Below are 72,089 nucleotides of genomic sequence, written 5' to 3' on the forward strand. Positions count from 1 at the left end.
TGAGAAGCCAGATTATTTTTTCAAATGGGTTTGGCACAGAAATTGCACACTTTAGCTTTATTATTTTATGATTTCATACACCAGATTTAGCACTTGCAACTATAAAGTCTTAGGGACGCAGATCTCTAGTGATAAAATTCTGGGACTCGTTGCAACAAACTCCTTGTAACTGTATAGGAATTATCAAGAGTTTTGTTAATTTAAAAGGTTTGTTGCCTGGTAATATTAATTTATCACAACTGCACACATGTGTGCAAAGCATTACTGCTTTAAATATAGGTCTGCATTTCACTTTTAATATATGAAAACGAGCTTGCTTTTGTCTTATCTTGAAGTCCATAGGGCTGCATGCAATTAATTTAATAACTTACATTCTCGGTTGGCATTGACAGCAGCGCTGAGTCTCGTAATCATACTGTGTTAGACATTAGATACTGTATTTTAACTCTGAATGAATGTCTGTTGATCATTATCATTGTAAGTACACTCTCTCATTATTGTGTAAACATTTCTATTTCTAATTTCTTGGTATCAGACTGTTTTTTTAACCTACGAGCTTCGCATCCCTTAGATTACGGCATTTTGTTTTGAATAGCGTGTTTCTAAGCGACATACACAAACATCTAACCAAGGACAAAGTCACTTGTTTACTTAGAAAAAGGAAAAAAGCTCTAATGCTGTGCTCTAATGGAATTCCAACATCCTTGTGCAGTTTCCCTGCAGTCACCTGGGAACACAAGCTCGTGAACACGCGTTTGGAGAGGATCTGCTATGATTCACACTCCCACGCGTTGGCTACACTCACTCAGTCGGTGTGCGGGACTGACAAACGCATTTACTGACAGGTGTGACTCTCAAACTCCTCTGTGGGATGGAATAATGTCTGTATGGACAGGTAAACAAAGTTACTCCCTTACTCTAACTCACAGGTAATGTCTGTTACCACAGTGATTGTAAATATCACTACTTTGCAAAGGAAAAAAGAAGGGTCACACTTTTTTTTAAGGTCCAATTCTCACTTTTAACTATGGCTTTTGTCTCAGAAAACACCTAATTTGCTGTTCATTAATAGTTAGTAAGGTAGTAGATGAACACAAATTGAGTTCTATTAAAAAATGTCCTGGCTCTTCCAAGCTTTATAATGGCAGTGAATGGGTGTCGAGATTTTGAAGTCCAATAAAGTGCATCCATCCATCATAAAAAGTGCTCCACATGACTCCAGGGGGGTTAATAAAGGTCTTCTGTAATGATTTGATGCGTTTGTTAGAAAATATCCATATTTAAAACTTTATAAACCATAATCTCTATCTTCCACTAACTGTCGCAATTGCGTTCACAAGAGTGGTGTTAAAGTTAAAAGTTTTAAATATGGATATTTTTCTCACACAAATGCATTGACTCACCTCAGGAGGCCTTTATTAACCCTCCGGAGCCGTGTGGAGTACTTTGTATAATGGATGGATGCAGTTTATTGGACTTCTATTGGACTATTGAATGTTAACAGCCATTCACTGCCATTATAAAGCTTGGAAGAGCCAGGACATTTTTTTTAATATAACTCTGATTGTATTCGTCTGACAGAATAAAGTCTTATACAGCTAAGTTGGCTTGAGTGTGAGTGAATTATGGGGTCATTTTTCATTTTGGGTGAACTATCCCTTTAAAGTTTACGTATGAGGTAGAATTAAGGGATGTAAATGAAGGTCATGCAGAATGAGTCATTAATATGTGCTTTATAAGTACTTATAAACAGCTGATATGCTATTAATATGCATGATAGTGAAAATTAAGCATTACTAAAGTTGTTTATTCAACTATTAGTACACTTCTAAAAATAAGTATGCTTTCAGTCTACTTTTTATGTACTTCGTAGTTGTGTACTCAAAGTGTAATACTGTTATGCTTAAAGACAGTGGCGGTTCTAGGATTTTTCTGTAACAGGGGCCATTAAGGGGCCACATGTTACATTCAGGGGCCAAGTACAGGGTACATTCAAGCACACAAAATAATTTATTCAGTACGGTGCAAATACATTTCGGCAGTCATTCCTTTTTCAAACGCTCTAATAAAAAATTATGAGCCAGTAAAGTTCTTAATGATTTTTTTCATTTATTTATACTGTGTCCTTTAGGACACAATGCATAAATCACACACACACACACGCACACACTAAAGTACATCACAGCGATTAATTAATCAAATACAATACAATTTACAGTGTGGATATATTTATACCTCCCAGCTTAAACATCTCATACAGTACACTCTAATAAGGTAAAGTGCAGCAGAGCACAGCAAATTCAGAACAAACAAAAGAGGTATTTTAACATGTACGTATGTTACCATAATGTTTCCAAATACAATACAATTTACAGTGTGGATATATTTACCTAAACATTTGTTCCTTATTTCTCATCTTTTTCACATATTGTCAGAAAAACAGATTGCAATTTAAGCCCTTTTTTGATGAGATAAACAATTTCGTACGTGCAAAGCAGCATTAACATACTGTAGGAGCAACAACTTGCACCTCCCAGCTTAAACGTCTCTCTCTCTTTATCTTTCTCTCACTCAATTTCTTTCACTTGCTATTCACACACACACACACACACCCATACACACATACACCTCAAAAAAGAAGAATTCTCCGATTGCTATGCTTGGAGCTGAAACGCCTGACAAATTCATCCAAATCTAATGACCTGGCCCGTCGGGATTCAACGCTTAGGACACCCAAGTGACTCAAACGGGCATCACCCATGGTTGTCCTCAAGTGGTTTTTAATAAGTCTCAAGCCTTTTGGCTCAAGCCAAAGCCGCAAAGATAATATAAAGCCAAGACCTCTGCTTCTTCTCCCAAGTTGCATCGACACATTACTGCCGCCAATTGTTTGGGGGTGGAATTGCATCTGTAATCGTTGTGAAGAATTCTCCGGTTGCTCTTCTAACAAACTTGAAACTTATGTAAGTATGCATACAATTTACTTGATGTACACTGCCACTCAAAAGTTTGGGATCGGTAAGATTTTGTAATGTTTTTCAAAGAGGTCTCTTATGCTTATCAAGTCTGTATTTATTTGATCAAAAATATAGAAAAAAAGATTAATATTGCAAAATGTTATTACCATATAAAATAATTTTATGTTTTTACTTTAACATACTTTAAAATATAATTTGTTCCTGTGATGCAAAGCTGAATTTTCATCAGCTGTTACTCCAGTCTTAAATGTCACATGATCCTTCAGAAATCATTCTAATATGGTGATTTATTATCAGTGTTGAAAACAGTTGTGCTGCTTAATATTTTTTTGGAACCCGTGATACTTTTTTTTCAGGATTCTTTGATCAATAAAAGGTTAGCAATTATTTAAAATAGAAAGGTTTTCTAACAATATACACTACTGTTGAAAAGTTTGGGGTCAGTAAATTTTTATTCTTTCTTTTTTTGAAAGAAATTAATACTTTTATTTACCAAGGATGTTTTTTTTTTTTTTTTTTTTTTTTGCACAGATTTACATTGTTAGAAAAGATTTATATTTTGAATAAATGCTGTTCTTTTTAACTTGTTATTCATTAAAGAATCCTAAAAAAGAATCACAGGTTCCAAAACTTATTTGGCAGCACAACTGTTTCCAACACTGATAAATCTAATAATAAATCAGCATATTAGAATGATTTCTGAAGAAAATTAATTCTATCACAGAAACAAATTCTATTTTAAAGTATATTAAAATAAAAACCATTAATTCACATTGTAATAACATTTTGCAATATTACTTTTTACTTTATTTTATTTAATATTACGTTTTTTTCTGTATTTTTGAACAAGTAAATGCAGTCTTGATGAGCATAAGAGTCTTCTTTAAAAACATTACAAGTCCTACTGATTGCAAACATTTGAGCGGCAGTGTATACTTGTTTTTTTTTATTAAGGTGTCATGCTGTTTAATTCTTTATGACAGTTTCGTAACAATTTTTAGATGAATATTTATGACTGACTTTATTGAGAGAGAAAAACACCATAAAGTTCATATTACTTACATTCCAAATCTTCTAAAGCCATCTGAAATGTATGTTTAAGAAATGTCAATGGCATTTAACAGATCTCCTTGATGCTTTTATTAGGAAAGTGGTATTGTGTAATATGGCAATGAATCATTTTTTGACTCAGATCATTTTTCCATTTTAGAAAACCAGTATGATTTTTTTTTTTTTGTTCATTTGGTTCTTGAGTTCAACGGCAGTCAGCAGCTCACCCGGAGAGGACTATTATCAGCGAATAAGAGCATGCATTTTGTCTATTTCTCACGCAAAGCTATATGCCATCGTATTGTGGTGCACAAGTCATATAGACTACTTTTTGATGCTTTTGTGGTGCCTTTTTGAAACTTGAAAGCTACAGTCTTTCCATACACACTGTATGGAAAAAAACAACAAAGTTAATCCTTTTGTGTTCTGCGGAAGAAAAGAAGTCATACAGGTTTGCAACCGCAACGAACGATGGCAGACTTTTAATTCAAACTATCCCTTTAAGGTGAATTAGTGAGTGCAGCACTAATCCAAACACAGACTCCAAATATAACTCCATAATACAGTATGGCAGAGATGACGGTTATGCAATATTATGACAAGATTCAGCAAGTTAAGCGAGGAAGTTTTTAATAAAGGGGAAAAGAAATCTTTTGACCGTAGGCCTATCCAAAGCCTGTGATCTACAGTAATTCATTTCATGGTGGAGAATGTTCTGAACCCCCTACAGTTGTTCAACGACACCTCTTTTCCAACACAAACCAGCCGTCTCCAAAAAACACTTCACTAGGGACCGCGTTCCCCACAGTGAGGTCAGCTGTACTCGATTCCGAGCGGCTATTATGTTTGGTTGTGAGGCGAGGATAGTTTCTCCAATAAAATTTGATGATAATTTAGTCCATCTCCTTTGACAAAGGGGACAGCAAAGCAAATTATGGCCCCACCCTGTTAGACACCCTGACTAGGGCCAAAAACCCAGCATCGAGCAGATTGAACTTGGCCCGTGGACCCTCCAGATGTGTCATATAGAGAACATTTGGTCTTTTTACAATCTCACTGCTTTTCCCTCCATTTCTCACTCGATATCCTCTGTATCCCGTGAAGAACTTGAAACAGCATGCTCTTTTTTCCATAGCAGCTTGCCAGATTTCTTTTCTCTGATCTTAGCATCCCTCTCCTCGTTGTGTCGTTTTCCCACTTGATGTGGGAAAATTCTGAACAAATCCCTAACCCTGTTTAATATGTATTAAACTCTGTCATGTAACTCATTTGTGCTACGAACATCTCCCAGAACACTTTGTTTTTCTGAGTAAATTTGGATGAACAGAGCTTCTGATCACAGGATCTGCACAGTTTTTTTCTTTTTTAACTGTTTGTGGAAACTGCTTTGCCATTATTTATTTCATTTTTACGCTGGTCTTTCGTGGTATGACCACAGATAACCCCACCAGGGGCATTTCCTCAGAAGATACCTCAAAAAAACAATAAAACAATGCCAGTATTCCAAAATATAACATTCGAAAGTGTATAAAGCACAAAAAATATACTAGCAGGTAAAGTAACAGCGGTTACTGGTTATGTTCGGCTGTGACTGGTTCATGCAATAAATCCCACCTCTTGTGTTTGTGTTTGCAAATCATTCTGAGCGAACAATATAATGGAGTTAATGGGAAGACTAATTCATTCATTCATTCATTCATTCATTGTTCTGTAGGTTGGAAGCAACACGCTGGAAACCCTAGTAATGTGGCGGCAAGTTTTACACAAGCAATCATCACTCATGATTTCTTCAAAAAAGGTCAAATCTAGTTATTGGTGTTATTTTAAGACTTTTTTTTTTTTTGCTTTTAACATGTGATCATGCTCCAAAGACAGAGGCTAAATTAATAATAGCATACTACCATACTACTTTTAGTATTTCTGCTGTATCTTTATATTGCCCAAATAGTAAGATGTAGTATGCAAGTGTGCCATTTCACCTTCAGCCATACTTTTCTCTATTCACCTTTTTCCTTGAAATGAAAGTAAGCCTATGGGTGAGACTTCCGGTTCATTGTAAACAATAGGGAAATGACAAGACGCATAACAACATGCAGTAATGGTAATACTGTTTCACTACAGACCAGTATACTCATTATTAAGATAATACATTAAAATAATATGGTAAGACACACCAATTTGCAATGTCAAGCAGCAAAACAAGCTTTTTTGTACAGCTAAAAATAGCTGGACACAAATGAGACCGGAAGCCTTGGCTATAAAATATTACAAATGGCCATGCCCACTCTTACGTTAAGAAAAAGGTGGATAGGGTCTTCAGGAAAATTGTTAAGCTCCTCAATAAGCCTCATTCTCACCTACACCAATCAAAACACTTCTAAATAAGGCTCCGTCTCTCTATGATGCAACTCGTACATCTCTGAGATTCTTCTTCCTTATAGCCCTCCTAAGAACTTTTATTAATGATGCTATAAAAATGATAGATCTTAACTATATAAAAGCGTCATGTTCCCACACGGCCTCAACCCTGTCCAGTAATGGCTGGAATGTTCTGTTTTTTTTTTTTTTTTTTTTTTTTAGCTCTGCCATGTTTGCTGAAGACCCTATAGAGACGGTGTTTTACGGAAAACGCCCAGTTCCTTTTTGTACAAGAAATTTGTGTTGCAAGATATGAAATGTCACAGCTCCCAGTGGGCACAGTCATAAAGTTTTGTAAGAACAAGAACGTTTTTTTATCCAGAAGCAAAACAGGCAATGCATGTTTTTGCTTATTTCAAAGCAAAAGATTTTGTAGTTTTGCAACCACAACAATGAATTCTCACTGGCTAGTTAAATATAGTTGGCAAATTGATAAAGAAATACGTCTAAATGCTATATAAAAATGCAACTTAATATTGCATTTAAAAACAATTTTCCAGTTTATCATTTATAAGAATCATAATATTATATTATTTTATATTATTAATTGTTTTATTTCTATATCTATCTACCTGCATTTATATATATCTATATATCTTTCTTTCTTTCCATCTATCTATCTATCTATCTATCTATCTATCTATATATATATATATATATATATATATATATATATATATATATATGACAACATTTAAATAGTAATATATAAGTTAAATGCTACATAAAATTAAATAAGAATTAATTAATTATTAATTATTTAATATTACTGTTTAATATGAATTGTTTTCTGTCTATCTATCTATACAAAATAATAATAAACAAAATAAAAAATAAATAAACAATAAACAAATGAGTATTTAAAGTAAAAAAAAAAATGTAGTTAATAATAATAATAATAATGTAGTTATTACTGTTATTACTATTATTACCATATTAGTACATTTTATTATTATTATAATAGTACATTGTTAAACTTGAAATAATCATTTTTCATTTTTATTTATTAACATTTTTAATATTTGAAATGAATACATTAAAAATTATATTTTTATTTTTCAATTACTTTTTAACTAGCACTGCTAGACTTAAAAATATATTTCAAATCACAGATATTGCTCTAATCGAAAAAAAAATAGCAGACAAAAGTGCTTCTACAAAATGACAAAGTGTAACTGTGATTATCACTATATCAACCAATGCAATTTTGGGAGTGACTTCTGTATTTTGTACATACCGAACGATAATTTAGAGGATTCACGCCCGCATTTAAAGTTCCTCCCAAAACTTCGCAGCGAGTACGTGACCATTGAATGTTCCATCAAGTTGCTTTTGTCTTGAAGCAGTAAGAAAAAAAAACATTCATCGTTCATCCATCATTATTTTGTCCAAAGCGCAAATCACTCGAAATGCTTGTGAAGAGCCGCTCTTCAGATCTTGTAAGACCTAAGATGCAAACCCCACAATGCTCTTTTGCCAACAATTGCTCTCTTGCTCAAGGCTGCATTCCAGCAGAGGAGAGGTTCTTATTTTGCCTATTTCTAAGCACCTGTTACCTTGGAGACTGGGTAACCAGGGAAACACAAACCAGCATAGCACCAGGAGGCAATATCCTCAGAAATGTACGAGACACACCCTTGGAGATGAAATGGCCGGGAATTAATCATCCTGAATGTGTAATGGAGCTCTTTGTTAAAGCTTTGCTTTCAGGTCACATTAATTATTTGATGATGTTTTGAAATCGTTTATCTTAAACACATGAAAAATCAGGGCTATTTGACAAATAGAGGTCCTTCAAAATGAAAAGCTGAGAACTCAACGTGTCACGGCAATCTAATGCGAGAGATCAACTTTTCACTAAAGTCCTTCACACAGTGAATGTGTTGAGCTATGCGTTATACAAACGAATTGGAGAGGTTAAAAATATAATTCTATAATCATAGTGTCATAGTTTACACAGACACATTATAAAAAATAGATGTTAAAAATTGTCAATTTAAAAAATATAAAAGTATAAAGAATATTCATAGTAATAATAATGATAATACACCTTTTTTTTTCTGTTTTTGAAAGAAGCTCTCCTGCTTACCGAGGCTTCATTTATTTGGTTAAAAAAATCAGTAAAAACTATAATCTTGTGAAATATTAGAGCTGTTTTCTATTTTTATATAGATTTGAAAATATTAATAATTTCTGTGATGCAAAGCTGAACTTTCAGCATCGTTACAGTCTGCAGCATTACAAGATCCTTCAGAAATCATTCTAATATGCTGATTTGCTGCTTAATTGTTCAATTATTATTGTTTCTTTTTATTTTTACTGCTATAAACTGTTTTTGATGCTTAATATTTTTTGTAGAAACCATGATACTTTTTTTCAAGATTTTTTGAAAAATAGAAATTTCAAAAGTTTAAAATCTTTTTTAATTTTTGTAACATTATAAACGTCATTTTTGTCACTTTTGATCAATTTAATGTGTCGTTGGTGAATAAAGGTGTTAATTTTCTTTTCTCTTTTTCTTTTTCAAAAAGTATTTGAATGATAATGCATCACAGTTTTTATAAAAAATATGAAGTGGCACAACTGGTCAACATTGATAATAAAAAGTAATGTTGGTAACACTTTAAAATAAGGTGTCATTTGTTAACATTAGTTAATGTATTAACTAACATGAACGAACAATGAACAATACATTTATTACACTATTTATTAATCTTTGGTAATAAAATACAGTTGTTCATTGTTTGATCATGTTAGTGTTCACAGTGCATTAACTAATGTAAACAAACACAACTTGTGATATTAATAATGCATTAATATATGTTGAAATGCACTAAGATTAATAAAAGCTGTAGAAGTATTGTTCATTCTTAGTTCATGTTAACTAATCTAGTTAACTAATTACCAAAATGTTTCTAGTGCAGCAAATCAGCATATTAGAATGATTTCTGAAGGATCAAGGCTGCTTTTAGGTAAGTATTCTTGGTTTAACGTGTTTGTGTAGGGTGTAGGTCCGAAGTAGCCTGAGTCACGTTTCCTAGCATCTGCGCCTGTAAAAGTCTAGATTTGAAGCGAGAAACTCACTGAGCATGCATAGTCAATTATTGTAGAAATGTTTGTTTCATGGATACTCTCTTTAAAGGGGTCATCGGATGCAAACTTCACTTTTTCATGTTGTTTGAACATTAATGTGTGTTAGCAGTGTATGTACAAATCTACCCTATAATGATAAAAATCCATGCAGTGGTTTTATTTAATCTGTAAAAATAATATCCCCTTTTTCAAATCAAGCCGTTCTCAGATGCCTGTCGGTGTGGCGTCACACCCACAGAGGCCGCTCCCACGATAGTCAGACCAGCTGTAACAGTCCAGTAACTTTCCTTGTTTCGATGCCGAAGCAAGTAAGTTAGACGAGAATATCTCCGATTGAGCGACTGAGGTGTTGTGTTGCTGAATGTAATAATGAACATAGTGGTCGTCATTTACTCCCGACATCTGAGCCGCTGAAGATGCAGTAGATTACATTTGTTTGTGAAGGGAATGCGCCTCCCGATCTGCATATATCCATCTATGTTTGCGCAAATCATTCGTGATCCAGCTTCACCTACGGCAGAAGTGAGTATAAGCGTTTTTTTATGAATCTTTGCGATCGCCTTTCCTGATGACGTGGTAGTTGGGAAGTTTAGCGGCTAAACGCGGCTAAATACGGTAAACAAGCTCGTCATTCCACAGAAAGAAAAAAGGGGCGGGACGAGCAGAGCTCATCTGCATTTAAAGGAACAACCCCTTAAAATGGGATGATTTTTGCAGAGCTCATTTTGACACGGTAAAAAGGGTGTTGTTTTACAAAACCATTGAGAATTTTTAATCAAAGTATATTAGAGACTTTTCATTAAGACCCTACAGAATCATATCAACTTGTGGAAAATGGGCAACCGATGACCCCTTTAAAAAAAAGGTTCCAAAAGGGTGTTTTTGCAGTGATGCCATACAAGAACAAATTATGAAGAACAAATCTAAAGAACCTTTTTTTAATGTAAAGAACCTTTTCTGCATTTGAAAGTAGGGCTGGGTGATAAATCGCTAACGATAATTATTGTGTGATATGAATTTCCTCAATAAAGGATAACAAGAGTTCAATAGGCTAAATGTTCGATATAATGTTTAAAGGCGCTAGTCAAAGCACACCACTCAGACCATTTATCCGCTCGGATCTAAGTTCAAACGGCGGCATGGCACAAACATACTAGAGCAGCCGATGCATCTTGGTCACTAAACAGCGCCAGTGTAAAGCGCTTGAAATCAGTGAAGAACACAAATGACTCGGTTTATAGAAACAGTGCTGACAGACAGGAGAAACACTGTGCGCAAAGAAACAGTCAGAAGGCTTTTTAATCTACAAATCGCCATCATTTACCATAGATTTACTATAGTAACACTAACTGCACAGTGGGGTGAGGTGCTGTATTTTGTGGTTTAACTGTTATTATCATGATCTATGGATGATACAATGGAAAAGCAATGATTAATTAAAAAAAAAAACTCAAATAGTCAGAATAATTAAATTTCACCATATAAAATGAGGTTGCTACCATTTTTACAAAAATTACTGATTTTGATAATGAACATAAATCTTCTGCATCCTAACTCAAGCTACTATCAAACGTGTATTTCTAAGAGATAAAAAATGTTGTTGTTATTATTATTAATATTATCAGGTAACACAAACCTGTTTCTTGATTTGAAACAATATTACTCACTAAAATATGCAAAACTAAGAAATTATTTTTGTATTAAGATATTTATGTTGTTAAGGAGAAAATGACTGGAGAAAGTGTGAAGAATTCAAAAAACATGAAGTGTTTGTCATGTTCTGACCATAAAGAATATTTTAAAGCCCCATTTAACAGTCTTGTTTTTACAGTGTAGCAAAAATCTGCCTTTAAACTTGAAAGTAAATTTGACATTTATCATGATAATTATCGATATCGACTGATATGAAAAAAAAATATCTAGATAAATTTTTGGCCATATCACCCAGCCCTATTTGAAAGGTTCCATGGATAAATAAATATAAAGAACGTTTATTTTTAAAAGTGTATGGTAGCATGGGTAAATTTGCATGTTAAGGAGGCAGTTGAAGTCAAAGGTGCATGACAGTTTTTGGTACTAATTCTACAATGTTCATAACAACAAATATTTATTGCATTTTCACAGTGCAGAAATAGACACATTGACATAGCGTTGACCTGTCGTTCGAGTGACGGACACGCTCAACAGTTCCACAGCGAACTTTCGCGGTGATGTATTGGGTTCTAATACCCCCTCATTTGTCACTCGGAAACAGTTTGCTGGAGCGAGCTCTACATTTTTAGAAGTGCAGGTTGCATGTCAAACTTCAGCGAGTGTTTAGAAAAGTCAACACAATTAACCACAAGAGATTAATCTGTCTCCACCCTCACTTCACTTAACATTCCTTCCTCTCGTTACTGTGATTAATAATTCCCACAAATACCACACTAAAACCCAGTCATTAAACACAGACAGTCGCGCCTCGGACTTCTCAGCGCTACGTTCTGCAGCGTGCATTTAATTCCTAAAATACTTTCCCTGCTCATATTTTATATAACGACTCTGACAGGCCATTATCAGGGTGGCGACTCTGTAAATAAACAGCGCGAAGGAGTCGTTTTGTTGACCTCGTCGTCAGGCCTGATTATTTTTTTGGATCAACGTTAGGTCGTGTCTGTCATTTTAAGAGGTGTGATGCTGATAAACTTTTGTGCTCGAGGTTATCTGTTTTGACTTATGTGATAACCGGTAACCACAGCTACTGTTCTCTTCTGTCACTGACGAGATGAACTGGAGCAAAGGAGTGGCGTGATTTTTACATTCCCATCATGCAGAGAGTGGACATCTGCCATCCGCTTATCCGCATGCCGTCTTCTTTTTAAACAAGTCACTAGAGAGAAATGTTCAGACTGCGTGGGAGATGCACGCTGTTTCCTCCCTGCTGAGCTGCAGATCGTTTTGAGCCGCTTTCTCATGGTCTGTGGAAGCTAGAGCTGTGTGATGTGACTAAAAAAAACTGTAACACTTTACAATAAGGTGTCATTTGTTAACAGTGGTTAATGTGTTAACTAACATGAACAAACAATGAACAATACATCATTTTTGTTGTTGATAAAAATACAGCTGTTCATTGTTAGTTCATGTTAGTTTACAGTTTATTAACTAATTTTAACAAACACACCTTTTGATTTCAATAACGCATTAGTAAATGCTGAAATTAATTAACCTTGATGAATAAATGCTGTAGAAGTATTGTTCATTCTTAGTTTATGTTAACTAAAATGTTAACTAATGAAACCTTATTGTAAATTTTTACCAAAAATACTTTAAAATGAAATTTGATTTGTCAACATTAGGCATTAGGAATCACAGACTATTTATTTATGTTTCACAGAATATATCTAGGATAATGTTAATTTATAAATTATTAAACTATTCATAATATTATACAGTATTATTGCAGTATCGTAGTATCCATAATATTAAATAAATACTACAATAATGTTACAACATAAGGAAATTGTGTAATTTAATGGTTTTCGTATTGACTGTTTAATAACCATATGCAGTAAGAGCCTAAATTTCTTTCATTTTTTAAAAAATGTATTATTATTATTTATTTATTTTTAATTTTTGATGCACAGACTGAAAATTAACCCTCACTGTAAGTTTTCTAAATGGTTTTTAAAGATGTTATAATGTTATATTATAATTTGATTATAATTTGTTATATTTGATCTCCGTTTACAAAACAAAATAACATAATTCCAGTCAAACTGGCGGTATTTTCGTGAAAGACTTTAACACGTGACTGACTTGCAGTTAACGCCGTAGTCCCACGGTGGTGGTACTTGTGGCGATAAGTATCATTTTGGTTGTCCACCTACTGGATACTGAATTATTTTATGTAATTCATAGTTTTTATGTTTGTTTTTTTATGAGTACTTTTAATTAATTCAGCAGGACACATTAAAGTGTAAAAGAAATGCACAGAAAGATGGAAAACATCATATTTTGTCTAATTCTCTAATTAAAAATGTCACAAAATGAAACAAGATCAATTTAACTTATGCAAAGACTAATTGAAAATCTGTGTGTCCATATTTACATTTTACGCTTGCTAGGTTTTTTTTTTTTCAAATCACTGTCTGGACAGCATTCAGAATCATGTTTTTAAACGGCTTGACAGGTGTCCAAACTTCAATTTTAGTGCAATTTCAGTGTAAATCCTGCCAATTGATGATAAAACTAACACAGCATTAGCCCCAGGGTTTGTCTCACACTCTGCCTTTTTCATTTTGAGTTGCATGGAAAAAATAAAATAATAGAGGGCTGGAACGACATAAGGGTGAGTAAATGATGAAAGAATTTTCATTTCTGCTCCTCATTCCTGCTCCTTGAAAGAGAGACAGAGTAAGTCGGGTGTAGAAAATAAAGCAATACGCCCCAAGAAGCCATGGTTTACAGTGAATTTATAACAGCTAAAGGGGCGTTGTTAAGCACAACACGAAGCAGAGTGTCTAAAACCCCCTTAGCTGTTATAAATTCACTGTAGACCATGGCTTTACTGGGCTTATTGCTTTTATAAAACCGTTATTCCATATATGTAGCAAGGTTTCACAAAATAAAACAGAGCAAATAAAGTGTAATGATATTAATAAAAACAGTAACACTTTACAATAGGGAACACTTATTCACTATTAATTACAACTTTTCCCTCAATAAATTCCTAATTTGCTGCTTATTAATAGTTAGTAAGGTAGCTGTTACGTTTAGGTATTGGGTAAGATTAGGGATGTAGAATAAGGTCATGTAGAATAAGGCATTAATATGTGCTTAATTAGTACTAATAAATGGCTAATAATCTAGTAATATACATGCTAATAAGCAACTAGTTAAGAAACCGTAAAATAAAGTGTTACCATAAAAACATTATTCTTCCACCAAACAGTGTAGTTCCTCATGGTTGTGGTTGCAACAAAGTGGTTGCCGAGTAACACACAGACATAAACAAAGGTGTATGTTTGTAGAGTAATTTACAATAGCTTTGAACACGGCACAACCAATCAGAATCAAGGACTGGAACTATTTGTTTTATAAGTATTGCTCATTCTTAGTTTATGTTAACTAAAGTAATTAACTACTAAAACCTAATAAAAACTAATGAAACCTTATTGTAAAGTGTTACCAAAAATACTTTAAAATGAGATTTGACTTCTTATCTTTTGTTAATGCAGAATCACAAACTATTTTTTACACATACAGTGCCCTCCACTAATATTGGCACCCTTGGTAAATATGAGCAAAGGTGGCTGTGAGAATAAATCTGCCTTGTTTATCCTTTTAATCTTTCATTCAAAAAATTCACAATATTCTAACCTATCATTTAAGTAGAACCATGGAAAGCAGGGGGAACATCTCATTATGAAATCTTGAGTGTTTGCTGCCAGAAAGCTCTTTTTTTTTAGTTTCATCTGACCACAGAAGCCATTCTCGTTTGAAATTCAAGTCGTGTCTGACAACTGAATATGCTGGAGTTTGTTTTTGGATAAGCAAGGAGGATTTCTCCTAAAACCCTCCTGAACAACATGTGGTGACGTAGGGGCTGTTGGAATTTTTTTTTTAGTCTTTTGACCCCAAGACTCAACTAATCTCTTGGAGAGTCTTTGGACACTTAAACTCTCCTCCTCACCATGCATTAGGACACACATATATACACATATATAGACACGCATCCTTTTCCAGGCAGATTTGTAACATCTTTAGTTGATTGGAATTCTTAATTATTAATGATGGAAATTGGGTTTTTCAATCCTTTAGCTCTTTTCTTACAGCCATTTTCTATTTTGTGAAGCTCAACAATCTTGTTCTGCACATCAGAACTATATTATTTGGTTTTATTCCTTGATGGATGATTAAGGAAATTTGGCCTTTGTGCTCCTCATATTTATAATCCTGTGAAACAGGAAGTCATGGCTGGACAATATCATACTCCTAGTCATTCTAGTGTGCTAAATAAATGCAAATATGAATGGGAATATACTTCAGAGATATTTTACTCATAATTTCTAAGGGTGCCAATGATTGTGCCCAACATACATTGGAGAAAAACACTGATTTCATAACGTAAGTTTCCCCCCCACTTTTAATTGTTTTCAATGAAAGGTTAGCATTGAACACATGAGAATTTTTTTATCATAAAGATAAACAAAGCAGATTTATTTTCAAAGCCGTCTTTGCTCATATTTACCAAGGGTTTCAATATTAGTGGAGGGCGCTGTAGATATATTTTATTATTTTTATGTTAATTCATAGTTTTTATGTTTTATGTTTTTTATGAGTACTTTTAATGAATTCAGCAGGACACATTAAAGTGTCATTAAAATGACATTAAATAAATTTATAGTGATTTATAGTATTAAGCAACTGATTTCAACACTGATAATGATAAGAAATGTTGTTTTGAGCAGCAAATCAGCATATTAGAATGATTTTTCAAAGATCATGTGACACTGACAACTAGAGTAATGATACTGAAAATTCAGCTTTGCATCACAGAAATATACTTAGTTTTGTCTGCGCCGATAGCCTCATGGGCAGTGCGTCAACATTGAGCATGATTGATTGATTAGAATCAAGTATTTCAGTGAACCATGTAACTAATCTCGATATTTCTCTTCTGTGTCTTAATGCATGTGCTCTGAAAGGGTCATAAACAAGATTTACCTTGTAAAACACTGTAAACTGCCACTTAAAGACAGTGGGATCCCTAGGGTTGTGTGGACGGAGTTGGTCCTCACATTAAATGGTTTTAATACACCCGGGCCCTGCTGGCTCATAGCTCTAAGACTAAACACAGGACATTTCACATGTGAGTGTGTGTGGTATGTAGACATAGATTTCCTGCTAGTTCGCCCCAAATAGTGCAAACCACATCAAATATAAAAGAGCACTGAACTGACTTTGAGGACCTATGGATTTGATGACTGAGAGACACAAATGCTCAGAGAACGTGTCTGAGATGCATTAAAAATGTACATTGTTTCATCATTAACTCACCCCATGATGTTCTACAGTTTATTATTTTACTAAATAAAGGAACACGTAATTAAAAAATATCTTTGTCTTCCATTCAAAACGTTAGGGTCTGTAATTATTTTTTTTTTTTTTTGTAATATCTTAAAATAAGTCTCTTATGCTTATTAAGTTAAAATTTATTTGATCAAAAAAATACAGTAAAACAGTAATATTGTGAAATATTATTACAATTTAAAATGACTGTTTTCTATTTTAATGTGTTTTAAAATGTAATTTATTTCTGTGATGCAAAGCTGAATTTTCAGCATCATTACTCCAGTCTTCAGTGTCACATGATCCTTCAGAAATCATTCTAATATGCTGATTTGCTGCTTAAGGAACAGTTCTTCTTATTAGCAATATTGAAAACAGGTGTGCTGCTTAAGTTTTTGTAAAATACCATTTTTATACACTTTTCAGGATTCCTTGATGAATAAAGTTTAACAGAACTTTTTTTAAAAGATTGATCAGTTGAATACATCTTTGCTGATAAAAAGTTTTTTTTTTTTTTTTTAAGACTGTAAATTTACATGGAATAACCGTAACTTGACATTCCCAGAATTCCATGTGTTACTTTTTTTTTTTTTTAATTTAATGTTTTTTTGTTTAAATAACTCTTTCTTCTTCATTTTTTTTTCTTAGCAGTTTTGTACATTAGGGTTGTATGTTACATCTAATGTTCTTAAATGAATGTTTATTGAATTATTTCAGTTTCATGTGTTACCATTATGGTGTTTAGTGTTTGTGTGAATGACACTGTGCACCTTTTATATATTTTAATATTTAAAAGCTGTTTGTGATGAACTTGGTGGTTATTAGTGTAATACAAAAGCACAAAACAGATTTCAGTACTTCAGTAGGTTGGTACATTAACATTATATCAGTTAATGAAATTATGGTATTTACCTGTAAAATTTAAGTGAAAACCGTAAAACATTGCTACCGTATTTTTTACGGTAAAATTCAGGCAACCACAAATTTTACGGAATTTTTTTTTACAGTGTAGTTAAAAAATGTCACAAAATAAAACTAGATAAATTTAACTTATGCAAATAATAATTAAAATCTTTTTAAAAATTGTCTTTTGTTTGCAATATATCCATATTTACATCTTACGCTTGCTAATATTTTTCAAACCACTGTCTGGACTTGTGTTCAGCATTCAGAATCACGTTTTTAAATGGCATGACAAGCATCCAAACAAACATGTTAAATTTTGGTGTAATTTCAGTGTAAATCCTGCCACTTGATGATACTAGTACTGTGGCTAAAACTAACACAACATTGACCCCAGTGTTTATCTCACACTCTGCCTTTTTCATTTTGAGTTGCATGGAAAAAAATAAAATAATAGAGGGCTGGAACGACATAAGGGTGAGTAAATGATGAAGAATTTTCATTTGTGGGTGAACTTCTCCTTGAAACAGAGATGGAGTAAGTTGGGTGTGGTGATAGAGAAATGCTCAGCAGGAAACAAGCTCAGAGTTCAAGGAGCAAAAGGGCCACGCTCATTCTCCCGGACTTTTTCCGAATCAGCACGCATACGCAGGGAAAGGCCTTGCCGCGTCTCTCCCTCCCCTAATTAGTCCCTCCTGACAGTTGTTATCTTAAAGAAAACGGCGGTTACCCAGACGTTCTGTCAAGCGTACTTGAAACACAGAGGGAAAATTGAGCAGGCTCCATCTGAAACACCAGCGCGTCGCTAGCACTTCCGCCCATGCTGCGCCGAAGAGCGACTTAGCGGTGACTCAGACGCATCCCTGCCAAGACAAAGCCACCCCGGCACATGGATCAGCATCTCTGGTTTAATGAGCGCTGCCAGTGGGGCGTCCTACAGTTTACGTCTGAAGTCTCTGCCTCTTCATTAGGCTGCGATTAATCACGTTGGCTCGCAATGAGGTATCGCTTCTGGGAGCTCCAGCAACACTAGCAGAGTTACTGGAAGCAGAACAACTCAGCAAACAGACCTTCAGGAGAATCTGAATATGCAGCATGAAAAACGGAGGTGGCCTCAAACTCGTTTCCCTCTAGTCACATGGGCCAGCCGCTCGGTCGATTTCACAGCGGGAACTGGACCGAGCTGACTGCGTCACGGCCGCGCAATAGATCTCATTTATTATGCAAATGATCCCTGCCTGCTCATTTAAAATATATGTCTGGTAAACGAATTGCAACACCTAAGACGGTCATTCATCAGACCACCAAAAGTGCCTGAAAGTGAGACGCTGAAGAATGGGATTTGTGCTCAGTCAGCAAGTTTGCAAGGGAACCAAGCTCGGTCCCAAAGTCGTGCAACAAACATCTAGCCACCATGTGCCTCTCTGCATGACGCCACATGTTCCTATATCTCACCCTGCTTTTCTCTCTCTGTGTTGGCCTGTATGACACTTGTTAAATATAGAGCATTGCGGCCCGGGGCAGTTAGCGAATGACGTCGGTAGTTAAAGCCCAGATTGCCTAAGTCAGCAGAAATCGGCTCCAGTAATTAAACTCAAAGGTTAAATTCCTGATCAAGTGTTTTGTGCAGATCAGCATGAGATGGAAAGAAGTAAGTAATGCATCTCTACTTGTGTGGCATTGTCCAATTGTGTGACAAATAAGACAAGCTGGTGTATATCAGAGTAGGGAAGGAAAGAATTGAGAGTTAAAAGGACTATGAATAGTCCAGAAGGATTTATTACTGTTGGCTCATGTACATTTTGGCTTGTTTTATAGCGACAGCATTGTCTTCAAGTGGTGTCCCGTTCTTCTCTTTAAAGGTGCCTATGCATTTTATGTAGAAAAACTGATGAACTCTGAACTGCAACTGAAATCCAAATTCAGTATATACATTTAAACTAATTGGTCTTGAGGGTTTTTTTTTTTTTTTTGTGCATGAAATCAGTTCATAAACATGTTTCACCAAGTTTGAGAACTAATAAGTGTCCAAGACATATGTGACCCTGGACCACAAAACCAGTCATAAGTAGCACAGCTATATTCATAGCAATAGCCAACAATACATTGTATGGGTTAAAATGATTGATTTTTCTTTTAGGCCAAAAGTCATTAGGAAATTAAAGGAGAAGTCCACTTCCAAAACAAAGATTCACATATAATGTACTCACCCCCTTGTCATCCAAGATGTTCATGTCTTTCTTTCTTCAGCCGTAAAGAAATTGTGTTTTTTGAGGAAAACATTTCTGCATTTTTCTCAATATAATGGACTGATATGGTGCCCCGAAATTTTATTTAAATGCAATTTTGATTTAAATGCGGCTTCAAACGATCCCAAATGCGGTTGTAAATGAAGGAAAAAGGGTCTTATCTAGCGAAACGATTGGTTATTTTCATTAGAAAAATACAATTGATATACTTTTTCATCTCAAACGCTCGTCTTGCCTTTCTCTCCCTGAACTCTGTGTATTCTGGCTCAAGACAGTTAGGGTATGTTGAAAAACTCCAATCATTTTCTCCCTCAACTTAAAAAATAATTTCAAAATTATCCTACATTGCAGAAGTACTGACCCATGCAGAAGATCAAACACCCTTAACAAAAAAGATAAAACGGTGAGATAGGACGATTTTGAAGTTGAGGGAGAACATGAGATGGGAGTTTTTCAACATACCCTAACTGTCATGAACTGGAAAAAAACAGTCCAGGCAGAGTAAGACAAGACGAGCGTTCGAGATTAAAAATATTTTGTATATAAATAACATATTTCCCCTACATATATACATTAGTTTTGTGTGTATTTATATATACATAATAATTACACACAGTACATGCACCTATATTAGGCAAACTCTTATAAACTTTTATTTTGTATGCGATTGATTGCGCTTAACTGTTTGACAGCCCTAATATATATATATAGTCATTTTAAATTGTAACAACATTTCACAATATTACTTTATTTTTGATCAAACAAATGCAGACTTACTGAGCTTAAAAGACTTATTTTCAAAAAACATATATATAAAAAAAAATCTTGCAATCCCAAACTTTTGAACAGCGGTGTATATAAAGATATTTATATATTTGGTTTTAAGAAAATAATAAGCTGTGGAACATCATAGGGATGAGTTAATGATGAGAGAGAATACATGTTTGAAATATATTAAAATAGTAAATTGTAATAATTTTTCGCAGTATTACTGTTGCATCGTTCCCCTTTTTACATGTGAACAGGCAAATGACTGTCGAGTTGTAGTGTCAGGCCTGGTTAGGACTCTGTGTAAAGCTTCACCTGCATGAAGTGAAAGCCGATAATGAGCCGTGGGATTCGTCCCAAACAGGGACAGCCCATCCACCACAGAGCGTAGGCAGCGGCCGCAGTCAGAGAGCACTGCTGGGCCAGGACACCCTGAGTGAGACCTGTTAGAGCCTTATTAAAGGTTGGCGACCAGGGCTGGGTATTTTCAGACTGACGCGTTAATTTCCAGCAGGACTGTGGCTCATTGTGGAGTGGTGGGCTCAAAGCTTCGCAAAGGCCACACATGCTGCGCAGTGAAATGGATGTAAACACAGTAGAGGATTTTGGAGTTCTTGCAAGGTGACCAGCCAAACCGCCCTAAGGGCTGGCTCTCGTTGGTGCTGTGCCACCAGGCACTGACAGTGTCAACATCATTACTGTCAGATGCAATAAATGCCTGGGGTTCTTATGAGCCGCTCTGCAGTGGCTTACCAGATTTGCCTTTTTCTCTCCCTGGATCACCGAAGTAGCCCTTCACCTTTTTTGAAGAGTGCCATGGAGGCAGTTGTGTCTGAGATCATGGACGGTTTGTTCTTCAGACAAAGTTAATGTAAATTTGATAGTGGGACGTGAATAGAATGAGCTATATTATTATTATTATTATTATTATTATTTTATTTGTATTTTTTTTTTTTATTTTTTTTTTTAGAAAACCTACTTATCAAACCAACTTATCAGTGGTCTAATATTTGTTTTATGTTTTCCAAAATTCCATTAGATTTTTTCCCCAAATTTCCTGTTTTACTTTTTTTTTTTTTTTTTAATTACATTTTAATGGCCAATTCATGCCTAATCAGTTGAATTCATGAAACTTTAACAATTTAATAATCCACTTTTTTTTTTTTTTTTTTTTTTTTTACAGTAATAGGGCCATATGAAATGGTTTTGTTTGTTTGTTTATTATTTATTTATTTCAGAAATCCTAATCCTCTGTTTTCTTTTCAAATTTTTCTGTATTTATGATTGTAATATAAATTTATTATCAATCAATTTGGTAATCAAATACATGCATAAAACACTAACAGCTGAATTAATCTCAGAAAACTTTAATGTCTGATTGCAGTTAATGTCATTAAATGTGTGCAATGGATTTATATTTGTTCTTACCTTCTGCCTTTGACATCACAGCTCAGGAAGGGTTGAAGGTTTTGGGTCATGATGTCTTGCAGCTCTGAAGATTGGCTCAAAAACTGAGCAAAGATGCCAACTGCTACTGAGATGAATGGACATGCTGACGGATAGCTTTCTCCAGGTGGAATAGACCTCCTTACCATCTTCCCTTTTGTCCGGCTCGCACATTAACTGTGGGAACAGAGATCCAATAAACAGTAACAGGACAAATGAAAGGTCATGTTCCTGTGACATCCTCGATTTGTTAACAAATCCTGGAGACAAACAGTGCATGTGGCCCATAAACTTCCTGTGCCAGTCCAGACCAGTAACTGTTTGGAGACTAATGTCACCAGAAGTGAAAGATTATGCCTTTGTACTCAGACAGCATCAAGGCGTCAATACACAGGGCAGGATATGGATTCTCAAAGTCATTCTGGCTCTAAAGGAAATTTAAGCATTAAGCTGTACAGATATAGGGTACAACAGGGCTAAAGGCGCCTTTGATATTATTTTCCTCTAAACCACTAGATTGCAGAAAAATGGGGCATAGCACTTTTCAAAACATCCACTTTCCAAGATGCACGTACAAATTTGGCTGATGTTTGGCACGATCGTGGTCAGTAGCGCAAAGTCAATTCTGTGCTTACTTGATCTAATATTTGATGTTTTAAAAAATGTTGTAAATTTAAGTAGCAAATGAGAATCGCTAAAATTCTTGAACATATCTTGAGACCAAGGTCTTCTTAATGATTTTCAGTTTTGTATAAGATAATTAAAAGAGCAGATTTTAAATAATGGAAGAATATGTAAAAGTACGGTATTCGGGATATAAAGCACCCCTGCTGTTGGGGATAAAAGGCACAATAATTAACATAATAATTAATAGAAGGCTGAGTTTTCCATTTAGATTCAGATGGTAAATATCATATGTTGGTTGTCCATCTTAGAGATAATCACCTTGTTTAGAATGAAACCATCATATTTAAAAACATGCTATTAATCATATCATATAATAAAATATTATTTGTTGTTACTACTATACTGCTATATTCAATTACTATGGGATCTCCTTCAATGCTTTCAGAATCTTTACATTTTTAAATGATTTTGTTTCTGTATTTTAAAATATGTTTTATATTAACATATTTTAAGGACAGTATATTTACTGAACAAAAATCAATACCTTTATTAATCAAAATAAGCAGAAAATACTGCTTATTCAGAAAATACTTTGCTAAAGTGATTGTTTTGAACAACTATTAACTATGACATTAAAAAAAAAAAGGTATTTGTATCAATACTGATACCCCATACTGGTGAGCCATTTTACCCCATATGTGTGGTAAAAGACCGCCCTCCTAACCCCCCCCACCTCCGGCTACCTCATTTATTTAAAAGATTTTTAAACAAAAAGAACAACTTGTATTGTTTATTATCACACAAAATACGGTGCTTCATAAATGTTCAGTACAAATGTATATATTTTTCTGCAATCTTACACTTTGAGCGCAGTGAAAAGCACATTTTCAGGTGGTGTTTTTAGCTCCGTTGTACCCTATACTGAAAAATCAAGTCAAATAATAACTAATATCCCCATTTGTTGACCTTATTGGGAGTGATGCAGTTTTGTTGAACAGTGGCACTAGTTCATGTTCTGTTTTGTGATTCCAAATTAGTTGTTATAATCCACCTTTTTCTGAACATGGAAGTCTCACCCGACTGGAGTGGCACTCAGTCGACAATACAACGATAAACCTGCAGATATTTTTTTTTTATTTAGTTATATTGAAAAAGTTTCAATTCAGTCCATCTTTTTTACCCCGTTTTAACATGGATTTCTTTAACATGGATTTCACCCCAGTGGAATCCTTCATGGCGCCACTCATCAGTTACTGAGGAAAGAAGTGGATATGTTTGATGAAAATTTGGAGCAATAATGCGTTGAATTCCTCTTTAAATGTTCATATTTACAAGATGGAAACAGTGATGCAAGTTCTTTTCGGACAGTTCGGGTCATTGAAGCGGTTCAAAAAAGCCGATTCATTGGTTGCTGACGCCGTCAAACAATAATGTTACTACGCTTCTCTTTTCTAACAACTCAGAGTCATGTTGTATCAATAAAACATTCAAATAAAGTAGTTTGTGTGAAGACATATTGAAACATTTAAATAAAAAAGTTATTGTGTGCAGGCATATTGTTGGTTGTTGCCTTTCATTCACTTAAGTTGTGTTTGTGGTCACATACCACCAGTATTGACAACTTGGATAAGATTCCTAAACGTTTCGCAACTACAGCACACATTACAGACATTGATGCACAAACACGGATATGTCCTACATGTCTAAAGTATAAAGAAGGAATAAAAGTCTTTTAAACTCATTGATTTTGCTTAAATTACTTAATCTGCAAGCACAATAAACTGTAGTGAAATTTATTTACATCTCTGGACAGAAAGGTTTTTGCTGGTTTCAATAAAATGTTAATTTATAACAGTAATCATAAGCATATTTCCAGTACGTGCCTCAAGCTTGCCCTGATCGTCAACTCACTCATCAGAATCATCGCTCGGTAATCTTCGGAAAACTTCGACAGTTAAACGACTCAGTTGGTTCTTTTTTTGAGTCCTCGGTAACTCTCGGCAAGCTTCGACTGTTGGTCCAACCGGCTCATTCGGTTCTTTTTGAGTCGGACGTGCTAGGCCTACATCGGCTGTGCGTCCCGCATCATCATCCCGGAACTAAAGTTCGATTCAATTCGATTTTGTGAATCAAAAGAGCGATTCGTTCAAGAACCGAACATCACTAGATGGAAAATTATAATTAGGACAGGTGCAGAGCAAGATGGCGATGTGTTTGTTTTTGTACCTCTAACGTTACTTCTTTCCCACAGAATCAGTTTATTAGGCGTTGAAGTCTCTCCTCCATTGACATCCATTCAAAAAAACAGTTTTGTTCTCTTTCCCATCGTACCATGACGTTACGCTCTTTTGCTAACCTTGGAGGCTCGCCTAACCAGACGTGACTCAATGCCGCAATAACAGTTACCTTTTCCATATTAACCGAGTTTTTGTTCTAACCTGATGCGACAATATACAACGGGGATTCTAGTTTTGAAGCGGTATCTGTTTCTTTGACGACGACTGGAACTACAACATCCAAGTGATAACAGTGACAGTTTCAGGTATTTATGCGTTTTATTTAACATTAAAGAGGTTTACCGTAACTTCTGATGTCCTTAAGCGTGACAAAATAGTCATAATGAAAGCAACAATGGATATTTTAACTGTTACGTCAGATCTTGAAAAAACACGAAAGCAACCTGTGAACAAATAAGTGTGTTCCAAAAAATATATATATTTTTATTGATATTATTATTATTAATGTGCATTAATTAGATTGTGTACTTATCCATTTAGTTGTGAGTGCAGTTGCAAGCCCGCCCACTCGTTTTTCGGACTGGTTTTTGATTCATTTTGTTGTGTTGATTTTGGTATGACTGTCAATGTTTTAAGATTTTCTTATCTGTATATAAGTTATTGTATGTAGTCACATAGTTATTGTTTGATGTTGTTTAGACTGGGTTTAAAGTTTGCAGATCTTCTGGCTAAGCACTGACTTCATTTCTGTGCAAAGGGAGAATGTGAGGCCTGTCATGTAGAGCTTCCTCTCATTCCTCATCGTTGTCTTTCCCAGAATCATCTCACAAGATATTAATTGAGGTGTCAGTTAATAACTGACTGGGTCTTACAGCTGTAAACCACTGAAGACAGGAAACATTTGTCAAGAGACATACCCTGAAATTAAAACAAAATCTTTCCTTTTTGAATTGTCAGATCCGAGTAGTTTCTTTCTAATAGTTAACCGCAAAAAGTACTGTGATTTCTACAAGATCTGACAACGTTTCCTCACTCTTCGCTTTAGTTTTACAGAAATCTAGGTCAGGTAGAACCTTGAGAATGGAAAAACGCACCATGGAAGCGTCCAACTGTCAAATGTCTTATAATATTGTCTTTCTGTGCCTTTGTCGGAGCGAAATTCATGAGATTCGTCCTGCAAAGCATTAGACTCACAAATGCAGACAGCTCCTTTGTTCCAAAGTTCTCAACTGCGGACAATGTGTTCCAATTAAAGCTTTGGCATTGTTCACGGATACTCGAATTATTTGTTTCCAGCGAAGTTGTGAACACCCAGTTATTTTAATCTGTGGGGCGAATCACAAAGGAGTCTGGCTGTTCTGTCTGTCTGGATGCTCGCTGCTCCTGAAAGGAAGGTGACAGACACTTAGCGTACTTTAATTGTGGCAAATTAATGAGACATTTTTTAAAAAATAAGAAACAAATCACAGTTTTATGCATCAGTCCACATGCTCCATCTGCAGTCTCATTATCTGCTTAAACCACAAATGTGAATGAGAATCTGTGATGCCCTTAAGATGCTTCCTACATAGGCATGTTTTAGAACAGGATCATAGATATAGGTTAACAGACAGCTGTAAAGCTATTCAGTGATTGAATGGGCTCAGCTTTGACAGATCCATATTGTTTATCACCTAGCCAGCAGGGCTTGCGTTTTAGAAGTAATATGACTTAAAAGAAGTGCTTGAGAAGCTCGCTGTGCATGACTAACAAAGCTTAAGGTGTCCACATGCATTTCATTCGCTACTTTTCATCCCAAACAGGCCCGACTAGCTTAGCCTTCCGACCCTGAACATCTGGCACCTGCAGAACAGTTATGAGGGAGAAAGAGACCGTGAACAGGTACTGCTTTCACATCTCAGCAACACACACAATTCCATAAATGTAAGTAAATAAATGTTCTTACATGCAAAAAGTCCTTTTGAGATTTTTCTTTTAAATGAGGATTTTTATGAGGGTTCTATAAAAAGAACAACATTTTTTGAAAATAAGGGATTCAATAACAGACTAATGACCTTTTCTTTGCCATTAAAGTGAAATTACTGAACATAAACATAGGAGCCTGATGAAAAAGCTCATTTAAAAGAAAAAAAAAATTAGAGGATTTAGAGGTTTTTGCATCTGAAGCAACTAATCTTATGTTGATTTTCCATGAATTAGTGTTATGCATTTTCAGTTCAAAAGATTTGTCTCAAACTCATTTACTGATTTGAAAAAGTCATGTTAGAAATAGCAACTGCTTAGGTCATTTCTGAGAAGTTATTCAAGTAAAACGCCAGTATGATTGTGTAATATTGCTTTTGAACAACAGTGGGTTATTTTTATACTGATATTTTAAACACAATATTGACTAAAACAGTACATATCCACAACAGAACCACTGCAACAGAGCATTAGTGTTTCATTCCAAAATGATTCAGTGTTTTTGAACAGTTCGTTGAACAAATGATTTAATGACTCACTCATAAAGAGTCACTTGTTTCATTCTTGAATGAATCATCAATTTTGAATGAATCATTTGAATGAATGATTCAACTGCTCAATTATTTCAGCGTTTCTGATTGTATTGGTTCAATGATAGATCGGATGACTCAATAATAAATACTTTAATGAATCAGCATTTTTAAAGGAATCTCACTGGGATAAAACTTAATTTGTATTAGTTGTTTATGTAGACAAATAAGAGTTAGTGGAATATAAACAACATTGCCTAATGTACTCTGAGGTTTTTAATCATGTTATTGCATGGAAAAAAATCTTTGTAAGATGGATATGCAGCAAATGACAGAAATGTTCATTTTTGGGTGAACTGTTCCTTTAATATATGAGACTTCAAAACACCTGGATAATATTATCAGGTAAAACAAAGTGTGGAAAGGTACACGGAATAAAGGAAGACAATAATTTTGTGAAACTGCAATTCGATCGCAATCTATCTGTCTTTCATGGACAGTGTTTGAGGAAAATAACAGTGCCTTAAATGTGCGATGTATTTTCAGCCGTCTGGACGTGGATCAGGCATGTGGTTGACATGAAATCCAGACGGCAGCACGGGGAAGGCTGCACCCTGCAATAAAATCAAATCCTGACATCGATTCTCTAGGAACAAAAAAAAAAAGGAGATTCCTAAAAAGTTCCTTTGTGCCTTTCAGAGACCCCTGTGTCTGTCAGACTAGCCCAGCCTAGAAATGTGGGGGAAGGATCGCTGCAGACTGTGATGGAGACAGATCCGTCTGCTCGCAGCCCGCCTGCAGGATTAGTTTTAAGAACGAGGTGGAGGGTGGAAGTGGGCAGAGTGGCCTGGCGCAAAGACGCTTCCTTCGTGAGCAGCCAACAGAACGGCCTCTGTGGCCACTGTGGCATTGCCCAAATGTCTCCCCAGACCAAAGGCAGCAGCCGGGTAAATTATCCAAAACATGTTTGACTGGGAGCGTTTGTCTTGTGCTGAAGTTCCCAGGAATAACAGCACTATTCAAATATTTGAGGGATGTTGATGCTGTAGAGATATGCATGTCACAATAACCTTGAAGGCACCTGACTTGTAAATCTAGAGAAATGAATGCATTCCTGGGCTTGTTGTGTAAGTCTGTCATAAAAGAGCTGTGCCTCAGTGATTCACATTGTAATAGATGATAAGCACCAAAACGTCTGCAGTTATGAATGTTGCCCAGTCCAAAAAGGCCCCTTTTGAAAGCTAATTTGCCCCTCTTTTTGACTCCGTAAGTCAGGGTTATTACAGTTAACTGAAACAAAAATAAAACCATAAAAACAGTGTGTTACCCGAAATAAAATAAACGTTACGTTTTTAAAAATTTTTTTTTTGTTTTTTTTTTTTCATTTCAGCAAGTTGCCAAAGCAACAATTGTCATTTTCATTTAGCTTAACTTGATGTACAAAAATAACTAAAAATAATACAGAAAGAAAAATTAATTCAAACAATATAGACATATTTAAAAAAGCAATGATTAATAAAAAATGACAAAAGCACACAACAAAATTACTAGAGCTTTTATTAAAGTTCAAACTGAAAAATGGAAACATTAAAACCTCAGATGTTTTAAAATATTTAATTATAATTTTGTATTTTTTTTATTAATATACTTTTGGTGTGGTTTGGTATTTTATTGATAGTTTTTTGTTTATCATTAAGAGTTTTTCTCAGTCACTATTTTATTTTATATTATATTATTTATTTTATTTATATATATATATATATTTTATAAAAAAATATATTTTTGGCATGGTTTAGCATTTTGCTGTTAGTTTTTTATTTATCATTAAGATTATATTCTTACATATCATTATATTCTCTGTTTTTTCTTGTCCTTTATTTTCTTTTATTTTATATTTTCTTTTCTTTTCTTTTCTTTTTTTCTTTTCTTTTCTTTTCTTTTCTTTTCTTTTCTTTTCTTTTCTTTTCTTTTATTTCTTCTCCACAAAGGATAACTCCAATGGCATTTTAGAAGGTAATATACAACAATATGGTCTCTTAGAATTAATTATACTAAAATTATAATGTAAATTAATATCTAAAAGTAGTGATGCTATTTTTTTTTTTTTTTTTTATTGATATACTTTTGGTATGGTTTAGTATTTTACCGATAGTTTTTTTATTTATCATTAAGATATCATTATCATTTAAAAGTAGTGATTTTACTTTTTAAGTGCCTTTTTTTTATCTGTTTTCATAACAGTAAAGCCAAACCAACTAAATCAATACCAACAGGCATATCAGCTTTATTTTAGTTAATTCATTCTTGTAAATCGGCTATTGAAAAAAAAACACTTAGCATTACATTCTACCACTTCTTTAAAATATATTATAATGTCCATCACTATAATCAGTTATCTTAATTGCTGTTCTCTAGTTTTATTAGGTCTGTTGTGTGTAAATATATTTATTGAAATGCTGTTTGATAGTGGAACTCTAATTGAGATCCTCATTATTTTTGTGCTTAATAAGTGCTGCATTTATTGCAAAATAAATTATAAAATTAAACAGTTTAGAAGTTTAGTATTTTAAAAAAGATTTCCCTCATTAAATAGTTCCATTGTAGCTACTGATTTAAAAGGCCAGCTTGACTGTACTTTAACTGCTTTAAATTATGAGTGGTTTGTAGCTTGGGAAGGTACGGTTTCAATGTAGCTTCCCCAGCAGTGAAACCAAAAGCCTTGATTGGTGTCATTTACTGCCCTCTGTGCCTCTGACCAATAGGCTTGAATTATCAGCGGTCTGTGCCCAGCTGGCAGCTCTGTATCTTTCCTCTATACTCCAGAGATCCTGTTCATTAAACAAACCCTGGGAGGGGGCAGCCGCATAGCTCTGCATTAGCTGCTTTGTTCACTGGAAAATCCACCTGGATTGTGTTTTCGCAGGCTATATATAGTCTCACCTCTAAATGTGAACCACCTGTGCTGGACTAAGACAAAATTTCCCGAAGATTTCCCAAAGCTTGGCTAAGAGATGTGGCAGCAGAGCTAGCAACATGTGCATCAAGTCCAATCAAATGGTATTTTTAAATGAAATGAACTTCCTTGCATGCCATTACAGCTCAGTTAAGTTGGATATAACAAGACAAGTGAGATCTAGATGTGTTGTGATTTCAGACTTGATATTGCTGCCACAAACAATGAGATAGCAAAAAATCCTGACAATGAAGCCAAAACATTGTGATCGCCATCTGGTGGCTGGCAGCAGTATAGATCATAAAGCTCACTATCTCCATTTAAACAAATGTGACTTGAGCCAAACTAAAAAATGAAATTACACTTAAAATGTTTTTTTCCCATAATGGTTTTCATAATTTTAGGCAATTCTTATGTTTTTACAGTTTGCTTATAATGGGTTATTTGATGCTATAAAAACAATGTGTGGTGTCATGATTGTGAGGTTGTGATTGGGTTATGCAGGAGTTTGGGCGGGACTTCACCTCACATTCACTACTGCGCAGACTCGGGTCCCAAATTAATTGCTACTATGCAGATTCAGGCTCCAAATAAATTACTGCTGCACAGACTCAGGCTCCAAATGAATCGCTACTGTGCAGATTCAGGCTCCAAATGAATCACTACTGCACAGACTCAGGCTCCAAATGAATCACTACTGCACAGGCTCAGGCTCCAAATGAATCACTACTGAACAGACTCGGGCTCCAAATTAATTGCTTCTGTGCAGATTCAGACTCCAAATAAATCATTACCACACAGACTCAGGCTCCAAATGAATCGCTACTGAGCAGACTCTGGTTCCAAAAGAATCGCTACTGCACAGACTCAGGCTCCAAATGAATCACTACTCTGCAGACTCTGGCTCCAAAAGAATCACTACTGCATAGATTTAGGCTCTAAATGAATCGGTACTGAGCAGACTTGGGCTCCAAATTAATTGCTACTGTGCAGATTCAGACTCCAAATGAATCATTACCGCACAGACTCAGGCTCCAAATGAATCGCTACTCTGCAGACTCTGGCTCCAAAAGAATCACTACTGCATAGATTTAGGCTCTAAATGAATCTGTACTGAGCAGACTTGGGCTCCAAATTAATTGCTACTGTGCAGATTCAGACTGCAAATGAATCATTACCGCACAGACTCAGGCTCCAAATGAATCGCTATTCTGCAGACTCTGGCTCCAAAAGAATCACTACTGCATAGATTTAGGCTCTAAATGAATCGGTACTGAGCAGACTTGGGCTCCAAATTAATTGCTACTGTGCAGATTCAGACTCCAAATGAATCATTACCACACAGACTCAGGCTCCAAATGAATCGCTACTGAGCAGACTTGGGCTTCAAATAAATTGCTACTCTGCAGACTCTGGCTCCAAAAGAATCGCTACTGCATAGATTTAGGCTCCAAATGAATCACTACTGTGCAGATTCAGGCTCCAAATGAATCGCTACTGCACAGACTCAGGCTCCAAATTAATTGCTACTAAGCAGACTTGGGCTCAAAATTAATTGCTACTGTGCAGATTCAAAAGAATCACTACTGGGCTAAGATGGACTCCAAATGAATCACTACTGCACAAATTCATGCTTCAAATGAATCGCTGCTGCGCAGACTTGTGCTCCAAATTAATCACTACTGCTCAGACTCAGGGTCCAAATGATTCACTACTGTGCAAACTCATGCACCAAATGAATCACTACTGCACAGACTAAGGCTCCAAATGAATCACTACTGCACAGACTCAGGCTTCAAATGAATCACTACTGTGCAGATTCTTTAATGAATTTGATAAAGAAATGTAGGATTATAAATGTCTTTACTGTCACTTTTAAACAATTGGATGCATTTTTGCATTGAAAATTTTTTTAATTCTTTCAGAAGAAATCCACAAATCTTTGAATGGTAGTATAAGAAAGAGCTAACCTTTATGTGTTGCATTATTATTCAACCATCATGCTACTCAGATTGGCATGATGTAGTAAAAAAAAAAGTACATGAAGGGTCCTTTTTTTCTCTGATGAACTGCGAATTATGCATTTGAATTCTTGAATTTTTCTCTGAAGAATTGTGAATTAAAAATGTCAGTTATTCAATTTTTCTAAATGTTTAAATTTTTACATTTCTTATTGGATGTTGTGTATTGAACCCTTTCCATTTTACAAGTTCATCACTACTACATACAGTATTTATGATTTTGCATGTTTTGCCATGTACTTGTGACACATTATGATTTTAATGTTGCTGTAAGGTTTTTTTTTAGAAATCATAATGATTTTGTCTTAGTCTATAATGATGTACTGTTGTTAAGATTCAAGCATTCAATTATGGTTGAAAGGTTATATTATGTAGTAAGTCTAAAAAAAGAAGAAAGGAGAAATGTCTTTGTGCACATTACCATGTCAGGTCTGTGTCTGCAAGTATTTACTGGTTGGTTTCTTACTGGCCAAAGTCCACCTACAAGTCTCAAAAAGCCCACCTACAAGTCTCATTCTGGTCTCTATGACTCAGGTCCCTCCTTCAATTTACTGTAAGTCTAAGGGACTTTTTTTCACGTCTGTCGGATGAAAATCAGCAGTCAGATCTCTTAGAAAAATAACAGCACACCTCTCCTCAGCAAGCTGCGTGATTTGAGGAATCACTCACGTCTGTAGCGCAAACAGTGCATGACAAATTACAAGGTGAAGTTTTTTTCAGATCACGAGCGTGAGCAATATTAAATGTGATGTTTGCCATAGTGAAAAAACGTTGCTCTGTTTTTGTGTGAAATCGGCCTCAACTGTAAAACTGCCCCAGCATCATCCATCACTGCCTGTCTCCTTCCTCTGCAGCTGTGCTGTGAGATTTACATCATTATTTTAGAAAAACCATGGCCAAAAGGGGAATGCTGCTGTTCTTTGTGGCATTAAACACAAGAATGTTTGCCATCGCTTGTTGTGCCTCCTTTTGACATTTGTTTTTTGTTATAGTTTGAATGAGAAATTGTGCATCACATAGTTTTTTTCTCCCACGCACACTGTTATTTAGCTACAGTCATTGTGTCAAAGCAGAGAGCAAAACCAGGACTGGAAGAAGAAAACCCCAAATGCACGGGTTCCAAGTCGTAGCACTCAGCAGCCATTAGGACGATGTAAAAATGGATCCTTTGAACAAGTAAATGAGTGTTCATACGGCATCCCAGAAACGGAGACCCCACACGCATTGGGGTGAGTCATGTTTGCTCGGCAGTTTAGTGACCTTATTACACGTCTAACAGGTCATTTATTTTTTATTTTAGCAATCAGTATCCAACAACATTATTAATGTTGGAAGGACATAAAACTTTATTTATAGCCCTTCGCATTCCAATCTCTATTCACCTTCATTTAAATTGAGTTTGATTATAGAGTGCACGCCCGCCGAGTTTTCGCATCTATTCTGAAGCGTCTGTTTGACTTCAGACCAGAAGTTGGCGTGACTCGATCTCAGGTGTCCACTGCCGGGACTTTTGGTAAACGTTTGGCCCGGCGTCGAAAGCCAAGTTTGGAAGCGTACCTGGAATACTTTGTTCTTAAAATAGAGCGAGGCGTTACCCTCTTTCCTGCCGGCCTGTTTGATGCTGACACAAACTGATGAATTACAACTTCACTGGAAATTATGAAGACGCAGAGAAAATAGAGTAATTTTGTGTAATTGCGGTCAAACTTTGAGCAGGCTGGTCATGTGTTGGGAACTTAAGTGTTTTGGGGTGTGATTATTTTTAGAACATAACTTTTTTTTATTCCATTAACACATTATGCTAGAACATTTCACAACCCATGTTGTCTTTTCCAAAGGCTTTTTTATTGATATTGGAATGTTGACACTGTGTTGACATTGCTTAAGTGTGCATGGACACTGTATTTTATGGTTGTTTGTTCAAGTGATTATGATGATGAAGAGGAATCTGTCTGACCAGATCAAAGACAGACTTAGACAAGAATGGCAAAAAAGTCTGATTTTGGTTTATGAAACTTGGGTTGAGATTCGAGATATATCTGTTTTTGAAGACAACATAAAATCATGTTTTCTCAAGAACGGCAAAAATGTGTGATTTTGGTTTTATAACTTGGGTTGAGAATGGAGTTTTTAATACCCCATGGAATCATGTTTTCTCTCCTTTATTGGCATATTTCCTGTTGGAACAGGAAGTCTTGGTAGAACATAATAAAGAACTTGCCTTTTATTCCAAATAGCCATTAGACCTTAATAATGCATGGGGACAATTTCATTTCAGAGAGCATTTTGATTGGACAAAAATATGTGTAGTTCAGCATGAGTCATCAGTATTTTTTTCTTTGTTTTCTCTGAAGAAAAAAGCCCATAAATTAAATGTGTATAACTAGTAAAAGTCTTTTTTTTTTCCTCCAACTTTTAAGGGCTGAGTAAAAAATAATGGATTTCTCAATTCTAATCTTTTTTTTTTTTTTTTTTACAAAGAATTGATTAGTCTAGCCTGTTTTCAGTTATTGAATGAAACATTGTAGCACCGTCTCCCATCCAACAACTCGCAATAAGGTTTGTGTTTTGTTATTTTTGAAACAAAGTCTCAAATTTAAAATTCTGTTCAATTTATTACAATATTCAAAAAATAAATACCATTTTGGTGCTGTTTAATGTGGAGTCACAGATCGCTATAGCTCCTCAGTCCAAAGGAAGCAGCAGAACTGATCATCTAGTCTGATCATATAGTAATGTAGTACTGACTCATGTATATTTTACATTAGTGCAGTTTTTTTTTTTTTCTTTGAGAAAATTTGGCATGTATTGTACCTGATATATATCTAAACTATCAATATGGCATCAGAAATTGAACCTAATCACAAGCTTGTGATTTAGAATCAAACTGAATAGTGAAAATTTTCAACCCAGTCCTACACTTTGAGTACACATAGGCAGTGTTGGAGAAAGTTACTTTTAAAAGTAATGCATTACAATATTGTGTTTCTCCCTAAAAATGTAACTAAGTTACTTGGTTACTTGTTATGGAACGTAATGTGTTACATTACTTTTGTGTTACCTTTTAAATCTATGCAGGGCTTGCTTGTATGTTTTTAATATAAAAAAGTTATATTTTTGGCAAACATAAAAGCACTTTCACACCAAAAGTGAAATGAATCAGCCTCAGGCTGAAGGAAAAGTAAATTCATGTCTGCACAGTAGGGCGCAGGGGAAGAAAGTTCAACACTCTTCAGAAATGTTAAAAAAAACAAAGTACAAAGGTTTAGAGTAATTGTTGCTTATTAGTATGATTGAATTGATCATCAAATGTCAGCAGCAAAGACACTGGTTAATAAAATGGGATTAAAGGATATTGCAGGTTTGCATAATTCTGAGTTGGCATTTCTCTGTTTTTATTCATTTTGAGGAATACTCAATGTGTTTAGTTTTTTTGTGAGATGAATTAATGCATATTTTATTCTAAAACTAAAGTAACATCTTTCTCTCAACATGGCGACAGGAGAGCTGTCAGTCAATAAATGGGAAGCAAAGTAACTGGTGTTACTTAGTTAAAAAAGTAACTCAGAATTTTTCTTATAAATTAAAAAAAATGTTACTTTACTGGTTACTTGAAAAAAGTAATCTGATTACGTAATTCGCATTACTTGTAATGCATTACCCCCAACTCTGCTCATAGACATAATATATATAGTAAATATAGTAGAGATATATAGTAGACATGGATTAAAAGCCATTAAACTCTTGATTTTAAAAGAAGTAAATCAATCAATTGAATGCTTGTCCCCAAAACTGCAGTTAAAAATCAGTGGATGTGTTTTAGGAGTGAGGTTATGCTTGTTAGTATTTTGCATTGTGATTTCACTGGAACATATCACACACCTCTGATTTATGCCTTTTGTATGTTCTTTGCAAAAATACAGCTACTTTTCAATGACCATAAATAGAGAAAAATGACCATGATCTGTAGAATCAGCCACAGCAAAAAGTGTTCTGCATACATGCACGTACAACCGGGCAAATATTACATGCACAAAACATCCAATGGGATTACTAACATTCCTGCCTGTCTCTTTTAAAAAAGTTCCTCCCAGATTAAAACTTTCCTGTGGTTGGAAGGCCGAAAAAAAGAAAAGAAAAAGTAGCTCCCACACCCACCCACCCAGACAGTACCATCCACACACAGAGTCTGGTGAAGGTCAGCATGTTATGATCATTGTAAACATAAACTCCTTTCGCTCCACATGACTCTGCATGCATCTGATGAAACATGTTCCATTCATTTAGGTGTGATATTCCACAGTCCAGATCTGCTATGCGATTAAGCTGCTACTGTGATTCAACAGAAACCACTAGCAACTGCACTGAGCCAACTTTTGAAACGAGGTGCGTCTATGATGTGTTCTTCCTCGGAATCCAGCTCTGCCGTTTAGAGGAAAGAGAACACCGATCCGCAAATACATTAACAGGACATTGTCGCTCCGGGACTGGGATCTGACAACTTGTTGTGGACCGTGAGATGAAGTGTTGGGATTAACCCGGTCGCCATTCAGTGCTTCAGAGGAGGGCCAAAGAACGCCACTTAGGTGCTCCACCTTTGTCAGGATACTCAGCCAAAATGAGTTAATGTCCTAGAAGCTGGGGACGATTTTACCATCTGTCAGGCAAATCCGCCTGGACAGGCTAGGCTGGGGCTTTGCTGGCAGGCAGATGAGAGGCTGCTACCACTGAAGACTAATTAGCGTGAATAAGCACCTCCTGAGCTCCTCAATCCTATGACAACTCAAGCGAAAAATTCAGAAGACCAAGTTGGCAAGATACAGTTAAAACGCAGCTTGAATCGGTCAAAGACCTGTGTAGAGTTTCCATCCTTCGCTTTTATTTATGTATAGCCACAAGATTTCCTATGCTCTCCTACTGTATGTGTCATAAATATTACATATTGATCTCAGGACACTTCATTGCAACCCAGGCTCACTGGAAAAATGTGCCTCTGCAGTTACCAGGTGAAATTAACCCTGGAGCCTGTGAAATATAAATTATGATTGCAGCGACAGATTATCGATCATTAAAAATGAATTTTACTGAGTTCTGACCACAAAACACTTGATTTATAAACTAAAACATTTTAATGTTTGCATCACTCATCCAGCTCACTACAAAATTAATGCTGTCATATTTGAAAAGTTAACAATAGCTCAAAGTCATGTAGAAATGTTTAAATGACATTTTTGATATAGCAAATGCATTTACAAACAAACAATGTTGTTTAGGGTCACAACAAAATTAATGCTGTCATATTTGAAAAGAACATACCACCTTCGTTAAACCGACCCTAAACAAACAAAATGGTGTAAACAGGTGAAAATGTGAAATGAAACTGAATTTACTGAACCAACATTTTTTTTTTCCATGAGCTTGAGTTGCTTTATTAAGTTCTTAGTTAGAAATAATGGTATCTCTTAGTCAAAAAACTAACATAAATGAGACAATCGTTGACACATAGAGACATAAAGATAACCTAGCTACCATAATTCAGATAATTTGGATTTAGAAAATATTGATGAGAAATTGAGTTTATCTTGAGATCATAACTTCAGATGGTGGTTTGGTTCTCAGGTATTTTAGTTGTGTCATTATGCTGTTATAGTTTTTGTCAATATTTTGAATTAGATTTTATTTTTTATGTCTTCTGTTCACTTTAATTTTAGTTAAAAACAAAATATCTACCTTTGGAGTGGACTTTAAGATTTGTATTTTTGTAGATCTTTTTTATTCCCAAACATACACACCACACACTGACTAAAATTCAAAAAGTAAAAAATGAATTTGAGGCAAAAGTCGTAGTTAAAGGAGAAGTCCACTTCTAAAACAAAGATTTGCATATATATACTCACCCCCTTGTCATCCAAGATGTTCATGTCCTTCTTTCATCAGTCGTAAAGAAATTATATTTTTTAATGGACTGCTATGGTGCCCCGAGTTTGAACTTCCACAATGCAGTTTAAATGCGGCTTCAAACGATCCCAAATGCAGTTGTAAATGATCCCAGCCGAGGAAGAAGGGTCTAATTTAGCGAAACGATCGGTTATTTTTATAAAAAAAATAAAATTTAAATACTTTTTAATCTCAAACACTTGTCTTGCCTTTCTCTCCCTGAACTCTGTGTATTCTGCCTCAAAACAGGGTTCTTCCTCAACTTCAAAAATCATTTCAAAATCATCGTACATCGCTGCAGAAGTACCGACCCAGTCTTTGCAAAGTGAACATGCAAAGAAGATCGAACACCCTTAACAAAAAAGGTAAAACAGCGATATAGGATGATTTTGAAGTTGAGGGAGAACATGAGATGGGAGTTTTTCGACATACCCTAACTGTCATGAACCGGAACAAAAACAGTCCAGCCAGAGTATTTTTTTTAAAATAACCGATCGTTTCACTAGATAAGACCCTTCTTTCTTGGCTGGGTTCGTTTACAGCCACATTTGGGATCGTTTGAAGCCGCATTTAAACTGCATTTTGGAAGTTCAAACTCGGGGCACCATATCAGTCCATTATATGAAGAAAAATGCTTAAGTGTTTTCCTCAAAAAACAATTTCTTTACGACTGAAGAAATGAAGAAATCTAATGTTAACTTAGAAAAATATGCGCTATTGAAGTGTCTGTGCAGAGTGTGGAAGCTGAACAGTAGCGCACTCACAGATGGAGATGCCGATGCGATCACTTACTTATATTTCATCATATTTGGTCATACAAATAAGAGTAATACATTTTTTGAATCTTCTGAATCTGAAGACTCTACGTTTATTTGTGTGCACTCACTATAACAATGAAACATGCTTTTGTAAAATAATGAAAGATTTCTGCCTTATCGGTCTCTGTGAACTTGAGCGTGTCACTTTGAAACTCATGAAAAACATATCTATAGTGAGTGAAATGTCCACTTTTAAATGAACCAGTTCAAATAGTAAACAAATATTTTTAGATTATGTAATCTGTATGAAACATGCATACAGGCGCGTACACTAATGCTGAGATGACGAGTCAGTGTCGCAGACTTCATCTATTAAGCTGAAAACAAAGAAAGCACTTATTTATCAATCAATTATTAAAACGTTAATGCAGTCTACTTGCTATTTTCCCCTGACACATTCATAATTATTATATCTGCCGGTGCACTTCAGCGCTTATTATGCTATGTAGGCAATAAAAGACTCATTGTTATGATTTCTATGGCTTATTAATAAACGTGCGACTAATAGTCGACTAATGCTTAAAATGAATGACTACTAGTTGGCCAGAAATCTTAAGTCGAGGGCAGCCCTAGTAAATAACGAGAATTGGACCTTAAAATAAAGTGTGACCAAAGTTTTTATATCTAATTACAGTTTGTAGTTAGGGTTAACAATAACAACCCTACCTTGACTTAATGCACTGACTAAGTCACATTAATGACATTAATGAATTGAGTTTTATTGTAAAATCTGTTCTCATATTGCTTTTTGTAGTGTACATTCCACAACATTGAAGTACTAAATAGCAACATATTTGTGTTTTAAATACAGGGGAAACGCACATTTACTGCCTAATTACCGACGCCTGAGGAAAGCCAGAGACATGAAGGCTTTCCAAAAATACAGATAGCTTTTTCTGTGGCTGATTAATTCTTCACATGCATCCTGCCCCAGGTAAGACATAATGGGCCTGTCGCAGCTCCAGCTGGATAATTGCGGGTTTGAGGGTGTTCTTTCCTAAACAGATAGTGACTGGTGAGCTTTACCACATGTTTCATCCTAATCAGTGTCTCCATATAGTCCCTTGTCCCACTTATTGTCATTGGACATGGTGGAAATGGAGACAGTGAGGGGAAAAAGAACAAAGCAGCTTTTGCTTTGAGCCTGGAGGCTTTGCTGACAGCACCACAACACAACAACTCTTAACTGAAAATTAAAAGAGGGAGACATACGTACAACTATTTGCGCAACTAACCATGTAATTGTGAGGAAAATAAACATGATTATCCTCTTTTGAAAGGAATGAGAGAAGCTGCCCGTATCTTTTGTTGTTGATGTTACAGGAACTTCATTGCTTCCTTTATTAGGTAGATGCCGATTCGGACAGGTTGTGTGTCATTCCCTTATCTTTGAAATCCAAGAACAAAACTACGCAAAAAGAAATGCATCCCAAACTAAATTGGTGGTTTGTGCTGATTACATGATGTTTCATGTGGTGAATTATTTAAAGCATGAAATCATCAATAGAATTAAATAAGATTAAAGGCCATTAAAGGAGAACTCCACTTCCAGAACAACAATTTACAAATAATTTATTCATCCGCTTGTCATCCAAGATGTTCATGTCTTTCAGTCGTGAAGAAATTATGTTTTTTGAGGAAAGCATTTCAGGATTTTTCTCCATATAATGGACTTCATTGGTGCCCCGATTTTGAACTTCCAAAATATAGTTTAAATGCAGCTTCAAAGGGCTCTGAACAATCCCAGCCGAGGAAGAAGGGTCTTATCTAGCGAAACGATCTGTCATTTTTTTCAAAAAATAAAAATTTGTATACTTTTTAAGCACAAAAGCTCATGTAGCACAGGCTCTGGGATGCACGTCCACAATGTTACGAATTAGTAATGGGTCATTCTTGAACGATTCGTTCATTTTGAAAGAATCTTTAATGTGACTCGAGAAGAACAAGTCGTCTCGGGGAGTGATTCATTCAGTTGCGCAACGTCCTATTAGGTTCTGTACTGGAATTAGTTCACCTGTTTTGAGTCTTTGGGTTTTTAGAGTCGTTCGTTCATCTTATGGGGCTGTCACGTGATGAACGAACGAGTCAAACCCGAAAACTTGTCAGATAAGAGGTGAGGTGAGCTAATCACAGACTAAAGACCCAGATAAACAATAAATTAATCTTTTCTGGTTTTTTTATAGCATTATAGTTTTGTCTTGTTTGTAGTGTGATCAACGTTTGTGTAAGCTGTAGCTGTAACACGTAACATTTTTGCTGAACGAGACTCAAAGGTCCAAGTCGGTAAAATGATCTGAAGTTCCCACGTGTAAGTTCATCATCTGTGTACTGAGTATGGTGAAAAACTCCATCTTATTTTCTCCTACAACTTGAGGACATCATTGTACCTTTTTGTTTGTAAACAGCGTTTACAAACTTACTTGCACTTTCTTAGTCTTTGCGTATTCGCTTTGTAAACACTGGGTCTGTAGTTCCACCTACGTTCCACATGACCTTTCCAACTCAGAGCCTGTGCTACACAAGCTTTTGTGCTTAAAAAGTATACAAATTTTTATTTTCAGAAAAAAATGACTGATCGTTTCGCTAGATAAGACCATTCTTCCTCTGTTGGGATTGTTCAGAGCCCTTTGAAGCTGCATTTAAACTATTGGAATTAAGATTTTTTTATTGAGAAAATGCTGCAACCATATATAAAAAAAGCAAAATATATATTTGAAAAATGTGATAAATGTGTTGTAAAAGTGCAGCTTTAAGGAAATATGCTTTTGAAATTGAAAACATATTTTGTTTAAACCTTCAAATGCACAAATATGTTGCAAAATGTACTTTAAAGAACATAATAGATTTTTTATATCTAAATGTATTCTATATTAAATACATTTTTTAATATTTAAATACCATTTGGTATATGCAAAATATTTTTTTAACATATTTTGGACATTATTATATTATAATATTGTTATAATAACATTTAGGATGTCTTAGGTTGAAAACATATATTCAAAAAAACACTGAAAAGTAATATTATATTAGCAATATATTTTGACTATTTTTGTATATTTTAAATATATATGTGACCCTGGTCCACAAAACCAGTCATAAGGGTCTTATGTAACTTTTTTAAAATTGAGATTTATACATCATATGAAAGCTGAATAAATAATACATTTGTTAGAATAGGACAATATTTGGCCGAGATACAACTATTTGAAAATCTGTACTCTGAGGGTGCAAAAAAATCTAAATACTGAGAAAATCGCCCTTTAAAGTTGTCCAAATGAAGTTCTTAGCAATGCATATCACAAATCAAAAATTAAGTTTTGATTATATTTATGTTAGGAAATTTAGGAAATATCTTCATGCAACATAATCTTTGCTTAATATCCTAATGATTTTGGCGTAAAAGAAAAATCAGTAATTTTGATCCATACAATGTTTTTTTTGGCTATTGCTACAAATATTTCTTTGCTACTTAAGACTAGTTTTGTGGTCCAGGGTCACATATTGCATGTGCAAATAAAACTTTTGATATTTACTGTAGGTTAAAACAATTGCAATTTTTAAAGTTCTGTTTATACTGTGTTGAGTTGCCGATTATGTCCGATGTAAAATCTCGATCCTGAAGCAAAACCACTGATGTAGTTCATCCACTAAGCTGAAAGTCCATGGTTGCCATAACCTCATCTCTGGCCAGAAGTCAAGTATGTAAAAAGGAACATTTCCATTGCATGGAAAAAGCAAGAATGGATGAGGAGAAGTAATGCGAGCGCGAGAGCGCCAAGCGCAAGAGAAAGCTCAAGGGTTCTTGACCATGCAGCCACACTGCGCTCATTGACTCAAACATGCAATAGGTGTGGCACAGTGGCAGAGAGCGGAAACCAAAACCAAATGGTAATAAGTTCAGATGGAGCGAGGCCTCCGTTGAGCCAGCTGAACAAGGGCTGTAAATCATGCGACTGGGCGTGTTCCGAGCGACTTCAGTACCGGCACTCACTCGTATACCGCAGACGGAGAGCCAGACACAGGAAGAAGGACTACGGGCAGTGCCATGACTGAAGTTCACGGGTCTCCGATGACAAACCGTAATGGAGAGAGACGCTAACCAGTATCAGCTGCCGCAGTGGCACCCCGGCCCGGCCGACAGAAACATAGGAGGCCTGTTGTACGGTTAGGGTTGATCCAGGCAAGCGGCCCGTTAACTGTTCAGGGAGAGAGAGAACAGCCTTACAACTGCACTAGTGTGACTTCTCATTTTTATTTGAGAAATTAAACCATAAGAGACACAACGGTTTTCACACAGCTCAAACTACAGAGTATATGAAGGGTTTTCAATTCCCATCCTAAAGAATATGGTTTTGTAACAGCTAATCGAGGATCGTTCCAAAGTGTGTTTCTCAAGTCTGTTTAGGGAAAGTGTTAAAGGGATAGTTCAACAAAAATGTAAACTCTGTCATCATTTACTCACCCTCATATTGTTCCAATGAGTTTCTTCTGTTGAGACAATATTTTGAAGAATATGGGTAACCAAACAGTTTATGGTAGCCATTGACTTCCATATATTTATTTATTTATTTTTTTTTTTTTCCAGCGCAAGTCAGTGGCTACCATCACTTTGGAACAACGTGATGGTGAATGGCATTTCCATTTTTGGTTAAATTATCTTTTTAAAATGTGGACACTTGTTGTCCATCTTGTTGTGATCATGTAATCATAAGTGATGAGTCATCATAATTCATTATGAAATCTGAGATCATTTATTTAGGTTTTTACCAGGGATTATTAACCAGGCTTATTATCGTTAGCTAAAACCGAAACCAGTAAAAATAAATAAATAAATATTTTTCTTTAAAAAAAAAAAGAAAAAATTAAATTAAAATGTCAACTTTTGTAAGTAATTGATTTTTTTATGTGTAAAGGACACAAATAGTAGGCTTTCTGACACTTTTGATAAAATGTCAAAACGGAAGAAAAAAATCTTACATGTGTGGTTTTTTTTTTTGTTTTTTTTTGCATTTTTATATTTTGGAGGAGTTATTAATCATTAAATTAATTATTGTAATTAATTCACTTTTTTAAAGGACACAAATAGTAGCCATTCTAACACTTTTTTTTTAAATGTCAAAACTGAAGAAAATTTTTAATGTTTTGTTTGTTTGTTTTGTTTTTGTATTTTTGGAATTTTATTAATCATTAAATTAATTATTGTAATTAATTGACTTTTTTTTTATAAAGGACACAAATAGCCATTCTGACCTTTTTTTTTTTGTTGTTGTTTGTTTTGTTTATTTTTCATTTTTGTTCTTACTTTTTATTTATTTATTTGCTTTTGTGCATTTTTATATTTTGGGGTTTTAATTAACCATTAATTATTTATTGTAATTAATTGACTTTTTTATTATTGGGTAAAGGACACAAACTGTAGGTTAAATTGTAGGTAACTTTTTTACACACATTTTAAAACCTTATTTTATTTCAACTACCGTATATTGGCAAGACAATATTTCTCATTTCATTTTAGGCTAAGTACAAAAATAATCAAAAATAAATCAGCTAAAGCTAAAACCATAAAGACATTAAAATGATTTTGCTTTCAATTTAAAACTTTAAAATAAAAAAAAAATCTAATTCAAAATATGAACAAAAATTATAATACTATATAAATGATATTACAATAACACTGTTAAGCACTGTACCCGGTGTAAACCACAAAAACATGTAGGCATGTGTTGTTTTATAGTTTATAGTAATATCCCATACACTATGTATTGCTTTGAGTTCCAGATTGAGTTCTTATATACTTACTGTTGTTTCTAATGAAGTTGCAAAACATCTGGTGATGAACTTTGTTGTATTTACTTGCTTAAGTTAGTTTTCACTCTTATTTAGTTCTTGCACCCTTGCCATCATTCATTCACGATTCTCTGAATAGCTCAATGGACACACACAGACACACTGCTATGAACATGTAAGATATGTTGCATGAATATGCATGCATAAATCCCCTAGCTAACACATCTAGACAGGTGATGCTGGTGGAGGTGGAGGGTTTCAAAGGAGCTCTTACTGCACACTGTATGATGGTGTACAACGAACACTGAATCAGATGTTTAAATGTTGAACAAGCACTGGTTACGGAATCAGCAGAGACCCATCACTATATGCCATTTAGTAAATGATGTGATTGCTAGCAAATTGCATGTAAAGAATCTATCAGCTGTGCCATCTAGAGTTTCATGACTGAACTAGAAATGTGTCATGTACACTGCCACCACCATGGCCAATGTTGTCCCCAGAGCTTTGTTATATTTTCATTTTCATTATAAAGTTTTCATTTTGTTAGTGCGGGTTTCAATCTGGCTGCCGTTTTAGTTTATTAGTATGACGTTTTGCCATTTGTTCAAATCAAAAGTTCATTTGAGCACTTAAACTGATCAACAAGAGCAATTGCGCACTTAAATCACCGTGTAATAAGAACTTAAACGGTGATATATTGTCGCTCTTTGTGCTATTGGAATTATTTTATACAGCGTATTTCTAATCATTATGTTTTCAATAAATTACAAACGCTGAACTTGGTAATTCTCTGCCGCAGGCTGCATTTCTGGATCAATGTGTCATATAATCCAGTGTTTCCCAACCCTGTTCCTGGAGGCCCCCCAACACCACACATTTTGGATGTCTCCCTTATCAGAAACACACTTTTCAGATCTCGGAGTTCTTTACTAACAGGCTAATGAGTTGAATCAGGTGCGTTTGATTAGAAAGACATCCACAATATGTGCTGTTGGGGAGCCTCCAGGAACAGTGTTGGGAAACACTGACATAAAGTGCGTTTACACACACGAATCTTATGCCGAATATGCCAAATGACCCAACAGCTTCGAAGATCACGTAAACGCCTTAAACAGTGTTCTTTCATCGGGTGAGGGTCAGTTTATTGTCCATAAACTGTCTGTTTATTGCCCATTACCACAAACTCATACAGCATGTAGACTTATTCACTGGCCTGCTCATGTCTACTGTTTGTTTTGCTTGTGTCTGTTTACCTTTTTTATTATTTCAAAATTGGAGAAAAATCTGAAAGCTTTAAATCTCAAATTTTAAAATTTCAACAAATAACCCAATAACGGCAAAGGTCACACAAATGCTTTAATATAATTCGTCTTGACTGACATTAATGACAACTGAGATCCCACAGTGTGACATGATCATCATGTTTGTACAGTCTGACAGGTAACAGTCATAACAGACTATGAAAAATACCTTTTTTTTCTATGTCAAGTACTCATGTCTGTTTACCCTTTTTTAAACTGGCATTTTTCCACTTTATTTTGCATTTTTGCATTTTAGGGTTTAATTAGTCATTAAATTAATGATCGTAATTAGTTGTCTTTTTTATTTAAGGACACACAGTAGGAATTCTGACACTTTTTCGATGTACTCATGTCATGTCTGTTTACCTTTTTTAAAATGTCAAAACTGGAGAAAATCTTAAATGTATGGTTTGTTTGTTTTCTTTTTTGCATTTTTTTTTTATATTTTAGGGGTTGTATGGAAGCCTATTTGGGGGTTTACTGGTTTAATTAATCATTAAATTAATTATTTTAATTAATTGACTTATTTTATTTATTCGATAAAGGACACAAATTCTGCCACTTTTTTTTTCGTTGTCTTGTACCCATGTCTGTTTGTTTTTTAAAATGTCAAACTGGAGAAAATCTTAAATGTATGGTTTGTTTGTTTTCTTTTTTGCATTTTTTTTTTTTTGTATTTTAGGGGTTTAATTAATCATTTAATTGTTGTAATTAATTGACTTTATTATTGGGTAAAGGACACAAATAGTATCTGATACATTTTTGACATCTTGTACTCATGTCTGTTTACCTTTTTTTAAATCTCAAAACTGGAGAAATGTATTTTTTAAATTTATGTTTTTTGTTTGTTTTGTTTTGTTTTTCTTTTTCCACTTTATTTTTTATTTTTGTACCTTTTTTTGCATTTTGGGGTTAATAATGGTATGTCTATTTACCTTTTTTATAATGTCAAAACTAGAGAAAATCTTAAATGTATGTTTGTTTTTTTTTAAATTCTTTTTTATTTTTTTATTATTATTTTTATTTATTTATTTTTGCATTTTTATATTTTGTATGGAAGCCTATTTGGGGGTTTAATGGTTTAATTAATCATTAAATTAATTATTTTAATTAATTGACTTATTTTATTTATTCGGTAAAGGACACAAATTCTGCCACTTTTTTTTTTTTTGTTGTCTTGTACCCATGTCTGTTCGTTTTTTTTTAAAATGTCAAACCGGAGAAAATCTTAAATGTATGGTCTTTTTCTCTCTCTCTCGATTATTGCTTTTTTTTTGCATTTTTGTATTTGGAGGCTTTAATTAATCATTAAATTAATTATTGTAATTAAACTAATAAATAGTAGGCATTCTGACACTTTTTTCAGTGTCTTGTAATCATGTCTGTTTACCTTTTTTTGAAATGTCAAACCTGGAGAAAATATTAAATGTATGTTTTGTTTTGTTTTGTCTGTCACTGCAGCCTTATTTTGAATCATTATGTTACTTAGCAAAAGTAGCAAAAGTGTAACAATATCAACAACATTTTAACAATATTTTACCATTTTAACAAAGATCTTCCTCCACTTGAAAATGGCTGGCAGTAGTGTTAATATAGTGATCAATAGCCAGAGTTCAGGCAGATGACATTTTGTCATGCTGTAGGATCTTTGATCTTTAACCAACCAGGGAGTTATGAAATGCATCATCTAGGGTGAACATTTTTGGAGGATACACTGGGCAAAGATCTCATCGCATTTTTACAAACGGCTCACAAGCTGACCATAACACGCTTAAATTTACGATCCTTGTCTGACATCATTTATCATACGAGTCAAGAGCTTTACATAAACCCCCAAGCTTTTAAAGTGAAACCTATCATTTAAGTTACTAAACACAGTGGCTTGGATATGTCAGATAAACACGTGGCTAAAAATCAGTCAATCCCATGTTATATTAGTATTTAAAATATTACTGTGGGAACAGGGAAGTTAAGACTGAAATCCAAGTTTAAGCAACTCTCAAGCAGATGATTGATAAATGAGATGGCGCTGAGCCCGACTGGGGTCACGTATGTGCCAAGTAAACACAGTCTGAACCCCTGTGGCCTCTCATGATGGAGGAAAACGTCATTTTGGTTACAGACACAATAATCATGATGCATGTAAGAGTTATTGGCCGTTAATGTATGAATCAAATTCTTGCTTTGACAGTACGCGGATGTGGTGGATAACTCTGTTTTATAGATAAAGTGAACGTTTTAGACAAGTGTGTGCTCCGTAGTAAACTCACAATGGGAACATATTGAGAGAGGTCAGCAGCAGTGAGGGTGTGAGAAATGCTCCAGTGTTTGCAAAGGTCTTCAGGGGCTCTTGAATGTGAGGAAAGTTCTGCACGTAATCACTGGAACACAAAATCTGTGGAAATGCTTCCACAGAATCAAACTTCTTGGTAGAGTGGAACCAACCAAAGCCAAACCGCGGGCCCTGTCCCAAATCATGCACGTGCTGTGGACAACATCGGATGTATTTTAAAGGGGTCATCGGATGCTAAGTTCACTTTTACATGTTGTTTGAACATTAATGTGTGTTGGCAGTGTATGTACAAATCTACCCTATAATGATAAAATCTATGCAGTGGTTTTTAATTAATCTGTAAAAATAATATCCCCTTTTTCAAATTGAGCCATTCTCAGATGCCTGTCGTTGTGGCGTCACACCCACAGAGGCCGCTCCCATGATAGTTGATTGACATGAGCGTTTTACCTCAGATCAGCTGTAACAGTCCGACCTCTTTTGTTTCGATGCCGGAGCAGGGATGTAAGTTAGACAAAAATATCTCTGATTGAGCATTTGAGGTGTTGTGTTGCTGGATGTAATAATGAACATAGTGGTCGTCATTTACTCCCGACATCTGAGCATCTTGTGGAAAATGGGCATCCGATGACCCCTTTAAGCTTTTGCCATCATTTAGCAGACATATTGATAGATTATAGCAAATATTTATTTAACAATTTTATTGTCTATCAAACCAGCACCGTAAGTGTTTTTTTTTTTTTTTTTTCTATTATTATTATTATTAATTTTTATTTATTTTATTTTATTATTATTATTTTGAAAATTTTTATTATGGGTCAGTATACGATTTTTTTTTTTTTTTTTTTTTTTTTTTTTTTTTTTTAAGAAGAAATTAAAGGGGTCATCGGATGCAAAACTCACTTTCATATGTTGTTTGAACATAAATATGTGTTGGCAGTGTGTATACACAACTACCCTATAACGATAAAAATCCACCCAGTTTTTTTTTTTTTTTTTTAAATCCCTATAAATCATAACCGCTTTCTCAGATCAAGCCATTCTCAGATTCTTGGCTGTGTGATGTCACACAGGCCCAGGCCCCTCCCATGATTCTTGACTGACACTGGCGTTTTAGCGTAGACCCGCCCTTAGTGAGCTGTAAACAGTCTGCCATTGTTTCAACATCGCAGCGGGGTAGACAAGTGATTGAGGTTTATCTGAGGTTTATCAGCCGAGGAATAAGGGTTTTATCTAGCGAAACAATCATTTCCTATAAAAAGAAAAATTATTTACTTTTAACCACAAATGCTCATCTTGCACTAGCTCTGCAATACGCATTACGTAATTATGTTGGAAAGGAATGTGTGTTAAGTTCTTCGTCTGTGGACTTCAGTTCAAAAAGGTAGGGTAGGGTGAATTACTCTAATCTCATTTTGTCCTCCAATTTCTAAATCATCTGGCATCATTGGTCTACCTTTTTTGTAAAGGCTATATGACTTTATTTGCACGTTCACTTTGTAAACACTGGGTCCACGCCTGCATTAAGCGTGACCTTTCCAACATTACTATGCAATGCGTGAAGTGGCAAGATGTGGTTAAAAAATATATAAATGTTTAATTTTTTTTTAGAAAATGACTGAGTGTTTCACTAGATAAGACTCTTATTCCTCGGCTGGGATCGTGTAGCTCCACTGAAACTGCAATTTGGACCTTCAGCCTGTTGGCTCCTATTGAAGTTCACTATATGGAGAAAAATCTTGGAATGTTTTCCTCAAAAACTTTAGTTTCTTTTCGACTAAAGAAAGAAAGACATGAACATTTTGGATGACATGAGGTGAGTAAATTATCAGGAAATTTTTATTCTGTACGTGAACTAATCCTTTAATGTCACGCTAATCTGGCGATTCAGAGTTTTTCTTGTCGTGCAAGGTACCAGATCTCATTCCTGCCAGGTAGTTTCTGTAACAGTAGAACACATGAATTTGACTTTTGACTGTATTATGTTCTGCGATGCTCAAAGAGTGTCACCCCTTCCCACAGCACGTCTGCTCCCTATCAGACACAAACATACCCTTCACTGGCTGTAATGTCACGGCTCATAACGCCGGCTGTCGTCACACATGGCGTGTTGTTTTCAGCGACACTGCTTTGAGAAGGTGCTCTCCGGTTGGCACGCCATACAATGGCTTTGTTGTTCGGTGAGTGGCACGAGTCTATCTCTTACCGCACAAGGCCGTCTCTCATATGTCTTGTAGGCTGCAAGAGTCCAGTGAGAAGTTCAAGCAGAAAAATTAAACTGAAGGTCTTATTCATTGACTGAAGTGAAGTCACCAACCATTCAGATGATAAAACCCATATTTATGTTTAGTTTAATATTTGACCACTGAGAATAGAGATTGTTAATGTATTATTATAGTATTAGTTAATATTTTGAATAAGCCTTGTTTATATTTTCGTGTTTCATTTTACTTTTAGTTTTTGATTATTTTGTTGTGTGTTTTTGTCATTTTTATTAGTTTTTAGTACAGAACATTTCTAAATACTTTTAATTCTATTATTTTATTATTGCTTAATTTATTCATTTTTATTTAAGTTCATTTTAGTGCTTCAACTTATTTTATTTCAGGTACTTCCTTGGCAACTTTTCAAATTTTGTAAGTGTTGTTAATTTCAAATTTTTTAAGTATTTATCACTTCATTATTTATTTATATATGTATGTATGTTTTAGTAATTTTAGTGCTTAAACTTATTTTATTATTTTTTAAGTGTTTTATGTAATATTTATATTTAATTTTATTTTAGCTTTAATACAATTACATTAATTTATTTATGTGTTTATTTATTTCATTTTTGTTTAAGTTTTAGTAATTTTAGTAATTTTAGTGCTTAAATGTATTTTATTTTAGCTAGTTCTTTGGCAACATTTCTCATATTAAGTGTTTTTAATTTCTAATTTTTTAAGTGTTTCATATAATATTTACATTTAATTTAATTTTATCTTTATTTATTTATTTACGTTTTAGTAATTTTAGTACTTAAACTTAGTTTATTTCTGCTAGTTCCTTGACAACATTTGTAATTTTGTTTTTAATTTCAAATTTTTTAAGTGTTTCATGCAATACTATTTAATTTAATTTAATTTTACAATTACTTTTTATTTTTTTATTTTTTTAAGTTTTCGTAATTTTATTGCTTAAACTTATTTATATTTATTTGTTTAATTTATTTTAGCTTTACTACAAGTACGGTTTAATTAATTAATTAATTTATTTATTTATGTCATCTCAATTTATTTCATTTAATTTTTATTTAAGGTTTAGTAATTTTAGTGCTTAAAATTATTCTATTTCAGCTAGGTTCTTGGCAACATTTCTATTTTTTAAGTATTTTTACCTGCAGATTTTCTTAAGTGTTAATTATAACATTTATATTTAATTTTATTTTAGCTTTATTTCAGTTACTTTTATTTAGTTAATTAATTCTTTTTTTTTTCGTAATTTTAGTGCTTAAACATTTTATAACAGCTAGTTCCTTGGCAACATTTTTATTTTTTAAGTGTTTTTAACTGCAGATTTTTTTAAGTGTTTCATATATTTTATTTTACTTTATTTTTGCTTTAGTACAATTACCATTTTATTTATTTATTTATTTATTTGTATTAATTGTTTTCATGCATTTATTTATTTCATCTAATTTTATTTCATTTTTATTTAAGTTTTAGTAATTTTAGTGCTTAAACTTATTTTATTTGAGCTAATTTCTTGGAAACATTTCTAATTTTTAAGTGTTTTTAAATTTTGCATATAATATTTATATTTAATTTAATTTTAGCTTTATCACAACTATCTATCTATCTATCTATCTATCTATCTATCTATCTATCTATCTATTTATCTATTTGTTTATTTATTTATTTCTTTCACACTAGGTCACTGATGTGACTGGAGTCTTCACCTCATATGAATAATGTAAAATTATATACACTGTCACTTCTGTTTTTTACAAGGACACTTTAAGTGAATGGAATATTTGTGGCAAATATTTGCCTGCCATTATTTGCAGTTTAACTGTTTGAATTAAAGCCATGTATTACACACATTAACTTCTGTAAAAGTTAATATGTCTCTTAGTGTGACGTAATTCACAGAGTTCAACACGGTCCAGAAAGAAATTAATGAGTATACTGAATGACACAGTAAGGTTAGACTTTGCTTGTCTTGGGCACAATCGCTCGTTGACCTCAGCTGGGCCTTTGAGTAAAGGATGTCCCGCTGTGATATCGCATGCGGCGGTAATAAGTATCGCATTAAATGAGCTCCTTTACACAGATCCATTATGGGTCCTTTGACATCACTGCATGGCTTGATAAGTCTCCCAATTACAGCCCGTCATTGCATCACACGCTGAGATTCCACCCGAAATTCGAGAAAGGTCATGAGATCAGATTCGGTTGAAATAAAAGCGACCGTAATTATGTTTTTACTCGCGGTGGTTCTGGTTGGATGGTTTTCAATTGCGCTGTGGTCACAGATTGCTCGAGCAAACATGGCGACCAGGCCAAAGTAAACAAACATGCAGCCCTAACATCTACTAATCCAGCAAAACACGATGGATCACTTGATAAATGCTACGTAGGCTGGGATTTATGTGCTCATTTCTTGTCTTAGACACTCCTTCCTTAAGTGGCCTACTGAGAGGTAAATGAACAAACCAGACGAGTAAGCATTTTAGCCATTAATTAAGTCTTTCTTATGCTAACATGCGTGCTTAAATATTCCCATGACCGCTTTGTTTTTAATAAATTATATGATTACTGCAGACTAAATGTAACCCTGAAATACAGAAATATGTTTTTAAGTTTTTTAGAGAAAAAAGTGTTTCTAATTGAAGACTTTTCCAGATGTCCCTGAAGACAGCTGTTGTCATATTTAGCGAACGTCTGGGGATAATTTAGCTAAGTAAACCCACACACCCAATATGCATTATATCTAATTTCAGTTAAAATAACGGACATCTGAGGAGGTCTTTTTATAAGGGATTTAGGCAAGCTTTAAAGGAATAGTTTAAACCCCAAAATGAAAATTTGCTAAAAATGTATTCGTCCTTAGGTCATCCAAGATGTAGATGAGTTTGTTTCTTCATGGGAACAGATTTGGAGATGTAATTTACCATTACATCATTTGCTGACCAATGGATCCTCTGCACTCAATGGGTGCCGTCAGAATGAGAGTCCAAACAGCTATTAAAAACAATCCAAACCATCAGTTAATGTCTTGTGAAGCAAAAAAGCTGCTTGTTTCCATGAAACAAATCCATCATTAAGATGTTTTTCATTTCAGGCGAGTCCTCTATCCATAATTGCTTATACAGTGAAAAAGATGTTTTGTCTGAATTAGGAAAGAAATATGTACAAATCAAGCACAGTTTAAAAGCAAAAACAGTCCAAAACCTTTCTAAACTATATAAATATAAATATAAATATATAAATATATATATGTATGTATATATATACACACACACACTTACAAATATAGACATTATATATTAAATGTTTGTAGATTTTTCTTTTTAATTTAGATTATAATTAGAATTGTATGTGAAATATTTTAACTGTTTTATATTTTTTATTTTATTTATATACATTTTAAGTACATTTTATGTAGATATTTATGTACTTACATACTTATGCATTAATTTTTATAGATTTTTATATAGTTTTTTTTTTTTTTTTTTTTTTTTTTTTTCAGGTTAATTAAAGAGATTAGTCAATCATTAATTATTAATTAATCTATAGTTTATGGACTGGTATTTTGCCTAGAAGCTTTTAACTTCACAAGACATTTCATGATATATTTATATATAATTTTATTTTAGCTTTATTACAATTACTTTTATTTATGTATTCATTTCTAGTTATTTATTAATTTCATAATTTTAGTGCTTAGACTTTATTTCAGCTAGGTCCTTTGCAACATTTCTAATTTTGTTTCAAATTTCTGTTGTTTTAAGTGTTTCTTATAATATTTATATTTAATGTTATTTTAGCTTTATTACAAGTACGGTTTTATTTATTTATTTATTTCATTTCATTTCACTTTCATGTATGTTTTAGTAGTATTAGTGTATATATATATATATATATATATATATATCAAGGGTGGCGAACTCCGGTCCTGGAGAGCCGCAGCCCTGCAGAGTTCAGCTCCAACCCTAATTAAAACTTATATATATATATATATATATATATATATATATATATATATAATAAAATATAATATTTATATTTAATTTGATTTTAGTCTCAGTTAGTTTTTCATCATTTTATTTTAAATTTTTTATATAAATTTTAAGTACATTTTATGTAGATATTTATGTATTTATGCATTTATCTTTATAAATTTTTATATAGTTTTTTTTTTTTTTTTTTTTTTTTTTTTTTCATTTGTGTTCATGCATGAAGTGTAAGGATACATATTTTTATTTTTGTATAAAAACCCTTTCACACATGCATGTAAAATCTTTTTCAATTCTCTGACGGCCGGTCAGAACATGGAATTGCCAGAAACTTTGTGAGGGCTCCTGCCATAGGTGCAGTATCAATAATCACACAATCCCATAGCGAGACTCTCATTAATCAGTATATGACGCCGAAACTTGTCAGAGAACTTTTTAATGACACATTCACTGATAAATGAACTCCAGATGGAACTAATGCAAGTCATTATCACTCTTTGCATGGCTGATTTTAATTATCAAAGCCAAACAAGGAAGAAATGTAATCGAAACGCTATCAATGTTATGGTATAACACTGCATGTTTCCATCATTTACAGACTTGTTATTGCAATAGTTCAGATCAGTCTTTATAATGGCTTCATTCTGTTGCAGGTGATTCATAATGTCAAATTAAGAAAATGTGTTAACTTCAATAAACAAATGCAATGGTGTTAAACATTTAATTATTCTCAATTACTATAAATACAATGTCAACGCATTCGTAAACACTGTGTTTACTTGGAAAAAAAAAATTGCATAACATATTAAGACTTGTTTTTAGAGAAAATTGGAGTTCACAGTATGTTAACAAAATGAAGTGAGGTTTATACAAGAAAATAGCCAATTTTCTAAAACATACTGTCATACAATTTAGCAATTTTGGGAATTGAGTCAGCGCTGGCACCTTCATTGTGTGACACAGGTCGTCTTGATGTTCAAATGAATCTTTTTCACATTTAAAAGCGACTGAAATATAACACACTCTACACCTCGTATATCAGAGCGATTACGTCCAACCAGCAGCTGCCGGCTCTGATGACTACATGTTTTCCATTCCAAGGGAAACAATAGATAGTGACCACAGAGTTACCAGTGAACTTGCAAGGAAATTTGATCACATTGTAGATTGTGGACCTCCATGTCGAAATAGATTCAGACATTGTGATTGTGAGATAGAAACACATTTCCCGCACTAGATAACGATGTTACATCACGTTCCGCTGTGAGCTCTCAGATATCGTGCATAATAAAAGAGCTCTGTGGAATTTCCATAATGGCTGTGAGATTAATGATTAAGGGAAGCCAGTGGTCTACAACCTATAATCAGCAGAGTGATGCTGAAAAAGCACATGTACAGTACAAATAATGACACTTTGCCCTAAAATTTCAGCTGTAGTCTTGCAATTTGTATGAAATCATTTGAGATGGCTTGTGACAAATTAACCTAAAGCTTTATATATATATATATAAACAAAATAATTATTAGGACATAAAATGAATGCAAAGCATTTTAGATTTGAAGGTATTTTAGGTCACCAATTAAACACCAATTAAACTAAATCTACAAAAGATGTGATTATGTTTGCAATTTGTATTGGAAAAAAATAAATATAAATATAAATACATGTCTTGTAAATGCTTGAAACTTTGTGGCAAATATATGTATTAACAAAGAAATATTATGACATGAATGCAAAGTATTTTAGATTTGTAAGTATTTTAGGTCACCAGTTAAACTAAATGCTTATCAAATTTGCAACGTTGTCTATTCTAACTCCTATCTACAAAAGGTCAGATTATGTTTAGAATTTGTATTGGAAGAAAAAAAAAATTTACATTTATTTAAAAATAAATATAAATATAAATAAATGTCTTGTAAATGCTTGAAACTCCATGGCAAAATACAGTGTTTAATTACTCCTTTAAAGCATTTATTGTATAGAAACAAATAAAATAAAAATAAAAAATAATGATATGTGAATAAAAATGTTATATTACGTATTACATACATTGTAAAAATCGTGTTAGCTAATATGCTTTGTCTTGTTTTCCAGTAAAAATATTTAAACATCCTTAAAACTACATAAGGTATTGAGATAGTATATATATATTAAATTAACGTTTACTGAGATTTATTTTAAAATCAGGAAATATATATTCCAATGAGTTAAAAAAAAAAAAAAAGTAATTAAGTGTTATTTTAGTATACTTTTTTTTTTTTTTTTTTTTTTTTTTTTCTTTTGAATAATTTTGTTTTTTCATGTATTCTATTTTCATTTCATTTTTAGGAAAATTTTCAGTAACTGTTGTGTGATTTTTGTCATTTGTATTCGTTTTTATATATTTATTTTAAAACTATATATACATATTGAGTTTTTTTTTAAAACTTTTTTATTAGTTTTTATTTTCATGTTTTCTAGGCATTTTTTAGTAACTGTGTTGTTTATATATATATATATATATATATATATTTATGTATATATATATAATAGTAGTAGTAGTAGTAGTCATTTAAAACTATATATACATATTAACTTTTTTAGTCCTTTAACCTTTTTTTGCAACTGAAAAATCTTGCCTTGGAATCTAGCTGAAATAAAATAAATAAAATATTATTTTTTACTATGTCAGTTTGTTTATTTTATGTAATAAATATATATTATTTAAAGTAATGAAACTTTCCGTTTTAATTCATAATAACAACCCTGGTAATATAATTATATAATTTTGTGCCTCTGTACATTTATTTATGTAGATTAATTTTGTTTTAAGGATATTTTCAGATCTGAACTAGACAGCCAATTATTAATTAATTAATTAATTAATTAATCTCTATCTATCTATCTATCTATCTATCTATCTATCTATCTATCTATTTGCCAGTTTTGTGTACAATATGCATATGCACAGACGGTGAATGGAAGATGGCATGAGTACAAGGTCATTAGGTCATCACCTCAATCATGCAGATGTTAACATGTGCTCAGTCCAGGATTTCTAGGAGCTGATAGCATTAGATCAGCTGTGCGTCTCCAAAGGCCTCTTTAAACGCAGACGTCCAGGACTGGGCTCTCTGCGGGCTGGTGTTGAGGTCATGATGTGAGATGCAGGGATCAGGCCTCAGGGTCAATCTCAATCTTCTCTCCTGCTTGAGATGCAAATTGGCAGTGGTTTGCCGCTGCTGGATCTAAATGTGACAGGTTTGAGTGTCCAGGGTCCTGAGCTCTTGTTAATGGTCTGAGGTCCACACCTATGTTGTGGGAAGTGTTATCTGTCAAAGCTTAAATCCATTCTGGTCTCTAAGGTAATATGACCTTCACCCGTCCAAACTTAACTGACTGCTCCTAGAAATCTGCTGAGATTTGGTCCCCGATGAATTCATAAGGACCATAACAAGATCTCTGTTCTGAGAATCCACAATGGTGAGTAATGTATAAATCTGATCAGCATAAACGTATGTATGGTTAGACAACTTCAACGGCATGTTTAGGTCACAAACTGTGTTCTTATTGGTACAATAGGGGATAAAAGTCCCAATTCATATATACAAAAGGACACTTTCCAGCATGTTGTAATAGATTGCTTTGTTTCCTGTTTGTTTCCTAGTGGGTATGACCGAAACAGAATACGTATTTTCCCTAAAGGAATTTTTGGATGATGTTTCAACTTATTTGCAAGTGACAGTGAGTTAAAGACATGCTTGCTAAGCCCTGGATGTTTCCTTATTTTGTTCCCTTGAGTCTAAAGATTGAAATTTGACTGCTGACTTATTCCACACTGTTTGTGCTATGGATGTGAATGATCCAAGAAACTAAATTCACAATTTTTGCTAATGATAAAACAGGCCAAAAAAAAAAAAACAAAAAAAAAAAAAATCCAGGGGCCATTCAAAGGTAGCCTTTTTTTTTTTTTAATGAATAAAGGACATTTATGAAAGGATACATAAACTGATCAAAAGTGGCAGTAAAGACTTATAATTTATAAGGTTGCAAAATATTTATTAATAAATGCTGTTCTTTTTCATTAAAGAAGACTGGAGTAATAATGCTGAAAATTCAACTTTGTATCACAGGAATAAATTACAGTTTAAAATATATTCAAACAAAAAACTGGAGCTGGTTTTCACCACTGAATAAAAAAAATCGACTAATTGCAACTTTTTTTCGAAGAATTTCATGATTAAAAACTCACACTTGCAAGTTATAAAGTTGTGATATAAACTCAAAATTCTGAGAAAAAAAGTCAGAATTGCAAGATATAAACTCACAGTTCTGACTTTTTTCTCAGAATTGTGAGTTATTAGGTCAGAATTAGGATATGAACTCAGAAACTGCAAGTTTATAACTCACAATTTTGAAAAAAAAAAAGTCAGAATTGGGAAATACAAACCCACATTTGCAAGGGGAAAAAATCTGAATTGTAAGTTTATTTCTCACAATTCGTAGAAAAAACTCAGGTTTGCAAGAAACAAAGTGTGAATTGTGTTGATATCTCACAATTGTAAGACAAAAAGTCAGAATTGCAATATATAGGCATAAACGGAATTGCAAGGACAAAAAAGTCTGAATTGTGAGATACAAACCCGCATTTGAAAGAAGAAAATCTGAATTGCGAGTTTATATCTCACAATTCTGAGAAAAAAAGTTATAATTGTGAGATATAGACCTTTGTGAGAAAGAAAGGCAGAATTCCGAGGTACAAACTCATCTTTGCAAGAAAAAAGTCTGAATTGCAAGAAAAAAAATCTGAATTGTGAAATATAGGCAAAAAGGAATTGCAAGAATTCCGAGTATATCTCACAAATCAGAGAAAAATGTTATAATTGCAAAATATAGGCTTAAACAGAATTGCGAGAAAAAAAGGCAGAATTGCAAGATACTGTACAGACTCGCATTAGAAAGAAAAAAGAAGTTTATATCTCAGAATTGCAAGGAAAAAAACTGAACTGTTAGATGCATAAATGGAATTGCAATTAAAAAGTCAGAATTGTGAGTTTATATCTCAGAACTGCAAGAAAAATTCAGAATTGCAAGAAGAAAGATCAGAATTGTGAGATATAGGCATAAACGGAATTGCGAGGGGAAAAAAAGTCAGAATTCCGAGATGGAATTGCGAGAAAATAAAAGTCAGAATTGCAAAATATATAATAGGTCTAAATGGAATTGTGATGGGAAAATAAATCAGAATTGCAAGATACAAACTCACATTTGCAAGAAAAAAAGTCTGATATTATATTTCAAAATATTACTGGTTCTACTGTTTGTGTGCTGAATATAAACTGAATGAACATAGGCCTGTCCATTAAGTTATGAAAATGTTATTTCTGTTGTTCTATTAACATTTAAAATGTAAAAAAAAAAAAAAAAAAAGTTTTTTCTTGGTTATATGAACATTCTATTTTATCATTTTGCAAACATTATGAGAATGTTACTTTTGAATGTTCTGAAAATTTGAAAATTTTGAAACAAGTGGTAACATTTAAAAACATCCAACTGAAACATGAATGGTACATAACAATTTTGAGCTTTGAGAACATTGTTAAGGACCAACTTTGAAAGAACGATCTATGAATAAACATTACTAGAAGAATGTTTTGAGAGAACTTTTCCAGTACAAATATCTAACCATTAAATCAAGATACATTTACTTGAGCCAAATGACTCAAGATGAAATATGAAGCAAATCTTTTTTTCTTTGAACAATCTACCAAAATTAAGCAGTTTTTTTGTATAAAACAAGAAAAGATATCTGCCATTGGGGTCAGATAAATAAATCTTGTTTTAACTGTGAATTACAATGCAACTCTAAAAACGACTTGTATGAGGGATGTGAATCCATTCAGTGAATGAATTATGTGTTGCATGACTTTTTTTTTATTTAGAAGTGCTAAATGTAGTAAAGGCTGTCATGCACCAGTAATTATACACTTAGCACTTTACAGCAACCACCATGCTGCAACTTTAATTACGGGATTTTCCTATCAATAGCCCTTCAGTGGTGTGGTCCACATGAATAACCCGCTGCTTCTTGAGGCCTGAGCAGGTTGGATTAACAACACATGCCCCAGGTAGACAGTTTCCTTTATTCTTTCAACAACGAAGTCATTTCCTCTTGACTTCTCTTTTGAAAATACTTACTGGTCTTGAATCGAATCCAAGTCTCAAGGACCCCCGGTTTTGTCCTGCTTTCATGTGACTCCAGGCAGTTCATAGCACAAATGAATAAAGGAGGAAAACAGCAGATGCCCGACTAGAGGCCGACCGGGCTACTGCACGACAAGCCAGACATTTGAAGATCAGTCACGGTAATGAATCAGGCGATGCTGCTATAATGTGGTATGGAACTGATTTCATTATGCTACTGAAATTTATTTCATACCACTACTGCCCAAGTCAAGGTCAAGGTCACATTTCACATCTGACATTTAAAAAAAAAAAAAAAAACCCTTTTCCAAAAATGTTTTCCACTGGAACCTTTTTGGAAAGATGAAGACTACCTGAAAAAAATAAAAATAATAACATTTAAATATTATTCCTAATTCTTTTTTATTACCAATTATATATATTTATGTAATATTAAAAAATAATAACTAGGTGAGTAAAGTTTGAGAATAAAGCCTGAAAGTTTGAAGCAGTTGTAAAAGAATGAAAGTTGATGTTGCTAGCGTGATTTAGCACACTTCTTACATAATTTAACATGTTGTTACCATGTTTTAGCATGATTAGCTTGTTGCTTGCATTTTTATAGACTGATTGCAATGTTGTTAGCATGATTAGCAAGTTACTAGCATGGTTCTAGCATGATTAGCAAGTTACTAGCATATTTATAACCTGATTAGTATGTTGCTAGCATGTTTCTACCATGATTAACATGTTACTAGCATGTTGTTAGTATGATTAGCAAGTTACTATCATGTTACTAGCATGTTGTTAGCATGATTACCTTGTTGCTAGCATGTTTCTAGTATGATTAGCATGTAACTAGCATGTTGTTAGCGTGACTAGCATGTTGTCAGCATTATTAGCAATGTTGCTAGCATGTTTCTAGCATGATTATCAATGTTGCAATCATGTTTGTGGCATGATTAACCTGTTACTAGCATGTTGTTAGCATGATTAGCAAGTTACTAGCATGTTGTTAACATTAGCTTGTTAACATGTTTCTAGCATGATTAGCATGTTACTAACGTGGGCACCATGATTAGCAATGTTGCTATTGTGTTTCTAGCATGCTGTTATCATGATTAGCAAGTTACTAGCATGTTGCTAGCATGATTAACAAATTACTAGCATGTTTTTAGCATGATTAGCATGTTGTTAGCATTATTAGCTAGTTACTAGCATGTTGCTAGCATGATTAGCATGTTACTAGCATGTGGTCACAATGATTAGCAATGTTGTTATCGTGTTTCTAGCATGATTAGCATGTGGTCACAATGATTAGCAATGTTGTTATCGTGTTTCTAGCATGATTAGCATGTTGTTAGCATGATTAGCAAGTTACTAGCATGTTGTTAACATGATTAGCTTGTTAACATGTTTCTAGCATGATTAGCATGTTACTAGCATGTTGCTAGCATGATTAACAAGTTACTTGCATGTTTCTAAAGTGGTTACCCTGGGGAAAAACAGCATATGCTGGTAGGTATGTTTTGATGCTGGTTTAAGCTGGTCCTTAGCTGGTTTATGCTGATCCTTTGCTGGTTGTGCTGGTCCTTTGCTGGTTTATGCTGGTCATGTTGCTGGTCAAGGACCAGCATAAACCAGCTAAGGACCAGCTTAAACCAGCATCAAAACATACCTAACCAGCATCCCAGCATCTTCACCAGGGTATACAAGTTAGTAGCATGTTACTAGCATGAATAACAAGTTACTAGGAGTTGTTAGCATGATTAACAAGTTACTAGCATGTTTCTAGGATAATTTGCATGTTATTAGCATGTTTAAACCAGGTAAAACCAGCTTAACCAGCCTAGGCTGGTTGTCTAGCTGGTTTAAGCTGAAAATAGCTGGTTGGTCTTTTAGCAGATCTCCCAGCTTGGCCAGTTATAACCAGCTAAAAAGTGGCCAAAACCCCTTTAAACCACTTTACCAGCTTGGGAGACAAGCCAAAGCAGCCATTCAGCCATTCATAAGCCAACTCAGGCTGATTTTAGCTGTTAAGTAGGGAGTTGTTAAGCTTTGCTATAGCAATAAACAGCTTAGATGCACCATAGGTCTCTTTGTTGAAAATTTTTCACACCCTCAATGAAAGTCTGTGGGATTTTAGGTGGTTTTAGTAGTCTGGTTTTTGAAAATCGTAAGCCGGATCAGTTAGAAAAGATATAGCAACTAACTTCAGACCAGTCTGAAGGTCTGACCGAGTTTGATGGTTGTAGCTTTAAAGCTCTAGGAGAAGCTTTGGCTCAGAAGTAGTAGTTTATATAGCAGATCAGTAAGTAACTTAATAATAATAAATAATAATAATAATAATAATAATATTTTTTATTATTAATTATGAATATTATTATTAATGTTAATTTTGGTAATATAATAACTTTATATATATGATTTTTTTTCTCATAGCTTTGTCCACATCAAATTGACATCTAAGAATTATTTCATTCATTCAGTCATTGCTGCAGTAGATGTTTTAGACCAAAAAATGTATCAAAAAATAATATAAAACAATAAAAATAGATAAAATAAAATAAATTAAAAAATTTAAAAAAAGAGTCATAAAAGCATGCACTTACAGTGTACTTGCACTAACACACTGCTGTGCAGTTGTGTACTTGCCATTGATGTACTGTTCCCTTTCGCTAACCTCATTATTCTGATGCTGCCTTGATGACAAGACCAGATGTGGATTAATAAACACTCTGAGGCCCTTTGAATGAACCCTGCATTTTATTTTATGCAGTTCACTCATGAATACATCTTCAAGGCATTGATACAAGCGTTTCTTAAAATTGAAGACCAGAAATAAAGCACATGGGCTGCTCATTGCATGTTTTGCATTAGAGATACTCCATATTTCATGTCTCTTTATCAGGATGATGGCTAGGCCCGTCTCCGTCCGCCAACCACACGGAGTTGAGCTAAAAATACATTCGTGCACAACAGCCAGACCACAATACGCCCATTGCATGTGCTGAAATGATTTAGCATGGATTGACGTTGCCTACAAATTGCATTTCTAAATCATTTGTACTGCAACTTTTCCATGTTTCTACTCCAAACTGCAAGGAAGATACACATTCTGAACAGCAAGTATGACAGTAATGAGGTCCAATCTGACCTATTTATCATATGAGTAATGAATTTAATTTAGTGATGGGCATATTCATAATATTCCATTTTTAGATGCTGCAAGACAAAAAAAGTGTTGCATCTTCACAAATTCACACCTTTAGGTGAAGCTGCATTTCATCCATAGAAACCCAGTTCATTTTCCCACTTTGTGTGATGAAGCAACTTGGATTGTTGCATGGAAAAATATAAGGAGTAAATTTCCAAGTCTCCACTTAACGATTATTAGATATGATGCATGAAAATAGATGTGATTCAACGCTGTTGGAATTTTGACTGAGATCAGGCCTGCAATTAAACTGAGCCGTACAGTTTATTTAAAGTCTAAATTTGTCTTAATGTTTAATTTCAGATTTACAGCTATCTAGCCAAAAGTTGTTGAGCCAAAAATGGTAAGTGTTTTTTTCCTCACACTCTTTTTCCTGCCAATATATTTTCTGGATTAATACTCCTTAATTGCCAAATTTAATTTGTATATACAATTTAAAGGCCTCTGGTGAATGATGTTAGTATACTAATGTCCATAATATCCAACATATGGTTAATTTGTCGTTGAACTGCGTTGAACTGCTCACTGATCTCTGAACTGATCTCTCTCTCACACACACACATCATTTTTATAGTATTTATTAATATTTTGAATTAGCTTGTTTTTATATTTTCAGCTTTTTTTGTAGTTTTAGTAATTTTCTCATATGCTTTTATCATTTTTATTATTATTTTAATACTTCAACTTGTATTTATTTTAAGTTAGTATGTGGCTAAGGCAACATTTTATTTTTTTTTTTTTTTTTAAGTGTTTCATGTATTATTTATGTTTTTTTATGTAAGCTTTATTTTAATTACTAAAAAACAATGTTTAATAAATTTGGTTAGCTATATTTTTTGCTGGATTAATATTTCTTAATTACCAATTTAATTTGTATATACAATTTAAAAGCCTCTGGTGAATGAAATATATGTAAAGTAGTATATATATGTGTGCGTTTGTTATTTTTTATAATATTTATTAATATTTTGAATTAGCTTTTATTTATTTTCAGCTTTCATTTTATTTATAGTAATTTTCTTACGCGCTTTTAACATGTTTTTCTATTTTATTTCAGTGTTTAATTGTAATAATTCAATTTACATGTATTTGTTTCAGTTAGTTGCTAAGGAAACATTTCAAAATTTTATGCCGTTTTTCATGTAATATTTATGTTTTATTTTGCTTTAGCCTTTATTTTAATTAATGAAAACAAAGTTTAATAGTTTTAGTTAACTATACTAGTTAACTAGGTTAAGCACACAGACACACACATGCATATATATATATATATATATATATATATATATACACACACACACTGCTGTTCAAAAGTTTGGGATCAGTAAGATACATTTATTTTACCGAAAATACAGAAAAAAATTATATTATGAAATATTATTGCAAATTAAAATAGAAATATAATTTATTCCTGTGGTGCAAAGCTGAATTTTCATCAGCCATTACTCCAGTCTTAAGTGTCACATGATCCTTCAGAAAAAGTATTTTAATATGCTGATTTATTATCAATGTTGGAAACAGTTGTGCTGCTTAATATTTTTCTGGAACCTGTGATATTTTTTCAGGATTATTTTATGAATAAAAAGTTAAAAAGAACAGCATTTATTCAAAATAGAAAGCGTTTCTAACAATATAAAAATTCTTTACTATCACGTTTTATCAATTTATTTTATCAATTTTATTTCTTACTGAACCAAAACTTTTGAATGACAGTGTATGTGTGTGTGTGTACCTACTTAACTGACCAAAATTATAAATGCAACACTTTTTTTTGCCCCCATTTTTCATGAGCTGAACTCAAAGATCTAAGGCTTTTTCTATGTACACAAAAGGCCTATTTCTCTCAAAAAAATTTTTTACAAATCTGTCTAAATCTGTGTTAGTGAGCACTTCTACTTTGCCGAGATAATCCATCCTCCTCACAGGTGTGGCATATCAAGATGCTGATTAGACAGCATGATTATTGCACAGGTGTGCCTTAGGCTGGCCACATTAAAAGTCCACTCTAAAATGTGCAGTTTTACTGTATTGGGGGAGTCCGAAAACCAGTCAGTATCTGGTGTGACCACCATTTGCCTCACACAGTGCAACACATCTCCTTCACATAGAGTTGATCAGGTTGTTGATTGTGGCCTGTGGAATGTTGGTCCACTCCTCTTCAATGGCTGTGCGAAGTTGCTGGATATTGGCAGGAACTGGAACACGCTGTTGTATACGCTGATCCAGTGCATCCAAAATGTGCTCAATGGGATGTTTTCAGCTTCCAGGAATTGTGTACAGATCCTTGCAACATGGGGCCGTGCATTATCATGCTGCAACATGAGGTGATGGTCGTGGATGAATGGCACAACAATGGGCCTCAGGATCTCGTCACGGTATCTCTGTGCATTCAAAATGCTATCAATAAAATGCACGTGTGTTTGTTGTCCATAACATACGCCCGCCCATACCATAACCCCACCGCCACCATGGGCCACTCGATCCACAACGTTGACATCAGCAAACCGCTCACCCACACGATGCCATACACACTGTCTGCCATCTGCCCTGTACAGTGAAAACCGGGATTCATCCGTGAAGAGAACACCTCTCCAAAGTGCCAGATGCCATTGAATGTAAGAATTTGTCCACTCAAGTCGGTTACGACAACGAACTATAGTCAGGTCGAGACCTGATGAGGACAACGAGCATGCAGATGAGCTTCCCTGAGACGGTTTCTGACAGCTTGTGCAGAAATTCTCGGTCATGCAAACCGATTGTTGCAGCAGCTGTCTGGGTGGCTGGTCTCAGACGATCTCGGAGGTGAAGATGCTGGTGTGGTTACACGTGGTCTGTGGTTATGAGGCCGGTTGGATGTAGTGCCAAATTCTCTGAAACGCCTTTGGAGATGGCTTATGGTAGAGACATGAACATTCAATTCATGGGCAACAGCTCTAGTGAACATTCTTTTATTGTGTATATTTTGGGAACAAATGTGCAACCAAAAGTGAGCAAAACCTGACAAAATCTCAAAAAAAAAAACCCTCTCTATATAAAATAATCTAACTCTATATAAAAACAATATAAGTCTATGTAATGTCCCCAGCTAAGTATGTGTGTGTGTGTATGTTTGTGTGTGTAATTTTCAGTTAAGTGTAGTTTTTTAACAAATCACCCACAAGGTGACATTTTGTCCATTCTGGCCAAATGCATAAGAAAGCTGACTACAGTTGTGGTTCTGTGGTATGCGGTCAATCTTTTATCAGTTTAAAACAAAACCAATAACTTTTACACCCAAACCCATGTCCCATGGCCACGAATCTCCAAAACATCCATCTTTCTATCCTCTTGTGCTATTTAGCACCTCTTTAACACTGTTTCTGCCCCATTTCAGACCGTTCTCCAAACACACACATAGCACACTGCATGAGAGAACCTCACCAGCCCTGCCATGAAGCACACAAGGCCGTATGAGAGGAACATCTGCTTGACAGCTCTGAGGCGGGTGGTGGGCTTCTCCGCAGTGACCGCTGGAGAATGGAATGCCATTGAGTCTTAACTGATTACAGCCAACAGGCCCAATGTCATGAGCCGCATCACGTCACCCAACACATATGGTGTAGGATTCTCATCCGCAACGACCACTGGCTATCGAGTGACCATGGATGCCTTTTTTCATTCTTAGAGAAAACAGGCTGGTTAAGTGAGAGCTACATGTGTTCATGTGCTTATGGATGATCTAGTATATATAGACTGATATCCGTATGGAAAATTATTCATAATTTCCACGGATGGTTCAGATGGTTCAGCTCATATGTGTTTGGGGTGTTGGATAATAAAAAAAATTAAGTCTCGCCTGCAAATGAGAAATTATGTATTCTGGAAGAAATAATGAGGCCAGTCTTTCTCATTATAATTGCAAGCAGATTGGAAAGCCGTGGAAACTTCGCTCTTTTATAAATATAGTTCCTAATTATTGTTAATACACACCTGATGGGAAAAATTGGGAGAGCTAGCCCTGGGAACATACTCAATAATATATCACTTCAAACTAGGGCTGCACGATTAATCGCACGATATTGTGAGGCGCGCTTAGTCAATGAAGCCGGTACTTTGATTAGTAGTAAAGCTCCATCACGTGCGTTCAGCTGGAGCGGCAATTAATACACAGAGCCGTAAATCACTGACAAGCTACGCCAAATTGCGCTCATAATTGAATGTGATTCATCGTGCAGCCCTACTTCAAACTGTGTGTCTTTTTTTTTAGATTTTGTGTTTTTGAAAGAAGTCTCTTAAGGTCATCAAGGCAGCGTTAATTTGATCATAAATGCAGTAAAAACAGTAATATTCTGAAACATTATTGTGTTTTAAAGTAACTGTTTACTATGTGAGTATATTTTAAAATATTTATTCTTGTGATTCAAAGCTGAATTTTCAGCATAATTACTCATTTACTGTTCAAGAAACATTTATTTTTATTATCAGTGTTTTCGTTTTAAATAACTGTAATAACTATAATATTTTGTTTGTGGGAAATTGGTCAAAAGATGATGGAAAATAGATATTTTACTCTCTCATTTTCTCTATACGTGACCCTGCACCACAAAACCAGTCAAAAGTAGCACTGGTATATTTGTAGAAATACCCAAAAATACAACTTCAAAAACTATATAATATTCTGAAATATTTTATGATTTTAAAATAGCTGTTTTCTATGTGAATATATGCTAAAATATAATTTATTTCTGTGATGTAATGCTGAATTTTCAGTGTCAATACGCCAGTCTTCAATCCTTCAGAAATCATTCCAGTTTAATCATTCCATATGCTGATTTACTACTCAAGAAACATTTATTACTAGTAGTAATGTTTTACTTTTAGATAACTCTAATAAATATAATATTTTGTTTGTGGAAAATTGGTCTTTGGTCAAAGATGATATGAAATATATTATATTTTACACAATCTGTACAAATTTGGAGTCAGTAATTGTTTTATTTAATTAAAGATTCTGTTCACCAAGGATGCATTAATTTAATTAAAAATACAGTAAAAACAGTAATATTCTGAAATATTATTATGATTTAAAACAACTACTTTCTATGTGAATATATTTTAAAATGCTGAATTTACTGAATTTCAGTATCATTACTCCAGTCACATGATCCTTCAGAAATCATTCTAATATGCTGATTTAGTGATCAAGAAACATTTCTTTTATTATTATTGTCCATGTGGTACTTAATATTTCTATGAAAACCATAATAGATTTTTTCAGGATAATTTGATGAATAGAGTTAAAAAGTACAGTTTATATAAAAACATGGATATCTATCTATCTATCTATCTATCTATCTATCTATCTATCTATCTATCTGTCTGTCTGTCTGTCTGTCTGTCTGTGTATCTATCTATCTATCTGTCTATATGCCTTGAATGTGCTAGGTTTGCATTGATAAGATAAATATAAATATTATTATTTATAAATATTATATATAAAGTTAAATATAATATAATATAATATAATATAATATAATATAATATAATATAATATAATATAATATAATATAATATAATATGTGACCTTGGACCACAGTCATAAGGGTCAATTTTTTTTTTAAATTGAAATTTATACATCACCTGAAAGCTGAATAAATAAGCATAATATTTGGCCGAGATACAATAGTTTTCCTTCAGAAATCATTCTAATATGCTGATTTAGTGCTCAAGAAACATTTTCTATTTAAGAAACAACTACTTAATATTTTTATCAAAACCATAATGCTTTTTTTAGGATAATTTGATGAATAGAGTTAAAAAAGAACAGTTTTTATTTGATACAGAATCTTTTGTAATAATGTTAAAGTCTTTGCTGCTGCTTTTGATCCATCCTTACTGAATAGAAGTATTCACTTTGTACACAAACATTTGATCACTAGGATACATGAAGGAAAGAGATAAAAGACATTTTGCAACATCTATACTTTCCACTGGCTGAATCAGTTTCAATAAGTTGCATTCCAACTTAGTAATGACCTAGATATTTCACATCATCATTCGTTTTTTTTCCCCAGACAAATGACCGAAAGTTTTGCAATTATGTAAATATGGAAGTGTGGAAAAGCAAATGACAGACAGATACACATTGGACTTCATTCAAAAGGACTGTTAAAAAAAAAACATGCAAATGGAAAAGGAAGCTAGCGTTTTTTTGGCAAAGTACAGGACAAGACCTTAGGTCACTCTCTCTCCAGGAAAGCAAGGCTGGACATGTTTATGAGAAGGTCAGGAGTGTTACCTCACCGCACCTTGTGCGTGCTCGTGTTCCCGTGCCCTGCGTTTGAGTGGCTGCTCATGGCAGATTCATAAAAGTGAGCCCCAGTTATCCGGGGTCAGCCAAGAAGCAAGTCGAACACAGCAAAGCCGTTGGCATTCGCAGATGGTACAGCCCCGCGGCCAGCTGAAACAAATGCCTGCCTGATAACACATATATACACATTCTTAGACACTCTGGCATTGATAATCAAACCCACAAAAGAATGGATTCGCACTCATGTGTGGGAACACAAACACACACACACGCACAAACGAACAAGACCCCTGGAAGACTTCCGACTTGGCCTGCGCGGCAGCCAGTATGGTTTGCTGCAGAGAGCTGGTGTGTTGATACTTCATTGCATGCTTCAACGTGAGTAATACTTTTAATTATGGGTGTTCTGATTGTATGTAGTTTATTTCCTGGAGCTGGTTCCAGATATTGGGTCATTCTCGCTGCACAAAAGGCAAAATCTGTTCACAATTTAAATTCCTGGAGGAAGAAAATATATAATATATTTTTCATTTATTTTCCAGAGTCATTAAATGTATGTGACATATATTTCAAAGCAAATGAACCTTGTGTTGCACTTGAAATGCACGCTAAGAAAAGTGTGTTTTGGGGGTTAACATAAAAAAATCTTACAACATATGGTTCATATACGTAGATAGATAGATTTATACAATAAGCATAATATTTGACCGAGATGCAACTATTTGAAAATCTGGATTCTGAGGGTGCAAAAATATTGAGAAAATCACCTTTAAAGTTGCCCAAATAAAGTTCTTAGCAATGCATATTATTAATAAAAAATTAGGTTTATTTACGGTGGGAAACTTACAAAATATCTTTATGGAACATGATCTTTACTTAATATACTAATAAGGTTTGGCATACAAGAAAAAACAATCATTTTAACCCATACAATGTATCGGTTATCGCTAAAAATATACACATGCTCCTTAAGACTGGTTTTGTGGTCCAGGGTCACATATAATATAATGTAATGTAATGTAATGTAATGTAATATAATATAACAAGGTCAAAGGTCAAAATTCCTCTCCTCAGAGACCCAGAGCTGTGAGTGGCTTTGCTAAGCCAGCTGAGGTTACGATGACTCAGGTGAAGGTCAAAGGTCAGCTGAACTTAAGCAGAGGACAACAAAACCACAGTACAAGCATTAATCACCCTCGCTGACCCCAAATCCCCTCCTTTCTAAACCACTACATGACTCTCTCTTTTTCTCTGGGCTTCTGAGTTCCCTTGTCCTTGACCGCTCTCTTACTCAGCCCACAGTAACCTGCTGCCCAGCCAGAGGAAACACAGGCCTGCATTGACATCCAGCATCTAGACCGCTGACTGTACCACAGTCATCCACTTCCATCCCGGCAGTCCACATGCTGGCTCACTGCATCAATAGGGCAGCGAAGACTTATTGACAAGCCCTTGGCAGCGGCGGGCCGGTCCACTCCAGAGTGTGGATTTAAAATGACAGCATTAATGCAGCAACGCTGTTCGTGACTGGGCAGCAGAGAGCGAATTCTGACCTGCTGCACAGGCTAATCGGCACAGCCATCATCGGGGCTACATCTGCAGGAAAAGTGATTTCAGGGGATTCCGGGGGAGGGGGACTAACATTAGTTTGTGTTGATGAGGCAACAGGGCAGGTGTCACCCTGTTCTGTTGCTCCACCTGCCGTTGTCCGTCAGCCCCGGAAGCGCATGCTGCACATTCTAATGTTGTCACCCAAGCCAGAGTTTCCTCACTTTG

Source organism: Labeo rohita, chromosome 9, assembly GCF_022985175.1.
Source record: "Labeo rohita strain BAU-BD-2019 chromosome 9, IGBB_LRoh.1.0, whole genome shotgun sequence".
NCBI classification, from domain to species: domain Eukaryota; kingdom Metazoa; phylum Chordata; class Actinopteri; order Cypriniformes; family Cyprinidae; genus Labeo; species Labeo rohita.